The sequence below is a fragment of the Moschus berezovskii genome, chromosome 14 (genome assembly GCF_049115385.1).
Source record: "Moschus berezovskii isolate FMDL1 chromosome 14, NW_MosBer_1.0, whole genome shotgun sequence".
In the NCBI taxonomy this organism is placed as follows: Eukaryota; Metazoa; Chordata; class Mammalia; order Artiodactyla; family Moschidae; genus Moschus; species Moschus berezovskii.
In genome coordinates, this window is record NC_142473.1 from 48,752,782 (window position 1) to 48,823,369 (window position 70,588).

The following is a 70,588-nucleotide window of genomic DNA, read 5'->3' on the forward strand; positions in this document are numbered from 1 at the left end:
TGATAATTTTCTACTTCGGAGAAGGCAATGGCAAACCACTCCAGTACTCTTGCCTAGAAAAATCCCATGGATGGAGGAGCCTGGTAAGCTGCAGTCCGTGGGGTCGCTAAGGGTCTGACACAACTGAGTGACTTCACTTTCACTTTTCACTTTCACACATTGGAGAAGGAAATGGCAACCCACTCCAGTGTTCTTGCCTGGAAAATCCCAGGGACGGTGGAGCCTGGTGGGCTGCCGTCTGTGGGATCACACAGAGTCGGCCACGACTGAAGCGACTTAGCAGCTACTTTGCCTGGAAAACATGTTTCCTCTAGGTTTTCACACTTCATAGGCTTATGCTCGTTATTGTTACAATTCTTTAACCTTTTCTGTACTTGTGATATGCCTCTTATATCTAATATGGTATGTTTTTGCTTTCTTGTTTCTCTTAACTAAGGTTGCCTGGAAAAGTTTATCAATTTTGTTGGTTTTTTTCAAAGAACCAGGGTTGGGTTTTCTTTTAATTATTTTTCTATTATTTATTTTCTGTTGCATTAGTTTCTGAATTTTATAGCTTTGTTAATTTCATTTATTTTCTTTGGGCTTAGTTTGTTCTCTTTCTAATTTCTTAAATAGTTAAAATTATTTTAGTCTGTTTCATTGTTAAAAGCACTTACGATGCAACTATTTTTTTAAAAGTCTATTATATCTATAGTAAATATATTAAAAAAATTATGGCTATATTTTTTCCTCTGAATACAGCTGTGTCTTATAAATTCTGTATGGTATGCTACTCTCTTTTTCATTTCTAGGTGGTTTGTAATTTCAGTTTTGACTTTATTTTTGATCCAGTAGTAATTTAAAAGAGGGTTTCTTAATTGCCAAGCCTTGAAATTAGTCTTACTTATATTAATATTGCTGTTCCTATTCCTTCTCTGATTGCATTTACTTGGTGTATCTTTGCTCATTCCTTTATTTTCAGTCTTCTTTGTCACCTGTTTTGAGAATATTTCTTGTAAACAGCATGTGGCTATATTTTATGCTTTAAATTACTCAATCTGTTTTTTGATAGGGAAATTCAGCGTCTTCACATGTAGTGTAATATACCAATATACTTAGCTTTACTTGTTCCATCTTATTCCATTTACTTGTTTTCCTTCCCCCCTCACACACACACACACACATACACATACCTTTGTTGTTACTTTTGCTTGCTTGGTTGAAATTCTGCTTTACTTCTAGATTTCTGGTATTAAGAATTGAGTGGTTGGTTTCCTGAAACAAGATGAAGAAAGATTTGGGAAGAAAATCATGGGCTCAATTTGGATTTTAAATTTTAAGATACATCCAACTGAAAACATCCAATGGGATGAAACATTCTACGGGAGATGTCAAAGGGTATGTGGGAATACCAGAGCAGAACTCAAAGGGAGAATCCTGAGTAAGGGCTACACACACCAACCCTAGATGGCACCTCAAGGTGGGGATGGTGTTCAGAGATGCCTGGGACCCGGGCCTGAGGGATGCCACAGTTAACAGCTGATGGAAGAAGAAAAGCTGGCGATACATGAAGACTAGAAGGAATGTCCACGGGGTAGAAGGAAAACTCAGAGAATGTGTCTGTCCGAGGAAGAAACATGTTCAAGAGAGAAGGGATTACATGCATTAAATTCTGAGAGGTATGGTGAGGCCGAAACATAGTCTTTCAGTGACAGAAAAGTCATCGGTGACCTTGGCAAGCCTTGCGGAGGCTGAAGCCAGATAGCTGTGGAGGAGGAGCGAGTGGGTGGTGAGGAAGTGTGACAACGAAGGGAATGGATGGCAAGGTCTCAAGGCAGATGTGAGGTCCAAGGAACTCCTTTGTTTACTTGTTTCGGGTGAGACACCAGAGTTCGTCTGCCTGCTGTGGTGAAAGGTCCAGCAGAACCAGGAGGTCAAAGGGAAGGGGAAGAACCAATGGGACCCTTTGACCAGTGGTAGCTGGTGGACCAGAGCACAGGCTGAGAGATAGGGCCCAGGAGGAAGAAGGTCATGTTCTCCAGCAGGGAAGGCACGTGTGACCAAGTGCCTGTTGCAGATGTGGGAAATGAAGGGAGGAGCACAGACCTAGGGCAGGAGGACCTGGGCCTTTCTGTCTGACACGTTTCCTCTCTGAAGCTAGGAAGTGACATCACCTACTGACACTGCAGTGGAGCAGGGGAATGGATCGGCCAGCTGGGGCGACAAGAAGAGAAAGAGAGTGTGGGAGAACACGTGTGGCTTCAGGAGACCTTCCGGGCAGCGAGGGGCAGTGGGAGCAAAGCTTTTGGTTGGCCTGATGTTGATGACATTGATGACGCCCTTTCCGTCTCTGGCTGAGCTCCACTGACCCCCAGGCAAGGCTGGCTGTGGGTGCTATTCTGGCCCATTCTCGCTCCCACAGCCTCTCCCTTCATGCCGGTCACATAGCTAAAATAGGTTGGAACATGGAGGCCATATATATGTCAGGTACCAAATCTCACACATTTATAACAATCAGCTCCAAATTCTGATTCCTCTCTTCTGGGTCCGCCTCTCCAAAAAGGTGTAAGACCTTCTAGGAATGCTTACACATGTAATCCAGGTGCCCTCCGGACACCATCAGATTTTGAGTTCTGGATAAGGTTGGGAGGCAGGGTTGATAGGCTAGGGATCCAGATGCCTCCCATTTAATTAGGGTTGCTCCCTGATACTCTCGCCCTCTTGTCATCCACTGCACGCGCGTGCTTCCACCCACGCCACTGAGCTGCTGATGCAGATATTCTTGTCCCTCTCTGCAGTTGCCCATCATTTCTAGTGGCCAGTTGTTTTAGAGGAGGCTTTGATAGTAGAGCTATAGGGCTCTTAGTGACCTGCTTCCTCATCTGCATCATTGCCCTCTTCTCATTGGAGTGCTGGGCAGAAGTGGGCCAGGCCCAGCTTTGCACCATACCTGGAACTGTTGCCCCTCCAAACTCCAGGCCTTGCTACTCAATCTAGACCCCCATGGGGATCTCCTCTCAGGACCCTCATTGTCTCTCCTCCAGCGTGGTCCCTATCGGGGACCTTGATCCTTATAGTACGTCCATCCATGTCCATCTTAGGGATGGACTAAGTTCAGTGTCCTTCACTAGTGCCTGAGGCCCATATACATTCAGAGATGGATACTGTTTCAGTATCCCTGACCACCCATCATGGTGAAGCTCTAATTTTCTCTTCCACTATGAAAACCACAAGGCTGGGCTTCAAAGAGCTCACACAGGCCCTCAGTGTAAGTGAGGGTGGGGCAGTGAAGCTGGGTGCTCAACCCCTTGGGCTGGACTCAAATGTCAGATCTGGCCAAGCAGATAACCCAATTGTAAGGCCATACTCGTCCATACAGTGCTTTTCTGAAAATTAGCAAAAAGTACTCTCTTTTGGCAGGTGCAGCCTATGTCAGGCACATGGCTTGGAGAGCATAGAGAGGGCAGAATTTCAGCCCCCTCTTGTCCTCTTGGCCAGAAGCCCTAGTGCCAGAAACAGCCAGCACCAGTCTAGAGAGTGACCATGCCTAGCAACACAGAGAACTAAACAGCATGGAGATCAAAATACTGGATTCATAAGAAGCATGCACCTAGGTTCTGGTCCCTTTCCATCTAGGTCCTGGGGGGAACAAAAAGATGGTACCTAAGGTTCTCTCCTTCCGAGCCTCCATTTTTATATCTGAATTCTTCCCCTGCCTCTAAGGCTCCCATTTTCTCCAGTGACCCAGTGTAGACTCTTCATATGGGATCTGTTCTTCTAGTCTAGGGGAGAGCTGAAACTGTGCCCTCAGAGACTGACCTTATTCTCCAGGTTTCACTGGAGTAATGCACTTACCACTCAGAAGTCCAGACTTCACACAGAGACACTCACTTAGAGGAACACAGGGGAGATGTTTCCTTAGAGGATTTTGAGAGGTGGGCAAGGGCTTCCTAAACAGAGGGATGTAATGAGAAGAATCACTAGAGCAAGAACCTACAGGGTGTGTTCAATTACAGCAAAGCAATCCAGAGGGGCAGGAGTGTGAGGCTGTTGTTGGAGGTCAGTAGATAGCAATTAAATTGAAGTGGAAGGGCAGTGGTTGTTACAAAGGTTTCCCCAGATCTGGTGAAGGGCCTAAAATGATCTGATAAGCAGTTAGGGCTTGGTCTTGTGGACAAAGGGGAACCCCCGAAACTTTTTGAGCAGGAGAGTAGTAGGGTTAGGTCTTGGCACCAGGAAGATGACTCTAGCAGCTTGTGTTGGTTGGTGAGGAGGATTTGCCAAACTCGGTCACTGCATGACTATGTCCAGTGCTTGTGGAAGATGAGAGCAGCAGACTTGGGAGGTCATTCTGAAAAGCACCTCTGAACAGTCCCCTTTTCTTCACTGAATTGAGTATAATTAATTCACTCATTTCACAAACTTTGCCCCATATGAACTATGTGGGTCAATGTGCAAGGATGGAGGGGGGCAGGAGGAATCAGGATGAGCCCTCCCTTCCCCTCCCCTAGCCCTCTCTCCACCCCTCAATCAGAATGTGTTTTGATAAGTGGGGGCTTGGGAGACAGCATAAGGGTGACAAACTGTGCCTCCTCCACCAATTAAATTTTTTAAAAAGCTGCTATGGAAGGAGCGAATATTAGTTTCCTGATTTATAAAGCCAAATGGATTAAGCTCATTCATTGCCTGAGGAAACAAAAAGGAAATCTTCAATACCTCTGTGCACATTGAGAACAGGAACAATACTGGTCTTTAGAAAGCAGAAACCTAATTTGGGGGAATCAATTACCCTCTGTGTCCCTGCCTCTGTGGACTCTCTCACTGGCTTTCTCTCAATAGAGATTTCCTGGGAGGTAAAATGTGGAGAAGTTGGTCAACCATAGGCACACCCTCCGTTTAGCCTTACAAACAGGAGGCAAAGAACTAGGGTTTGTGGAGTGGGAGTGGGGGGTGCACCTAGATATCAGACACTTGTGGAAATGGGAGGGAGCAAGCTGCGGCTGGGGAGGGTTTTGGGATAAAACCTGGAGAATGGCGGGGGCGGATATAGGGATGTGCAGTGAGAGGGCAAGAGAAGGGGATGATGGGAACCTGGAGTTTATAACTGTGGGGAAGGGGAGCATCCTCCAGTTCGTGATGGGGTGAGGAAGACACTCTCTCAGCTGGCTCCACAGACCCCAACCGCCTCCTGATTCGTCTCTTCTGTGCTCTGCACTTGCCCTTGTGGGTTTGAGCTTGCAGTGTGCAATGGCCAGAAAATTAGACAAAATGAAAGGGGATGGGGTGCCGGGCACAGTAGCCACGGAGTCACATTCACAGCCACACACAGAAGCACGGTGCACAAGCTCACACATTCCTGTGCTGGGTCTCAGACACTGGCCCACGGTCCCCAGCCTCAGAGCCGCACTCACCCCGATGCGCTCACAGTCACACAAGGGGAGTCCCACACTCACAAGGACGGTGTCACAGACTCAGAACGACACCCCGCATACTCCCACCCGAAAGCGCACACATTCCGCCTCCCCCAAGTCCGAGCTGAAGCTCCCACGGTGTCTCCGCGCCCCTCACAGCCCTCACTCTGGCATGTGGTCTCATACACACACACACACAGAGTCCCTCACACGCACACACTCTGGCTGTGCTTTTGTGTTTTGTCAGAATTAATGAGAAAAGTTCCCGTGCCCTGCGGGTAATTAGTGTCCTTGGAGTTAAATAAGCTAATGGCGGGCACCTCTGGCCCAAGCAATTATGTTTGTGTATTGAATAATTGATTCAAAGGGGGGGAAGGGCCGCTAATCAGATCTGAACATAATGAATTGATTTAATTAACAGGGGAATCTGAGGGGCCCTGGGAAACGCAGGCTTCTTCACTCGGCTGAGCGAGCGCGGCCCGCGCAGAGAGAAGAGCGCGCGGCGGCTCCGGCCAGGCCGGGGAAGCGGCTGCCGGCTCGGCTCGGCCCCGCCATCGAGGCCGGGTGGACTCGCCCCAGCCCCGGCCCCGCCCCAGCCCCGCCCCGTCCCGCCCCGCCCCTGGGTCTGGCCGGCCCGCCCGCTCGCCGGAGCTCCTCGCCGGTGGGGCTCGGCTCCCGGCGCCGGTCGATCCGCCCCAGTCCGCGGCCGCGCTCCCCGGGCGCGGAGCCCGCGCGGGGCCGGCGGGAGCAACGCAGACGGGCGAAGGCGGAGTCCGAGCCGCTCGCCCCTCCGCGTCCTCGGCCCGGGCCGGGCTGGAGCCGCCGGGGACCATGGTGTTGGACCAAGAGGACGGTAGGTGCCCGGGGACCCGCGGGGCGCAGGGCGAGGGCGGCGGCAGCGTCCCCCGCGCCCGGCCCCGGCCGCCTTTGGCCCGCTCCCCGGAAGCCCGGCGGTGGAGGTGCGCGCGGGTGCGTGTCGGAGTGCCGAGCTCAGCCCGAGGCTCCTCAGCCGGATTAGGAAGTCACACGGGCCAGCCAAGCCCGGCAGCCCTGCACGCTCGGGCAGGGAACTTTCTCACTGGCTCTTGCCGCCTCGCCGGCAGAGGAGCGCCTCTCCGATCCGCGCCGTGGGCTTCCCCGCAGTGCCCATTGACCCATCTCTCTGCCCCCCACTGGGTATCTTCATGTTCCCGCGTCTGCACCGCTGCGGAAAGGCTCCCCCAGGAGGATGCCCAGAGAACCCCGGGGTGAGGGTGCCGTCCAACCAGCACCGTCCTGGGGTCCCTCAGGTCTGGATCTTCATAGCTACGGGATGGGTGACATGGCTTCACACCAGGCCGGGCTGGGGAGGACTCTCGCCGATCAGTTCCCCCAGCCCAGAGAGTTGGGAGGTGCTCTGCTGGTTACGGCATGTGGATGGGCTGTATATCCAAGATAGCAGAGGCGGATTCACCTTGAAGGAATGAGTTTTTAAGCTTCAGAGCCCTTCCGCTGTAATTTTGTTTGGTAAATCTCCTATTCTTTTTCTTAAAGACCCTTTACCTACCCACCCCAACCCTAGTTGCATAAGGAAGCTTGACTCTCAGAAACTCTAACCACCCCTGGGTCCAGCTCACACCCTTCCCATTGTAACTGCCAGTCTCTCAGGAGAACTCACAGCTCTGCTGGTCCATGGAGCATCCCCAGTTGCTAGGGCTGTTCTCTGGTGCCTGGGAGATGAAGCCCTGAGGCAGGAGGCTGGGAAATTGGGGGTTGGGAGGCAGCTGTTGGTCTGTAGGGAGGGGTCTGGGTGCCTGGCCTTTCTCTCTGGCCCCGCTAGTCTCTTGTCCCACCCTGCCACCTCCCAATAGGGTGATTAACTGTCCTGGTTTGCCCAGAACCATCCCTGTTTTATCACTGACAGTCCCAGGTCCTGGAAGACCCTCAGTCCAGAGAACTGGGGCAAACTAGGACATCTGGTCAACAGCCTATATCCACAACCTTCTCTGGGCTGTTGGGCAGGGGTGGGATGGCCTTCATTGAAGGGGCGGGGAGACTTTTCTGGGGTGCAGATACTGCATGCTGCTGCTGCTGCTAAGTCGCTTCAGTCGTGTCTGACTCTGTGCGACCCCATAGACCAGGCAGCCGACCAGACTCTGCCGTCCCTAGGATTCTCCAGGCAAGAACACTGGAGTGGGTTGCCATTTCCTTCTCCAATGTGTGAAAGTGAAAAGTGAAAGTGAAGTCGCTTAGTCGTGTCCGACTAGTAGCGACCCTATGGACTGCAGCTCACCAGGCTCCTCTGTCCATGCGATTTTCTAGGCAAGAGTACTGGAGTGGCTTGCCATTGCCTTCTCCACAGATACTTCATAGGCCCTCACAAAACCTAACAAGTTATAACAGCAGCTACCTAGAAGGCCTGTCCTGGGCTTCCAGAAACTGAAAGAGGAAAAGTTTGCCAACTGTGTACTTTGCCACTCTAGTTGGTTGCAAATCCCTATGCATGGGCTGCTTTGTGGGAGTAGGGGGCTGGGCAGGGCGGGGCACCTGAACTTGGCCAGCAGGCATGCAGATGGTACTCAAAGTCTGTAGATTCACTCTGTCCCCTCAACTGTGGCGGCCACCGGGAACGGGCCTTTTTCACTCCAGATACCCCATTTGAGTGTCACCTGTGAGGCCAGCTTGTAACTCCATCTTGGAGCTGGAAGCAGCCCCTCAGGCCAAGGCACATGTGACAAGCCCCACTGAGGAGTTCTGGAATATCTGGTCTGCTGGGCCCCCGGGGCATCAAGTCTTCAGCCCCCGCCCCCACAATCCCAGTGCAGGAATCCTTCATTGGGACTTTACTGCCAGATGCAATGACAAACTGCTAGGACCTGCCCAAAACTTTGTAAAGCAGCCAGGCTCACCCCCTTTCTGCTCACCATAACCTAGGGGGGTGAGCAACTGGTCTCCTTCTGCTGTCCCCAGAGGCATTTCAAGGGCATTTTGGAGCACTCTTGGCAGTATCACAGTGAGAGTACATGCTCATCACCTGTGGAATGTGTCAGGTGCAGACACCCCACCCCACCCCCAGCCCCAGGGGATATGAGAATTCCACCTCGGTGTTGAGGGCGTGCCCCTGGACCTGAAGGCACCTTGGGTGGGAGTGCACGGGCACAGGAGTTTCCTCCCTGCCCCACAATTACCCATAAGCTGAGAGGGAGGCTGCTGGAGGAGCCAGGCTCCTGCCTGGATTTGTCAGCCCAGCAGGCCCCTTCCTGGGTGGGAGCTCAAGTCACCCAAAGCATCCAGAGGTTGCTGGGTAGCTCTGTACACCAGAAGGCCTCTGTGGAGGCCCTTCTCCAGATGAGTGTGGCAGCTCAGTGCTCATCACTGGGGCTGCAGAGGGAGTTGCCTGTGGGCAAAGGCAGCTAGCCCTTCACACACAGCACCAACTCCCTGCTCACACCCCAGCCTCTTCTACAGTCCATTGTTCTGTAACCCAGGCCTGCTGCAGTCCCTGGGTTGGGCTGAAAGGCCCCTGACTCCCGAAAGAGATGCTGCTGACTGTGTGGCTGCTAATTGGGCACCTTGGGAGCTGGGGAGAGCTGCTGTTGGGACAGAGTCCCAAGCACAACACCTGAGAGTGGGAAAGTGGCCCCAGCTAATCAAGTTTGGGTTTGTGGGTCAGGGCCAGACCCTGAGAGTGAGGATAAGCAGTCCCAGAGGCCAGGGGTAAGGCCACAGCCCTTGTAGAGTGAACACCTCCAGGTAGCAAAGAGGTGTCTACAGAAAGAAGCTCCCCTTTGCCAGCCTGCCGGGTCCAGTGCTTGCTGCGCTGTCAGGCCCCCAGCTCAGGCTGGGGTGAGGGGCTGGCACTAAATGTGCCAGCGGCAGCAGTGCCAAAGCCTCCCTCAGACCCTCAGGGTACAGTTGAGCTGCAGTGGCAAGGGAGAGATCAAGCTCGCAGTCCTGAGGGATGGTGAGTCTGAGCAAAATGATATATTTAACATCAAATATACTCAAGGACTATTAGGATTAAGTATTCAAGATGAAGGGGAAAGCGAAACTCTCTGAGCTGCGGATGAAGCATCTCATTAGAAGCAGCCTCTCTTCTGTTTTCTCAAAGCTTGACTTTCCTGCCTAGGGTAGAGGAGGTTGGGCTGCAGCACCATCCCCTCTCCCCTTCTCCCTCCCATCAAGCACCCCACATTGGGGCCCCCTAGGGCTTAAGGGGCATGACCTGGCCTTCAAATCTCCTTTGTACCCACTGCCTCCCCCCCACCTTGTCCGGGATGCCACAGTTTACAAAGCACATTCATATGCATTGTCTCATCTGATCCCCACAGCAAATTTGGAGATAGCAGAGCCATCTTCCGCTTCACAGACAGGGAAACTGAGGCCCCGGGGAGAGAAAATGACTTGCAAAAGTCCCCTATTGGTAAGAGGCAGAGACGAGATGAAGTCGTGGTGGCCCTTTGCCCCTCCAAGGACTCCAGCTTCCTTCTCCTTGCCTGAATCTAATCCTTGGAAGTGACTACAGGGCATGAACCTCTGGCACATGTGTCTGGAGAAGAGCTGTTAAGATTTCCATCCCATCCTGGAACTCTGTACTGTCAAGAGGGAAAAAAAAAGCCCTTGATTTTGAAGAGCGGCCTTCCTGGAGAAGGCAGCCTGGGCACCAGCCCCAGGGTGCTCAGAGAGAAGCAGGGTTCGGAAGGAGAGGAGATGAGCACTGTATCCCTTCCTGCCTCCTGCGTTACTAAGCACGAATCATCAACTCTGTAATAGTAGGAATCTGTTTTCACTGCTGTATCCCCAATGCCTTAGAATAGAGCTTGGTGCATAATATGTGCTCAATAAATAGTTGTGGAATGAAAATAATAATCTTCAAGGCCATGCTGTGCTTGCTAAGATAGAAGCTGAGACAGGATCTCATTCTCTGTGAAATCAAGATGCTCTTCCCAGGGGCTGCTGGGGTAAGGGTGGTGATAGAAGACTCAACAGTGCGAAAATCTGTGCCCTGCAGAGGGTTAACTTTGCCAAACAATCCAGGAAGCAACCAGGAACCCCGAAGAGAGGAGGTAGGAAGGGAGGGTACGTGGTCAGAGAAAGAATGCCCCGTGGGAGGGGGCCAAAATCAAGGCTGAGGGGACTGACAGACAGGAGTGGTCTACCAGACAGTGATTGGGAATGAAGACCCTGGGTCCTGAGCAGAGCCACGCGCCGAGTTGAGGCCTAGAGGCCTCCAGGTGGCGCTGCGGAGCCGGGCAGCAGCGCGTCTCCACTCCCCATTAACTCGGGAGGGAGGGGGGCCTCGGGAAATGTGTGCATTTATTCAGTAGCAGGAGTGCAAACCTCATACATTGAGGGAGAAAGGCAGCGGGAGACGGCCGCCGAGATTCCCCCATCTCTTTGAATATAATTTTAGATTGAGATTCAGATTAAATCCGAGGGGAAAACACTTTATGAGGCTGAAAGCTGTGTCGTTGCCAGAGCCAGGGTTATGAGCTATCAAATGCAATTACATTAAGACAGATTATACTGGGCAAATTGAGCCATTTAGAAGGTGAGAATCAAAGAAACGGCTCTGATCCTCTCTTCCCCCTTCTCTCTCCCTCTCCCTCTCCAAATTGCAGTTCGTAGTTCCTTGCAATTCTGAGGCACAAAAGTAGGTGAGACTGCTTTTGTATCTGCGAAGTGCTTCACTCCTGAATGTAATTCTAGCTGAGTGCAATCTAGGTTAAGAGCCGGACAAGCGGGTAATTAGAGTCCGCTCGCTGCCCGAGGACCGGCCGCCCCGCCGAAGCGCGCCCGGAATCGGCGCCCTTCTCCCGGCCGAGTCGAGCTGCGGCTGGACACGGAGCGCCCGAGATGATGGTGCTGGACAAGGAGGACGGTAGGTGGCGGGCGGGGGTCCCAGCGCCCCGCGCCCCCGCCGCGGCGCGCGGGAACACACACGCCGGGACACGGGCGCGCACACGCCGGGCTGTGCTGGGCTGGCGGCCCCCAGGGGACCTGGGACTGGGGTGGGGAGGCAAGGGAGCTCTGGGCTGCGCACCCCCCGGGGCCGGGCCGGGCCAGGCCGGACCGGACCGCGGGCGGGCGAGCTGTGCTCCCGGCGTGTGATGCTCTGCGGGGCCGCGTGGAGGCTCCGGCTGCCCTCGGATCTCGGCGGGGCGGCGGTTCGCGTAGAGCGTTTCGTCTTTGCGGCTGCTCCTCTCACCGCAGCCATCACCCGCGCGCCGCACGCGTAACCCGAGAGGCGCTGAGCGCCGAGCAAATCAGTGGCTTTGGGAAATCGGACTCCAGAGCTTGCGGCCGGCTGGCGCGCAGAAAGAAGGTGGCCACCGGGGTGCCCGGCAGGCCAGGGGGAAAGCCGGGGACACGGCTGCCCGAAAGCTCGGTGAGATAAAGGGACGCATCCTGTGCTGCCTACTGTCTCCCTGCGGGCTCTTGAGCGCCGAGGCAGGAGTTTGGCCCAGAGAAAGAAAGTGTCCCGCTCCTGGCCAGTAGCACGCGTGCCGGAGCCACCAGGACCTACCCTGATCAAGAGCTTCACTGCGCCTGAGAGGTCAGAACAGCGGGGCCCGTGGTGGCTGGAAGCCACTAGCAGGTGCCTCACACACCCAAAGCCTTCCTGACTGCGACTGTCCCGCAGTAATTGTCCTGGTATGTGCAGGAGAGGTCGGAGAACCCAGCCCCCTTGAGGGTAAAAGCAGTGGGTGTCCTGTGACCCAGGGGCAGCCCTCGGGGTCGGGAGAGTGCCCTTCCCTGGCCCTGGCCCTGGCCCTCCTGCCCTGGAGGTGAGGGTTGCATGGTCGGTTAGTGTTGTTAGGAGACATGAATGTAATCGTTAGCACCCAGGCCCCACCTGCGTTGTACTGCTGGTGAGGACCTGTGAAGAGGGGTTTTCTGTGAGTCAGCGGGAGTCCTCATAGAGTGACATCAGCTGACCTCTCCCAGTGAGTGTGGAGGTCTGTGCCCTCTGCCCTGCAGGTCGGTGGTGTTCCTGACATGGTCGTTTGGTGGAAATCTGAAGTTAAATGACTTAAGGATGTTCGCTTTGCTGCCACTGTGTGCCAATGCCCCTAGCCTCCCTTCCCACCCACTGAGACCTCAGGCAGGAAGGGCCATTTGAAATATCTGGCCCAGGAGTGGCACGTGGGGGAGCTCTGTGGCCGGTCAGCCAATTTCTGGGCATGTGTGTAGAAAGAGATGGAGGAGGACTAAATGCTCTGGCCAAAAGAATCCGTTTGCCAGGGTTTGGCTAGGGTGAGACACCCACTTCCCGTGTGCTGTTCCTTCTTTATGGGCCCCTCCCCTGGAGCCCCACGTAGGCCATTAGAGGGCTGGGCTGGTGCAGGTGTGTGCAGATTGGAAAGGAGAAGAGGTCTGCGGTGAGGCCAGACAAGTAGGCAGGAGTCCTTGCTTTAGCTCCTTTCTCATCGACTCCCCATGTTATCTCGGACCAGTCATGCCCATCTTGAGTCCTGACTTTTCCTCTTGATAAAATGGGGAGCCAGTGCAGCCAGGTCCTTCCTTGATGTTTGGAGGTGCTCCCACCATGGGGAGCATGTGGAAATTGGGGTATGTCTTCAGCCCAGATATTTTGGCAATGACTCCCTAGGCCCAAGCCAGAAATCCAGAAGACCCCTGTACACAGGTGGCCTCAGGCAGGAAGACTGGCCTCCAGCTGACAAGATAGCACCGCCGCCAGCACCTCGGGTCTTGTACTCTGTGCAAGCACCCCAGAATGCCTCAGTTCTGTGTACTAAAGGTTTCTAGATGAGCCATAAATGGAAATGGTTCTCTGGAGGTCATTTCAGCCAGTCTCCTGCCTCCCCAAGAGCTGACTCTGCCCTAAGGTCCCCCAGCCTGTCCAGTCTTAACGATGTGGTGCCCAGTGGTGCTGAGATCACTGAGCTCTGGGACCCCTTACAGCACAAGGAAGAAGACTGGCTTAAGTCCTGAGGAGTCATTTGATTTGTGTCCTGCTCAGCCTGGATCTGTCTTTCAAAAGCAGCCTTTTTGCTCATAAATCCACCCTCCATTCCCTGTTGGAGTCTAGCATCTCCTGGTTCCAGGAAACTTTGAAGGTGGTACCTTCAGCTAGGTGGAGGGAGAAAGGCTCTAGACCCATTCACATCCTCACCCCTCCCCAAACCTGCTGCCTAATTCCTTCCTCACACTTAATGCTCTCCCGGCAGGTGGCCGTCTGGGCTGGGTGGCAGCACTGGTCCCCAGGGCCCCCGAGGAGTGTGTTCCTCCCAGCTGTGGGCTGCACCCTTTGTCTGGCTGCAGCGGGGAACTCAGGCTCCTATTAACCACCCCCAACGCCTTTTCTCCACCTGACAGCATCTTGTGGGAAGAGGCCCGGGCTCCTCTGGTTGAAGTCAGGTCTGCCAGCTGCCGAGGACCAAAGCTCTTGCTCTGCTGGGCTGCAGGGCTTTCATGTTGCACTTCTGAAAGATAATAAAATATCAATCGCTTTGCCGTAGCAACGGGTTTAAGAGACTTTCTGAAGTATCGAATCGTCAGAAAAAAAAATTTTTTTTTTTTTGCTTTTAAGCACAGTGCATTATTAATAAAGTAATCCATTAGGTCGAGCAGTGAAGGGCCACCACAGAGAGGAAAGATCTGTTTTGCAAACGGTTAAACTTCTGTTTCAAGATTAATTGCTTTCATTTGGATGCTTGCTCTTGGCCTAGCCAGCTCCACTTTACTGGAACTCAGGGTCCTGCCTTTCTACGTGCCGTGGGGCCTGCTTGTCAGCAAAGGGAGCCCAGCTCCAACTTTCCTGGAGAAACCGCCCTTCTCCCCCTGGCACCTGTGCTTGGACTGGCACCAGGCAGTGGGCTTTCCGGGGAGGTTTGTGGTCCAAAGGAGCTATACCCCTGAACCCTGAAGAGTCAGATTAACTCTCAGGCTGTTGGAGAAATGGCCCTAGAGCAGGGGCAGGCAGCAGAGGGTCCAGGCAGCCCCAGAAACAGGGAGTGTCTCAGGTTGTGAAGGGATGGGTAGGAGAGCATGCTGAGGCCACTCCCAAGGGGTGGCCCCACATGTGTGCTGCAGAAGAACAGGTCTGGGTGTAAGCTGCCTCTGCATAGGCCCGGCAGGAGGGCCGGGGAGACTGCAGGAAACAGCAGGCAGGCAGTGGAACTAAACGCCAGACTTAATTCCTAGGGCATTTTTAATAAGTTAAAAACACCTAAGGAGGTTGGAGCTGGGCTGAGGCGGACCAGACAGCGCATCTTCAATTGTTAATGAACTATGAGCACGGCCTCCATAGCGGACTTGGTTGATCCACGGGGGCAGGCTTTCAGCTACACTTGGCTACTGACAGGCAGGACCTCCTAGAATATCCCGTCATGCTCTGGACCACAGAGGGTCCTAGGGGCCTCTCCCAGCAGAGTGTGGCCAGGACCTCCCTGGTCCTGGAGGAAAGGCAGGGAGGGAGTGGGCCCTGATGCTCTTCCATATAGCAGACCCCAACCCATCGGCAGGAGGGTGGAGCCCACTGGACACTGCTCTCTGTTGAGGGCTGGTAAAGGCCTTGTGAGGCTGGCACGGTGGGGACCAGGCCTGGCACCCGCCATGTGCCTGGAAGAGAAGGGTCTCCATCTGCACCCACCAGTCTGGCCTGGGCTGCAGCCATTTCCTCATGCAGGGGAATGAAGCATCACAAAATCTGAACATGTACAGCTATGTCCCCTTCCTGCCCAAACTCAGCGAGGCAGGGAGCCTGTAAGGATGGCTTTCCCCAACCCCCTCTCAGAGCCCAGGGTAAAAAGCAGGTGCTTCTGTCTGTTCCCTGCTCTTCCATTCATCTGCCCATGCGGAGAACTCGGGATGGGGGGGTCGGGTGGGGGGACAGCGAAACAACATAAATTGGTCTGTCGTCCGGAATCCATGTCTCGCTAATGTACCCAGATTAACTCAACTGTAAATTGTCTCCTTGGATGGCAGTGTCTTGCTAAAAGTTTCCCATATGATTCATGATTTGGATTGCTTTTAACGGCTATTGGCTAAGCAAGCCGGTGACTGTACAAGGTGATGCAATTGGCATTAGTGAGGGAGGCACGGGAGCGTGTAATGCAGTCAATACTGCATTAACTACTGATGCCCAATTACAGGGAGTGGGAGAGAGCCTTTCAGGAGCATTAGGACTGGGGGAAGCTGAGATCACTGGCCGACGCTCGCCTAAAAGCTTCACCCTTTGCGTGCCGGGGCTCGGCCCTGGCCTGGCCACTCACTTGGCCTCTGTGGCCGTAAGAACTGCCTCTCTATCTCTATCATGTCCCACAACGATGCTTTTAGCACATGGAAATGTACATTTTCCTAGAGCCGGGGCCTGCTTCTCATCCCTCCTGATAATTGATTTCCCACCCAGCTCCAAGTCCCAGAGTCAGATGGGATGCCTGCCCCACCTGCTTCCATTTAAGGAACCACTCAGAAAGTCCCATCTGAGAGTAGGACCGAGAGGAGGTCTATTTTGGTCTCTCCCCCTTGGAACAGATGGATGACTGCCAGCGAGCATTGGCGGCCGACCCTCTATGATCGGAAGAGACGTGAGGTTTAGCCTCAGCACAGCTGGACTGCTGGCACAGGCAAGGCTGCTGAAGCTGGAGAGTGGTCCTGGCTGGGCCTTCTCTGAACAGAAGACAGAGCTGGTTGGCTGATGAAAGTGACCCAAGCCAGCATGGGGTCCTTAGCCAATGTGGGCCCCCTCCAGAGCTACATCCCACAAAGGGCAGAGCTATCCCCGTGTAGCCAGGAGGCTTAAACTATTGTTCAGGTCCAATTCCAGGGGCCAGAGGACCTCCCAGGAACCCCTGATCAGGCACATTATGAAGTTTGGAAGCAGCTAGGGATGAAGGTAGAAAAAAGGACCTGATACCCCAGTGTGGCAGGTACTATGGGACTGGCTGCCACATCTACTATTGTGCTGAGCTACATAGGTCCAATATGTCCACTGTAGTTCTGTGTTCTGTGCCAACCCAGCGTTGAGGTGGTTTTGCCTCTATACCTTCTCATCTCTATGGTGAGAACAACCACATCTAACTGGCAGGATTGTTATCAGGATTAACTCAGATAACGTCCACATACACATGTAATAAACCAGGAAGCTTCATGCACTGTGAAATAACAGTGCTGTCTGCAAAACCACAGGCTGATCTGAAATAGTCCTGTGCCTAGATCAGTGCTTTGTTTGCTGCCCGGCACTGGGCCCTCATCTTCCCTTTTCTCTAGTTTATCCATCATGGCCATCCCTCACCACTGTCCAGGAGGCAGGGCGGACTCACTATTCACCACTGTTCAGGTCCTTACAGTCAGGTAGCACCATGGGAAGAAGCCTCCAAAATCACTCTTTGTAAATCCTTCCATTTATAGTGGCACAGTTGAGACTCAAAGTTGCCCAGAATTATGTAGGGAGTTAGAGCCCAGAGTTTTAGCATCTTTCTGTGTTCCATCCTGGCTTCCATGCCTCTGCCTGTGCCCAAAGTGTGACAAGGCTGGATGGTAGAAATCTCTGACAAGGAGGAATATGAGCTTAACCAAGACCTTGTGTCTGGGCATCCTACTCACGGCCCCACTGACGGCCCAGGTCATGTGTTCTCAGATGTAGGCAGGTCCTCCTGGTAGGTGCTGCTGGGCTCTAACCTCACCTGGGCCTTCATGGGCTGGAGAAGCCCCAGAGGTACATGTGGCCTGTAGCCCATGCTGCCTGCCTGCCCTGCCTGGAGCTGAAGGACACCGAGGCACACAGGACATCCTTCCAGCCTCAGCTGAACTTTTCGTGGTGCTGCTGGCCTGAGTTTTCCTGGTAGGTCTGTACTCTAATAGAGCTACACCAGTGGAGTCAACTTGTGCTGACTTGCAAAAGCTGATTTTGCACATCCCTTCCCAACTCTGAGTTCAGTGACATCACATTGGTAACTTGATACAAGCCATGGTGGAAATATTAACACCACAGAAATTGGCAAACACCGGAAATCAAGGTGTTTTTTTTTCCTGGAGAATCAGTTGTGAGATATTTATCAGCACACCACTGGATTGCATTCATCTGGGACTCTGGACCTAACTCTTTCATCACCATTCTCCCATCCCATCTTCCACCTTTCTTTTGGTACCAGAGGACCCAGCCTTTGCCACCCTGACATTCTACCAGATACCTGCTGCCACACTAGGCTGGGCAGGACTGATATGTCCACTCTGGTTTTATCTCCCATGCTGACCTGGCATTTCCCTCTGTACCCTTGCTCATGCTGTCCCCCTTGCCTGGTGCATTCTCTCTACCCTTCGGTTGGCCTTGAGGGAGCCTACAGGCAGCCTAGGCTAATTACGGACCATTCCAGGTCCTGTTCAGAGTCACATCCACCCAACTAGCTACAAGCTTATCTCTCATTGGTTGGAGGATGTTTATTTTGTGTTCTGGCTAAGGCGGGAGCCTATAGTGGCTGACATAATGGGGGAGGGGGGAGGGGGGCTGGCCCAGGTGCAGGGACAGATGCCTCAGAGTGCAGGCGTACCAGGTCGGATTGGATCCCCAACTCCACCTCCTACCCCTTCCTAAGTGGACTTTCTTGAGTGGCCTACTGTCTTCAGGTTCAGCCTGCTAGCATAAGTCAGGAGACCCAGCTGACTGCTGTGTGACTTCAGACAACTTCCTGGGCCTCAGTTTTCCCATGTCTACAGTGGGGGCAACACTTAACTGGCACCTAATGTCCACGTACACACTTGATAATCCTGGAAGCCTGGTGTCCACGTGAAGTGAGAGTGCTCGCTACACAGATGCAGGATGATCTCCTTGGCTTTGGCCTCTTGGTCTTTACACAGCAGCTCTTGTTTCACTGAGCCCTTAATTAAAAGGGCATTGTACTGTGCATGTGTGTCAGTTAGTTATTGCTGCATAACCAACCACCCCAAAACTCAGAGGCTCAAAACAACAAGCATCTATTTAGCTTTTGAATCTGTGGGTCAGTGATGAAGGTTGGGCTTGGCTAAGAGGTTTTCTGGGCCTTGGGTAGACTTACTCTTGCCTGGGGGATGGCTGATCAGCTGGATGCTGGGGATAACAAGGCTATGTCCCTCATCATCCAGCAGACTTTCTGGATTGTTCCCAGGCTGGAGGCAGGTCCAGAATGAATGTGCACAAGGCTTCTTGAGGCCTAGGCTTGGCTCTGGGATATTGTCATTTTGTATTTCTGTTGGCCAGAATAAATCACAAGGCCAGCCCCAGTTCAAGAGATGGGGGAACAGTTCTATCCTTGAAGGAAGGAGGTGAAAAGTCACATTGCAAAGGGTGTGAATATGGGGAGGGGTAGAGACTTAGAGCCATGTACAGGTTGCACAACTCACAAGACCAGAGCTGAGCTGTGAACCCAGGCCATCTGCTCTCCTTCCCTGTGCTCTGCCGGCTCCCAGCTCCCCGTTGCAGCTGGCAGACTTGAGGATAGGAGACAAGGACACTTGTGACCCTCAGTAGGATCAGGAATGGTCTGTAATGGGGCTGCCAGGGGAGCTCATGGGAGAGGGGTGGAGCCAGCAAGAGGATGACTTGGGGTTGGGGGTGTGGGAGGCTTCTTGTTGGGGGCCGACATCAGAGCCTGGCCGGTTCCTCCATGGGGAAGCCTGGAGGGGTCTACAGTGAGGTCAGGCCCCACTGTCTTCTCTGGCTTTTCCTCTGTCCTGCAAAGCCACCCATCAGTTGAAAGGGGTGTGAAGTTCTATGGTTCCCAGAGTGGACTGAAACCTGGACATCCATGCAGATGCAGCCAGGCGGGAATCAATTCATTGGTTAGCCCCTCGCCTCAAAACAGGGCAGTAAGTGGGCTGGTGAGAGGCCCGTGTACATTCATAAACCAGCTGATTGAAAAGCAATATTTCAGATAAATACAAGCCAGCGATCTATCAGTGGCTGTAATAAAACCCAGGCTTCAGGCTGTGATTTTATTTTGAAATAATAAGAATTGCTTGATTCTTTTTACTTGAGTTACCATGGTAATTCTAGCGTGGAGCAGTGTTATATTGATTTAGAAAGTGGACAGTAATATTTCTTTTGTGTTATTCTGTTTCTAGGCCTTGATTTCTAATTTCCACTTGGAGATTACTTTTATAAATTTCTTAAGTCCTTCCACTTTTTTTCCTCTCACAGTATAATTTTCCTCTCATACGCCGCTATGTTCTGAGCTTATTGGTTTGCTCTTATTTTAAATTAAACTTGCTGGTTTCAAATATTGAAATGACATCTTTGTCTGTGTCTGTACTTTGGTTTAGCAAAATATTACAGTCTGACGCTTTCTGCTTAATAATTTAAGGGAGGCATTCTGTTGGCCCTCACTGGGTGCTGATAACTTATGACTCAACCAACGCAGACCTTAAACTCCTGACATTTTAATATTGTGTGGCGGGAGCGGCTGTCCCTCTGCTTGGAATCTCAGTGGAGAAAAATCCATGTGGTACCCCAGAAGGGAGTTTTAATAATTCACCTTTGCTGGTTGGCACAATGACTTGATAGAGAAGGGGAGGGAGGCTGGTTCTTCTCGGATAAGTGGGAGCAGTCCTGGTCTGGCCCCAATGGGCACCCACTCCATCCAGACTTTCCTGTCCCCTGAATCTTAAAAACTCCAATTCCTGATCCCTTGGTGATAGACTGTCCAGCCTGGATTGTGGGGGGCTGCCTATGGGGGCTGCCTATGGATTGTGGGGGGCTGTATCAGGAATGCTTGAACTCTCCGTTTCTTAGTTTCCCAAGTGAAACTAGCTTGGGCTAAGTCAGACAGACTGAGTTCAAATCCCACTTTGGTCACTAGGTAATTCTAGATAGTAAACTGAATAGTAATTCTAACTGGTGAGACGGGTATGATCACAACCATCTTCACACAGCTCTTGTTGGTCATAAAAGTGATTGATGTGGTTTCCCTCCCATTCCTAGGGTTTGGGGAGGAGCAGGGGAGATCGGGTGTGCTTTGGAAGGTTTACTCTGCTCCAGATGTGCCTGGGTTCGGAGCTCTGGCAGGAGTGTTCTTTGGGGAGGACTCGGGGCAATGACTCCACAAGGAAGTGGGTCAACCCCACCCACTTTCCTGGTCTGCCCAGCGGAGAGCAGGGAACCTGCTGCAGCAGGCTGGAGGGTGTTCTCTGTCCTCCGACCTCTCCATCCTCCACAGCAAGAATGGGGCTTCAGAAGGAGGCTCACAACAACAGGGGTTGTAGGGCAGAGATCTGTACACAGCCCCCCTCTCTCTGGCCTGAGGAAAGGTCCTTCCTGTCCTGTGTGTATCCACCAGTATGGTGGTGTATTAGTTATCTCTTGCTGTGTAATAAATTATTTCACAATTTAGAAGCTTAAAAAAGCATCTCACAGTGTCTGTAGGTCAGGAGTCCAGGTACTTAGCTAGGTCCTCTGCTCAGGGTCTGTCATAATAATCAAGGCACTGGCTGGGACTATGGTCTCATCTGAAGATTCATCCGGGGGAATGAGCTTTCAAGCTCACTCATGTGGTTGTTGGTGGGATTCAATTCCTTGTGGGCTGCTGGACTGAGGGCTCTGTTCCCCACTGAAGGATGGCCAAAGGCTGCCTTCAGTTCCATGCCTCATAGGTTTCTCTACTAGAGCAGCTTGCTCTCTTGAAGCCACCAAAGGAGAAGTCACAGTCTTTTATAAAATGTGACACATCTAATCACAGATGTGACATTCCATCACTTTTGCTGTATTTTCTTCCTTGGGAGCAAGTCTCTAGGTCCAGCTCATACTCAAGGAAGTGGGTGGGGGGTGGGGTTACACAGGATACAGAGGATCTTTGCGTGCATATGTGCTCAGTTGCTTCAGTCGTGTCCAACTCTTTGTGACCCCCGGGACTGTAGCCCACCAAGCTCCTCTGTCTGTGGGGTTTTCCAGTCAAAAATACTGGAGTGGGTTGCCATCCCCTCCTCCAGGGGATCTTCTTGACCCAGAATCGAACCTGCATCTCCTGAGACTTCTGCACTGGCAGGTGGATTCTTTACCCACTGAGTTACCTGGGAAGCGCGAGGATCACTGGGATAATCTTAAGAAGCTTCCTATTGCTTGTGAGAGGTCAGCCTCTGGAATAGCATCTCAGGCCCCAGGTGAATGACTCACCTATATCCCCAGGAGGCCCAGCGCCTCTGTTCCCTGCATCACCTCACACCAGGGAAGGACACAGATGTCCCAGCACCTTTCATTTCATCTTTACAGCACCTCCAGGAGGCTGGAGCTCAGCATTAGTCCCATTTTGCAGAGGAGAGGGTTATGCCCAGAGAGGGCAGACTTGCAAAGCACTTGTCTGTTACTCCAGGGCCTCTCTTAGAGGAGATGTGGGTCGTTCCTTCCTGTGGCAGCCTCCCCACAGCAGTGGGACTGAGGGCCTCAGCCCCTTGCCCACTTTGCCCAGGCCAGGTGGAGCTGGTGTCTTTGAGGTGGCCTGGGCAGAGGCCACCTCAGCAGTTTCTCACCTGTGAATAGGGCTGAAGGAGACTCTCCTGTGGGCTGGGGCATAGGATGGAGACCAAAACTCATGCCTCCACCTGGCTCTGCCACCAACTCACAGTACGTCCCTGGGCAGGCCTCTTCCCCTCTCTGGGGTTATGTTTTCCCATTTATGTTTGCAGAGTTGCTGGCTGCTTGATGCCCAGCTGTACCATGCATGGAGACGTGGCCACTGGTGGTAAGCAGGTGGGGTGAGGCCAAGACCAGGAGAGGCACCACCGCATTGATGTTGCTGTGTCCTTTCGTCTCCCAGGGTCAGGAGATGTAGAGATCCCAGCTGAAAGCATTTGTGGCCTCCAGCCCTCCACACTTGGTCAGGTGGACAATCCCATCCCTGGCTCTTCCCAGGCAGAGCTCAACTAGGAAACAGAGGGGACCTTTGGAATAGGCCTAAAACGTGGAGGCCAGTGAGCCTGTCACAGCTTCAGACCTGAGAGGACCCTAGTCAGTTATGTCCTTTTATTAGTGGTTGGTGAATGAGGGGATGAATGCACCAAGAAGCATCCATTAATAATTCTTTGCTGACACCAAGATACTCAGCTGATACTTTCTGAGTAGAAAAGTCCGGGGCCCAGGAGAGGCTGCCTGCAACCTGGCATGGGACATCAGGACTGAACCTCATCTCTTTGCCTGTTGACCAGAGGCAATCTCTTGCAGGCAGCTGTTCTCATGCCAGCCAGAGGCTGCACCCCAGCTTCCAGGCATCCTGGCAGGGCTTAGGGCTCCCAAGGAGCAGAGGACAGTGGGCGGGGCTAACTCAGGCACAGGTCCTGATTGGTATTCAGCCCAAGTACAGTACATCATAATGTTTTGACCAGCCTTTTTGCCCTTTAGGATGTTTTCACACTACTCTTTGATCCTCAGAATGCTTTATCAGATCAGTGCTAAAATATGCCTTTTATACAAGAATAACATCTCATTAGTATTGTTGAAAATGTAAAGAAAAAAATAATCCAGGAAAAAACTTAAATTGGTTGAAATAATTAACACAAAGCAAAACTGGCAACAGTTAAGACTGCACCTGGCAAAATATGTTATTAACTAAAAATTGACAGAAGAACCAAATCTTCCTGATAGAATTTAGATCTGCCAAAGTTGTCTCAGGAAATATTTTCTGGTATAAATAATTACTACAAAAAAAAAAATCCTCAGCAACAATGAAAGTTCTAATTTGAAAGATTTGATTCGAGCCCCAAACTGATCATGAGCCACATAGTAACTTATAAATTTAAGAATAATTTATCCTAATGAGAATAATTCTAATATAATAAAATGGAGGAGAAAGAAATGGTTTAACACTAGTGAATAGAAAATTGATCAAGGCATCAAACTGACTTGATGAAGCTCATTAAGAACTACTTTCTTGATGAAATATCATCAAGATATAATGCTTATTAACATATAGCTGTTAGGGGCTAGCCCCTAGTAGTAGATGTTTAGTAAATATTTGTTGCGTGACCTGTGGATGAATGAGTTAACAGGTAAAGGAAGGCAGGAGAGGAGCAGACAGAATGAAAAATTCCTTTATCCCAGAGAGAGGGCAGATTTTCATTTTATTAAGATCATTTGGGCTACTCTGGAATGTTTTCCAAAACCACCAAGCAATTCTCCAATTCTCAGTGGTCACCTACTGGGTGTCCTACAAATTTAACTCAGTTCTGACATCTATCTACCCAGAGCTGGTGTCAGATCCCACAGGTCCAGGGCTCATTCCCACAAGACTGCCTTCACGTCAGAAGCCAATCTCAAGTCCAGATGTCACCTGGACTTCAGACCAACATGCTAATAATCAGGGTTCCCCACACCCCCTCCTCAGTTCAGTTCAGTTCAGTCACTCAGTCGTGTCCGACTCTTTGCGACCCCATGAATCACAGCACGCCAGGCCTCCATGTCCATCACCAAATCCCGGAGTTCACTCAAACTCATGTCCATCAAGTCGGTGATGCCATCCAGCCATCTCATTCTCTGTCGTCCCCTTCTCCTCCTGCCCCCAATCAGGTGAGATAATCTCCTAGAATGGCTCACACAGCTCAGGAAAGCATTACCTTACATTTACCAGTTTGCTCTAAGGATATGATAAAGGATACAGATGAGCAGGTAGATGAAGAAGCACATAGGGTCCAAGCATAGCAGCTTCCATCCTGTGGAGTTGGCAGGCATCACCCTCCTAATATGTGAATATGTTCACCAACTTAGAGCTCATCAGATCTTGTTCCGGACTCTGTATAGAGCTTCATCACTAGCCACCTCCCAGCCTTTCCTGGAGGTCAGTGGGTGAGGCAGAAAGTTCTGACCATCTAATCATAAGGTCTTTCTGGTGACCAGCCCCATCCTGAGGCTATCTAGGGGCCCCACCCTAAGTCACCTCATTAGTATAAACTCAGAGGTACTCAGTAGGGACTCCTTATGAATAACAAAAGATACTCCCATCACTCAGGAAATTCCAAGGTTTATAAGAGTTCAGTGCCAAGAACCTGAGACAAAGACAAAGATATATTACTGTTATATCTACTCGATCCGTTCAGTTCAGTCACTCAGTCATGTCCGACTCTGCGACCCCATGGACTGTAGCACATCAGGCTTCCCTGTCCATCACCAACTCCCAGAGCCTGCTCAAACTCATGTCCATTGAGTTGCTGATGCCATCCAACCATCTCATCCTCTGTTGTCCCCTTCTCTTGCCTTCAATCTTTCCCAGCAACAGGATCTTTTCCAGTAAGTCTGTTCACATCAGGTGGCCCAAAGTATTGGAGCTTCAGCTTCAACATCAGTCCAATGAATATTCAGGACTGATTTCCTTTAGGATTGATTGGTTTCATCTCCTTGCAGGCCAAGGGACTCTCAAGAGTTCTCCAACACCACAGTTCAAAACATCAATTCTTTGGCGTTTAGCCTTTTTTATGTTCCAACTCTCATATCCATACATGACTACTGGAAAAACCATAGCTTCGACTAGATGGAACTTTGTCAGCAAAGTAATGTCTCTGCTTTTTAATATGCTGTGTAGGTTGGTCATAGCTTTTCTTCCAAAGAGCAAATGTCTTTTAATTTCATGGCTGCAGTCACCATCTCCAGTGATTTTTCAGCCCAAGAAGATAAAGTCTGTCACTGTTTCCAGTGTCTTCCCATCTATTTGCCATGAAGTGATGGGACCGAATGCCATGATCTTAATTTTGTTGAATGTTGAGTTTTAAGCCAACCTTTTCACTCTCCTCTTTCACTTTCATCAGGAGGCTCTTTAGTTTCTCTTCACTTTCTGCCATAAAGGTGGTGTCATCTGCATATCTGAGGTTATTGATATTTCTCCTGGCAATCTTGATTCCAGCTTGTGCTTCATCCAGCCTGGCATTTCTCATGATGTACTCTGTATATAAGTTAAATAAGCAGGGTGTCAATATACAGCCTTGACGTACTCATTTCCCAATTTGGAGGATGATTGGAGGGGATAAAACTGCTGCTGCTGCTGCTAAGTCACATCAGTCGTGTCTGACTCTGTGTGACCCCATAGATGGCAGCCCAACAGGCTCCTCTGTCCCTGGGATTCTCCAGGCAAGAACATTGGAGTGGGTTGCCATTTCCTTCTCCAAGGCATGAAAGTGAAAAGTGAAAGTGAAGTCGCTCAGTCGTGTCCGACTCTTAGCGACCCCATGGACTGTAGCCTACCAGGCTCCTCTGTCCATGGGATTCTCCAGGCAAGAGTACTGGGGATAAAACTAGGGGCAGAAAAAAAACAGCCATGAGGGAAGTGTTCTTTTTTTTGAGTTTTATAGGATGACCACTCCCTACCCCCTCCAGCCTCAGACTGCCCTCTGCTCTTTCCTGCAGTTCTCTTCCTTCCAAGAGTCATTCTGGGCCTGTGGGTGGGTGGGATGGAGATGGTCAGACTGGAGGCAGTTGAAGTCCTAGAAAGAAATGGTGGAGGGCGTGGCTAGAACTGTGGCCTTGGGAATGTGAGGGCTCTTCTGAAGTCTCCTGGTGGTCAAGATCTTGCCTAGAGCATTTCTACTACCAGTAGTAAGGCTTGAGTTTCCAGAGTTGAGCCCCAGGGAAGGCAGACAGAGTCCTCAACTGCAAGCCCGTCCTTATCCATTTTTGTCCTGGAGGCTCCTGCTGACCCTGCCCAGCTTTGGCCTGAGGCTCCCTGCACATGTGCTCTCTTGTGTGGCTGCCCCATGATTGGACCAAGCTTCTGGCTTTCCAGGCTTCAAAGGAGTGAGCTTGGCCTGAGGCAGGCAGGAGCACACCAGGGCAGGGGATCAGCAAGTCCAGCCCAACCAGCTACCCACATCCCAGCTCCCAGAACCTCATGTGATTGGTCTGTAAAGTGTTTCATGGCTTTCACAGCTCTGGGCCTGTTTCCTCTCTCAGACTGGCTTCCATGAAAGCTCCTAGACTTCCCTGGTGATTTAGTGCTTAAGAAGTCACCTGCTAATGCAGGGGACACCGGTTCAATCACTGGTTCAGGAAGATCCCACATGCCGTAGGGCAGGCAAGCCCGTGCTTCACAACTACTGATCCTGGGCTCCGTAAAGCCCATGCTCCGCAACGAGAGAAGCCACCGCAGGGAGAAGCCTGTGCATCACAACTACAGCATTGCCCTTCACTTGCCACAACTAGAGAAAACCCAAGTGCAGCAATGCAGTGCAGCCAAAAATAAAATAAAATGTAAAAAAATGCCTGATTCTGGGAAAGAGCCAAGTCTCCCTACCCTTATCCATGTCTAATACAGCCCATCTCCTGATTATATGAGAGTGTGACTGGCCTGAGAAGATCAGAACCTGTGTCTGAGGGCACTTCGTGGTGAGCTGAGTGTAAGACCCTGGCTCTGCAGTGAGCTGTGCCACAGGGCATCTGTGCAGCACCGCTCATGCCTGGCAGCCCAGGGCCTGGGGAGTCACCCAGCCCATTCCACCCTGGCCGCACTCTTCTCCCCATGGCCCGCATTCCATATGCTCTGCCTTCCCTTCCAGGGTAAAGGCTTCAGATTCCTCCCCCAAGAGGAGAGAAACCCCAAGAGCATCTGTCCAGGCCCCAGATTCAGGGGCGGCTGGGTGCACCCTGCCACAGTGGGCCTGGCTCCCTCTGCTGACCACACGCTTCATCTTCTTGAGTCACCTTCTCAGATTAGCCACAAGGGGCGCTGCCCTGGCCTGGGCACTGTACTCTCTCCCTCCAGCAGTTTTCATTTGACCCCAGGGCAGCCTAGTCACCTTACTTCCTGGCCTTTGTGGCCTGGATCGGAGCTTTTACACCCCGCCTAGGGGAGACTCTCAGGCCCTGAGAGCGTAGCGCTCCTTACTGAACTTTGGCTGGGGACCTGGAGGACCTCACTCCAATCCTAGTCATGGTGCCTATGCTATAACTTGTGGTACCCGATATAGGACAAGCTCAGGGTCTGGAAAAGGGACCCCGCTCCCTGAGTATGTTGTCTGCAGGTGGGACGATAGCCTCAGAGGATGGAGAAATTTCAACAGAGAGCTCTAGGGAGACAAAACACAAGTGTAGGAGTGGACACACTCAGGGAGTCAGAGGAGAGTGATACCAGTGAGGTCTGAGCTGCCTAGGGAGCAGGGCTGGAAACAGAGGGCATAATCAGATTTCTGGATGGGAGTACTGAGGAGGGAGCCGGTAGGGGTGGGGAGGGTGATCTGAAGCCCTTCCCTATGGAGTAGCTGTTATGAGACAGGGTGACCACGGCTGATGGCTGGCTGTGAGACCTCCCAGGACCCCTCTCCTGACCCCAGAACTTCCTTTTTGTGAACTGTTTTCTCTTGTTCTCAAAGGAATATTTGTTTTGTTGTTTGTTTTGCTTTCTTTTATAACAGCTTTACTGAGAATAATTTGAATGCCACAAAATTAACCTTTTAAAATGTGCATTTCAGTGTATTTAGAGTGATGCAGCCATCACCATTATCTAATTCAAGAACATTTTCATCACCCGAAAAAGAAACTCCATATCCATTAGCAGTCACTCCCCATTCCCCTCCTCTCTGGCAACCACTGATTTACTTTCTGTCTCTATGGATTTGCGTATTCTGGATATTTCATACAAATGGAATCAGACAAGTTGTGGTCTTTGTGGCTGACTTCTTTCCTATCATAATGTTTCCAGCGTTCATCCATGTTGTAGCATGTCTCAATATTTCATTTCTTTTCGTTGCCAAATAATATTCCATTATCTGTATATATCACATTTTATTTATCCATATATCAATTGATGGGCATTTGAATTGTTTTTACTTTTTAGCTATTGTGAATTATGCTTCCATGAACATTCATATACAAGTTTTTGTGTGGACATATGTTTTTATTTTTCTTGGGTATATATTTAGGAGTAGAATTGCTGAGTCATATGGTAATTCTATGTTTAGGGATATTTGTTTTTGACTTTAAATAAATAGTACAAGAATGTTGAGAAGATAAACCATCCTTGGCTCTCTGAGCTTTGGGAAAGGAGGTTGCCTGCAGCCTGGTCCCATGGGCACCCAAAGTTCAGCAGGACCTTGGGTCAGTCCTTTTCACCCGCTGGCTTCAGTTTTCTGATCAGTGAAGTGGGATTTCTTATGGATCTTTGCTCACTTCAAGAGCTATTGTTAGTAATTACTACTAATTACTGTTAGTAATTACAGTAATTACTACTGTCCAGGATTGCAAAACACTCCTCTTGCTTTAGCTGCTTTGCTCCTTTGGCCCTGCAGTTTGGGTATTATTACTTGAGTTCTGCTGATGGGAATGCTGAAGTTCAGAGAGGCTGAAGGACTTGACTGAGTTTACATTGTGGATTCATGGCAGAACCTGAAATTGAACCCAGACTCATCAGGGTCCAGGTCCCTGGCCTGAACACCCATCTCACCTATCTCTGGGCACTGCAGGGTGTTATGCAAGGGAGATCCCTGTCTGAGCAGCCATCACATTCTCGTCCCCATCCTGCGTGCTGGGAAATCAGGCCCCAGAAGTGGCAAGACATGGGCTCTAAGGCAAAATGCTACTCTAGGGTTTGTCAAGAGTCCACTTTTTAGCTGTGTGACTTTGGATAAATTACTCCACCTCTCTGAGCCTCAATTTCCCCATCCACCAAACTGAAGCAGTGATTACTACTCAGAGCGCTGGAAGGAGAATGTGGTAAGGTGTATAGGAAATGCCAAGATGTGAGGCCGGTGCTGGAACACCTGAGGAGGGCTTGGGGAGGGTACAGAGTGCTGTGGGACCTTTTGAGGAGAAGTGGCTGGATTCTGGGCCGTTCAGAGCTGATGTCGGGGAGGAGACATCTCTTGGACTGGCCAGGAAGCTGAGAGAAGGTGCACTCTGCCAGCGTTCTCCAGCCTGGGGCTGCCAGAAAGCAGGAGGGGTTTCTAGGGGTCTCACCAAAACCTCCCATCTCCAGGAGAGCTCGTAGACAGGCCCTGCTGCACCCTCAGCCCTCGCCCCCAGCCTCGCCCACGATGCCTGAGACGGGGGCTTGCATGACTGCCTTAGTTAGCCCAAATGGTAATAAAACACTTTAAATTTATTGTGACATTTGGATTTAATTAAAAAGTACACACTTAGGGAAGTAGAACATAATGGGGAGAGAGGCAGGGTGGCTTTTCCCCTCCTTTCTTCCCCAAACTAATTAGCGTTGTATTTTAAATTGTTTATGTGCCGCTAATCATTGTAATAAATCATTTATACTGAAAAAGACACAGTCGGCTGTGCCCGCCGCGCGGGTTCCGCTCGCCAGGCTCTATCGCGAACAAATTGATCTGGAAGTGAATTTATTAACCACTGGGGAAGAAATCATTAGTGCTTTCTCTAAACATTCCCCAGGTACGCTTTATTGCCGCAGTTTATGCTGTAACTAAAAGGAGCATTACCCAGGCCCATGTTGTAATTTCCTTGCAGAGCCGGCAGCCCACTCCCAAGACAGGGGGTGGGAGGGGTTGGAGCATTCCTGCCTCCTCGCCTGCGAGCGGCCTGATGACCCCAGCCCTTCTGCAGGGCTGCTCATTGCAGAAGGGGCTGCCCTCCTGGTGCCTCTCGGTGGAGAGTGGTTCACAGCTCGTGTTTGTGTGTCTTTCAGCGTGGCCTCCAGCTGAGGGCTTAGCCTCAGGATTGGAAAACCGAGGGGCAAGGCCGGTGAGTCACTGAGGTCAGACAGGCTTGTCGTGGACCAGCTTCCCCACCTAGAGATGGAAGGCATCAGTGGTGGGCTGATCGTATGCTTGGAGGAACAAATATGCCTGAGCAGGGACCCAGGCAGAGCAGGGGCTGCTAGGAGCCTACTCTGCCTGCAAGCATCCCCAAGGCCCTCCTCCTGCGGGCCCAGGGGCCTCCTCCTAAGTTTGGCTGGAGCAGTCCTTTCTGCTTGGCTTCCAGCTGAGGCCCGCTGCCCTGTGAGTCCCAGCCCCTTCCAGTGCAGGGCCAGGATGGTGCTCAGCATGCCCCACACGGCCTGACGGGTAGCAGGCAGGGTGACTGTCAGCTCCCTGGCTGCAGACCCCATGCCTCAGTGCAGCCTGCGGCCACCCCGGCCTTCCCAGCAGTCCAGCTGCCTAGTGATGCTTTCTCTCCCTTTGCACTGGGAGGCTTCAGACTACTCTCACTTCCCAGGGCCTGCACGCCCAGGCCCTCACAGCAGGCTTCCTCCCATCAGATTTCTGAAAGGGAAATTCACTTCTGAACCAACACTTTCTCCCTGGGAACCCATGGCTGGTCTGAGATACAAATTCCTGCCTGTCTGACTCCACTGCTCGTGTTCTTAGCAGCTTCCTCCACTGGGGCCCCACGAGCCTCCTCAGCCAGTTTAGGGGTTTGTGGGGATCTGGCTCATGTGGGCCTTGCCTTCAGTTCTTTTCACCGAGGTCTGCAAAGGAGGGAGGAGCAGCCCCCCAGGCCTCAAGAGGAGGCCCCAGGATGGCACCTCGGGCAGGCACCCCAGGGGCTGTGCTGGGTCCACTGTCACCTAAGAGACTTCTCCCACTTCTGGGGTCTCCCTCCCAGCCTCCTCACCCTCCCCTCCCTCACCCAGCCCGGGGGCTAGCAGATGGGCCCTGGCTGCTCCAAGAAGCAAGCAGGACCCAGCAGCTGGCTAGGCCAAGCCTGCCTGGAGGGTCCCCTCGTGGCATCTAGAGAACACATTTAAAAGTTTGAATTCAAAATTGATTTTGAAGGGCCCTAATCTCCGATCCCCTGGCGCTCACGGTGTGTCTGCAGCTCCTGCCAGACTCTCGTTTTCTGGTTCAGCGCGTTGGTGCTCACGTCTCTGATGCTGTGAAATTGAGACTCGTCTGAGAGTCCGTGCCCTCCTCCTCCTCTGTGGAGATTGAAGGCCCCTTGGGAGCCCTGTTTCATTAGATGGGTGACGCGGGCTTTGCCGGTGCCCAGGGAGCAGCTGAGTTGCCGTCTGGGGAATTCAGCTTCCAGACGTTTCCCGGCTAGTACCCACAACTACGCAGCTCCAAGCAGCATCCTGCCAAGTGACTGGGGGCTGGCTGCAACAGATCAGGATGGGATGGGGCTTGGGGGAGCTGCGGATAGAGAGAGGCTTGGACCTGGGGGTTTTCTGTAGCAAACTTCAGGGGCTTTTTCCTCCTACTGCCCCCCAGAGGTTCAAACTAGGCAGGGAGGGAGGAGTGGTTATATCTTTAAGCTCAAAGGACCCTCAAGAGGGGAGCTGTGGGAGTCTGTGCCAGAGGAGGGGTGTCCCAGCCGCAAGTGCAAAGGGAAAGACTGAACTGCCAAGATTACACAGATGCCTGAGCTCCAGGCCTCCACCCCAACACGAGAGTTGGGATGGAGTATTTACTCAAGAGGCCTGCAATGCAGGAGACCTGGGTTCAAGCCCTGGGTTGGGGAAGATCCCCTGGAGAAGGGAGTGGCAACCCATTCCAGTATTCTTGCCTGAAGAATTCCATGGACTGAGGAGCCTGGTGAGCTATAGTTCGTGCGGTCACAAAGAGTCAGACCCAACTGAGCTACTAATACTTTCACTTTCAGATGCCCTGAGGAGGGGATGGGGCTTCGTTCCTCATGGGTCTGCAGGGCTGAAGGACAGGATTGCTGCCCCTTTATCTAAAAGGTAGAGGGTTTATATTGGGTTGGCCAAAAAGTTCATTCTATTTTTCCTTAAGATTATATGGAAAAACCCGAAGGAACTTTTTTGGCCAATCCAGTATTTGCACAAGAGCAGTCATTTCTCAGCTGGAGCCCTGGGGTGGGCTATTCAAATTCCAGAGAGTGGCAGGCCAGGCACTGCTGCAGTTGCATCTGGGTTTGTTTCTTTGAGCTACATAGCTCCAGGTGTGTGATTCAGGACAGCACCAAGCCTGATGAAGGCACCCATCTCTGGGGAGCCTGCCTATCTGCATCAGCCCACTTGGCCCAGCAGACTCTGGTCAGTAATATCTGGGTAGATTCTGTTCAGTCTCTTCATTCCTTAACTGAACTGATGGTTAAAAAGTGATCACTGTGGGGTTCAGTGCTGGAGACACAGTGGTGAATAAGACAGAGCCCCCAGAATAGGTCTTCATGGCACTTACATTCTTATGATAAGAGACCAAACATTTTTCTTAGGTAAAATCACAAAAAAGTAAAAACAACTATAAATTGTGGTGAAAACTCAGAAGGAAATGACCAAGGAGTCATTTAAATAAGGAAATCAAGAGATCAAAGCTGGCCTGTCTAAGCAGATAACATTTAAGCTGAAGCCAAAAGATGAGAAGGAGTCAACCAACCTCATGAAGAAACAGGAAGGGTGTTCTGGCAAGGGAGAAACAGCAGGTGCAAAGGCCCTGAGGCAGGAGGGAGAACTGGCCTTTGGCTAAAGCTCATTGGGGGTGGGGGAGCAGAGGCCAGACACACAAGGATATCATGGGTTTGATGAAAAGTGTGGGTGATATTCCCAGCCCCCTGGAAGTTGAGGAAGGGTTTCAAGCTGAGCAGAGACCTGACCTACTTTGTTTTGAAAGATTTCTCCAGCTGCTATTTAAAGTTGGGTTATAGATATGAACAGAAGAAGAAGCTGGTGGGGGGCTTAGCTAGTAGGATGGTGAAAGATAGTGGTGGCTCTGGAAGTGGAACGAAGTAGGTGAGATGGGATACAGACCAAGCAGGGAAGATGAACGAGGATGACGGAAGACCTGAGGATGACTCTGAGTTTCTGCCCCAAGCACCAGGATGGATGATGGTGTTAGGGCTGTGAATGGAAGCCTGGGTAAGGGTACAGGTTTGAGGGGGTAGATCTAGAGCCCTGTTTTGGATCTGTTGCTTCCTAGATGTGTCTGGGGCTTCCCAAAGATGAGAAGAGAAGGCCTCCACCCATGCTGGAGGGGCACGCACTGCAGATAAGTATGCAGTTAACTCAGGCATCATTCCCCATGACAACCTCCAAAGAGAACGTACAGCTTCTGATGTTTCAAAGTGCCCCTAGATTCTGTCTGCAGCTCCTCCCATGTCTCTCAGTGTTCCCCTTCAAGTTCTCTACTGGGTTCCCTAAAGCTGTTGCCTGACAGCAGGTTATGCTGGGTCCGGCTTCCCTCAGCAGCGAGAACCCATGTGGTGTTATCTCCCCCAGCTGGAAGGTCCTCACAGGCTCAGGCTTACCAGACACACCATACCTCAGGAGGTTTGCCTCCACCAGAACCCGCTGCAGAAGTGCCAGCTGCTTTCGGATTCCAGCACAGAAAGTGGCTCCCTTTGGGGACCCTGGGGACCAGGGGCCCATCCTGCCCTGATGCGTCCCTGCAATGGGTGTTTCAAAGTCGCTTTCTTTTGGCCAGGCCCAGATCGGGTCCAAGCAGAAATTCATTTTCCCCGTCGCTTAGGGAAAAAACGATGTGATGCTGCCTCTGGAGAGAGCAGGGAGGTGGGTGGGGCACTTCCTGGCCAGCAGCCTGGGTCCAAAGCCCTGCTCGGCCACTCACAGGTCGCCTTGGGCAGGTTTGTGATTTCCCTGACCTCGGGGTCATGAGGAGGATGAGCGTTAAGGAGTCTAAAGGGTTTGGGTGTTTGGCTGTAGTATGCATTCATTGTGGAGGGTTATCATGAGGTCAAACGCACCCACTGTGGCTGCAGATGTTTGGGACAGGACTGGACAGTGCTTTCCTTCGGCCTCTACTGTGGTGGTCTGTGGAGACCAGGAGGAACTTGGCACTTTAGTGTTGCTGGAGCCCTTTAAATTTCTCTCCTAGGCCCCTCTCCAGGCCCCCCTTCCCCAATCATCTCATTCACATGAAGCTGCTGGCTATTGACCGAGGCTCCCCCACCCTTGTGGCTCTGAGTCCAGAGCCCTCAGCTGTCTGTCCTCTCACAGCTCAGCCCTCCCCAGTGAAGCTTCTTCATCTCTCTTAAGGCCGCAATGCAAACATCTCAGCTCTGCCTTCACACAGCCTTTCTGCTCCCTTCCCAGCCACTGAATCATCTCTGTCCTTAGATTCTAGTCCACATCCCCTTGCTGGCCCGGCCAGAAGCCCTGTCTAGACCTCATAGCAGCCGCAGCTTCTGAAGGACCAGCAGGTGAGAAGCCTGTGATACACCAGAGCCTGGAGACAGTGCCCTGCCCGTCACTCCTCCTGCTCTTACCCCAGACCCTGCTCTAAGCTTGCCCCCTAGACTTCCCCATGTTCAGGCTGCACGGAGAACCCAGAAGCTGCCAGCAAACCTTCTTCACCTGGGCTCTTCAGGGAGACCATGGCATGTGTGCAGGGATGAGAACTTGATCCTGGGAATCTGGCAGGCTGGGGCTCCAATCCTTGCCCTGCCACCTTCCAGCTGTTTGGCCTTGGGTAACAGCCTGAACCTCTCTGGGCCTCTGTTGAGTGAGTTAATCATTTAGTGCCTCAGGGTAAAAATGAGGATTTACTGAGACAACAGATGTAGTGAACGGTGGGTAAATGGTGGGTTTTATGAAAAGACATATAAAGTCCCAACTGAGGGGCCTCCTTAGTGTTTTGTTGTTGCCGAGGTGTAATGTACATGCAGGAAAACGCCCAAGTCTCAACTGTTCAGTGACGTTTTCCATATGTATGCACCCATGCCCACACCACCAGGATCAAAATAAAGGACATTTTCAGGCCTTCAGCAGGCTTCCTCACATCTCCTGGCAGGTGATAATACACGCCATTATTCTGACATTGATCACTATGGATCGGCTTTCTGTTTGGGAAGTACCTACAAATAGAATGATACAGTGTGTGCCTTTCTGTCTTGCTCCTTTGGTGCCGCATTATACTGTCTGATTCATCCATGCTGTTGTGTGTATTGGTGATTCATTCTTTTTCATGGCTGTGTACTATTCCATTGTATAATCACAGCGTAATTTAGTATCCATTTTCCTGTTGATGGACATCTGTGCAGTTTGGAGCTATTGAGAACTGCTGGGAACATCCTTTTGCATCTCTTTTGGTGGACATAAACTCTCACTCTTTGGGTGCATACCTAGGAAGAGAATTGTTGGGTTCTCAGATGTACATAAGTTTTCTTAGCTGACTTTTTAAAGCTATTTAATTTGATACTCTAAATAATCCTTTTAAGTAGGCTGTCCTCATTTAGCAGGTGAATATATTGAGCCTGGGCTGGGGAATGATGGAGTCAGCTGAGTCCATCTCTCTGTGTGGCCCACTGTCAGGGTCTACATGGCCTTTCTCTCCTCCAGAGTCAAAGGGGCCAGTCCCCGCACTGCACTGTCCAGCACCCCAGGAGCCGAGCCCGCACCACGGGGAGTTGGAGGTCACGGGAGCCCCACATCCCTCCCTTGTCGAACCCAGTACGCAGCCGCCTGCCTGCAAAGGGGTGCGCGCACAGAGTGGGTAATGAGCGTGCTTTAGGCGGCTGTGGCCGCGCGCTGCAACAGTTGTTCTCATTGGCTTTTGATTCCAAATGAGTAGGAAATGCTATTAGTTCAGGTCTCGCCTGGCGCATGGCAAGGCCCTGGGATAGGAGTGCAGTGAGACGAGAAATTGTGGAGATAAAACTGGTGTGAAATGGAGGCCTTTGCACAAGGCTGGATGTGTCCGTGCGAAATGAAGTTACTTCTGAGAAAAAGAGATTTAAAGAGATTCTGCAGAATTAGATTACACTTTCAAATTTCCTTATTAAACGGGATTGATGCTGAGGAGGGGCCGCCAGTTGACTGTGTTTGGGATCCTGCGTTGCAGTTCCAGGCCCAGGTGTGGACCCCGCTGGGTACAGACACCTTGCAGGTGGCAGGGACCCAAACCCTGCCCTCCAGCAGCTGACATGGGTATGATGATTGTAGACTGATCACTTCTGGATGATTTCAGCCACTCCATGTGGGTCCATGTGGACAAAATCTCAGGGCTCGTGCTCCTTCATTTCCTGGGGAATGTGGTATTGAGAACAGAGCACCAGGCTTCTCACTTGTGGGTTTTGTTCAAATCAGAGCTTGATTTTGAGCTATGATCCACTTTTTTGGATATGTTGTGGGGTTTTTTTAAAATATAATTTTATTTATTTATGGCTGCGCTAGGTCTTCATTGGTGCACGAGGGATTTCTGTAGTTGTGGAGAGTGGGGGCTACTCTTGCGGGCCCCGGAGCATGCAGATTTTAGGAGTTGCTGCACACGAGCTTAGTTGCTCCACAGCATATAGAATCTTCCTGGTCCAGGGATCGAACCCATGTCCTCTGCTTTGGCAGGTGGATTCTTATCCACTGTGTCACCTGGGAAGTCCTGATATGTTGGTTTTTTAAGACAGTTAATGGTCATATGACCACTCGAGTGTAGGTGTGTATATTTACGTGACACCCGTGCGTGCATATGCTTGGATGCAGGGGTATGTCTTTTCATGTGATTTACCGAGCACCTGCTAGTGCTTGCGCTGTGCCGGAGCCTGGAATAAAGTTGTTCCAGGGAGAATAAGCAGACATGGCCCTACCTCTTATGGACCTAGTTTGCTAGTGGGCGATTCCATGACGTGTGAAAGTATGTGTGCAGCTGTGTATGTTTGTAGGTGTGACGTGCATCTGCGTACCTTCTGTGTCTCCTGGCCTCTGTGATGTCTGCCTCCTGGGTCTGCTAACACCTCTAGATGAACCGTGCCCAGCCCGACATCAGAGCAGATGAATCCTGAAGACAGGCTGCTGGGCTTCAAGTCCCAGCTCTGTATGACCTATGACAAGTCACAACCTTTCCAGTGCCTTGGCTTTCCCGTTGTTAAAATGGAAATAGTTTTCATCTTCAAGGGCATTTGCTAGTTTCTGTGAGGAGAGGTGCATTTAATGCCAGATGTTATCCTACATGTGCCTGAGGACATCCTAGAAGTACATGCTAGAGTCATTCCCACTGTGCAGGTGGGGAGATCAACAGGACTTGAGAGACGCAATGACTTATCCAGGATCAAGACCAGCGCTCTCCACAGGAGACCAGACAGGGGCTGATCCATGGAGCCCCCTGGTCCGTCGGCCTGCTGGAGGAGTGGGTGCCCCACACCACCAACAGAACCTAGGACAAGTTCAGGGGAGGCAAAGGTGTCAATAGTGGACAGGAATGGGGTCTACATGGTGTGTCAAAAAATAATAAAACGAAAATAATCAGGGTACCGTCTCATAAGGCAGTTGGGAGGCGAGCACTGCTAAGTATTTAATCATAGGTATCTCCCTCCAGAATACCCTTAGCCCCCAGGAGAGTCCAGCCCTGGCTCCCTGCCTGCCCCTCGGGTGAGAAAGGGAGGCCTAGTGCTGTGCTGGGCAGCTTTGTTGTGCTGTGTGAATGTGGTTTTGGAACAGCACCAGGCACGTGGGGTGATGACAAGAAATCCTGAGCCCACACCTGCCTGTGTCCCAGGCCTCCCAGGGCACCCAGCGGGACCTGCCCTGAGCTGTCACCCTTTGAGCTGCCACAGCCCCCATCTGCCCTGGACTGGTCCCTGAAGCTGCCTGTCAGATAGATGCGCCTGATCTCCTCCTGCACACGTTTGCAGTGGCCACTAGATGATCCTTTGGGTAAGGCTAGATTCTAGTCAGTGCCTGTATGACTTTAACCATGATGGTACGTTCAAATCAAGTGATTTTCCTCAAAATGTGTCCATCACGGGTTGTAGGGCCCTGAGATGGAGCTGTGACTAATCTACCCCATGTGCTGAGTGGGCTGACACTAATCGGGGCTAACTTTGGACTGCCAGGTTTAGTTAGTCCAGAGCACTTCACATGTATTAGCTCCTGGATTCCTCACCAAAGCTCTAGGAGTGCTATTCTCATATTTGTTTTATAACAAAGAAGCACAGAGCAGTTAAGGTCATATAGTCAAAGGTGTCAGATAAAACCAAACTGAAGGAAACTCCGTAATAACTGGCTGTACTCTTCAAAGATGCTAGTGTCTTGGAACACAAAGAAGGGCTTAGGATTCTTCCAGATTCAAGTAGACTGAACTTGACGACTGAATGAAATGCATGATCCAGACTTTTATTTTGCCATAAAAGATATTATTGGGGCAACTGATGATCTGAATGGATGGGTAATAGTATTAGATCAGTGGTAATTTTCTGGTTTTGATCATTGTACTGGAGTCATGTGAGAGACTGTCCTTTCTATTAGGAAATCACACCAAAGTTTTAAGGGGTGTAGGGGCTTCATTACCGAAACCAACTCTCAACTGAGTCAGGAAAAGAATTATAGGGAGGGAAGGAGGTAGCTGCATAGATAAACAGGGAAGGCTAAAATAAATATGGTTTTAAAAGTTCATATTTAGAGGTTTGGGGTAAAGAATATACAGGAATTCTTTCTGTTCTTGAAAAACCTGGAAGTTTGAAGTGTTGACAAGATAAAAAGTTAAAGAGCAAGAAAACAAGTGTCAGAACAGGGAAGACTTTCCAGGGTGCATGCTAACAGTATACAGGCTCCTATTTGTCAGTCCCAGCAGTGGCCAGACTCTGGGCTGTGGCTTCCTATGCAGAACCTTACTCTGTCATCACCACAAGCTGGTGAAAGGAAACTGGTATGGCCCCATTTCACAGTTGACAGTTGGAAAGGTAAAGGGATTTGCACCAGGCCCTCCAGTGACTTGGGACAGTTCCCAGACTGGAAAGTAGGCTTTCTGAGTTCAGGGTCTAGGCTCTTAGCCTCAGCTCCACTGTTGACTCTGACCTCTGGGAAAGAGTGGGGTGGGCAGGACCAGGCACTTTTCTTCCTGGAGCAATGGTGAATGGAAGGCTCTGGGGCAGAAGCAGATGAGCTCCATTTGCAGGATGGAAAGGGAATATTATTCCTGGATTCTGCAGGGAGTGGAACCAGCAGTACCAGGCAGTGGAGGGGGCCTCAAATACCAGGTGGAGTTCTGGGTGGTGGCCACAGTGACTTCCAGCAGGGTAGCCACAGAGCATAATGTGGAGTGACCTGGGGCTGAATGGGGTTGGCATTCTGGGGAGGAGGACCGTCCCTTGAGATCACTAGGAGCGGAGAGAGTGCTCCACAGATGGGCTTAGCCTGTTCTCCAAACTGGAGGCATGGGTGGGCCTAGGAGCCGGTGGCCTTGGCACTTTGGAAAAGTCTGATCTGAGGGGCAGGCTGGCCGGGGGTAGGTGGCAAGAGTTGCTGAGGACTTGGGTGTGGCCTGGCAGACCACTCTGTGGGGTGTGGGAAGAGCTGAATGACCTCTGGCAGTCCCTCCTGGTCACCCGGACTGTCTGGCTTTTCCCCAGATTAAAGAGCTGAGGGTTAGTGTCTGGCAGTCAGATGAGTCAGACTGGGAGCCTGCCTTCTTCCTGCATCAGTCCGCCCAGGGATTCAGTCTGACCAGGGTAGGGATAGGTAAAGGGTTGGGCTTATCTCCCCTCAAATATCCCCCTGCACACCCCAAGATTTGGGGGAACACTCGAGCTAAGTGAATTAGTTTATTTTGCTGGGTCCCGTGTGTATGTGTGTGTGTGTGTGTGTGTCTGAGCGTAAGCCTGCACGCGCATGCAGGGGCAAACACCATCCATTGTAAAATATCAGTGTTTTCATGGGTGAGTAGTAATTACTGGGTAATGCTTTAAAACCTTTCCTGAAGGAGCGCAAAGCTGTTTTTTTCTAAAGTCAGGAGTACATTAAAAGGATTACCATGTAGATTTGATTTTTAGATAACACTAAAATGGATCCCAAATGGACTTCAGCAAAAGGATGCTATCTCCTTAATGGAAAGTGCATGGCCCGAGGCTCAGCTCCCAGAGCTGGGCAGGGGAGGGAGGGAGGGAAGAGGTGTCTGCAGGGCCGACTGGCAGGCTGGATGGGGGCTGGGGTGGCAGGACAGGGAAGAAGAGCCCAGACCCTCTGGGGAGCATCTTGCTCCATCTGGGGAAAAAGGGACCATAGAAGTCCTCCTTAAAGCCCTTTCACCTTGCCAGGGGTGTTTGTGAGTCTCCTGGACCCGTCCAGGGAGAGCAAATAGCGTGAGTGTTCCCTGAAGGAGGGAGGGGTGAGTCAGACTTCTCCCAGGACCTCAGACTTTCTAGGCAGAGAAAGCACAAGGTCCCCGGATGCTCTGGGACCTCCTTGGCCAGGCTGACCCTAGTGTTCCGGGTCTCAGTGGACATCAGACATGAACAGGAGCCACATGGCTTCATAAGAGTTCTCCAGGGCCCAGAAAGCAGAGTGTCCAGATAAGCACTCTGCCTGGGCCGGGGTGTTCAGGCCTTACAGAGCCCCCACCTTATGCCAGGTTGGGGACCTGGGGCAGCATGTGGGTTCATTCCCCATAACCTCCCTGGGTCCTCTAGGTGCCCGTTCCAGCGGCGATAGAATTACCAGCTACCATGTGGTCTGTTAGCCTCTCCAGGAGTCAAGCCAAATGGAATATGGGGCAGGACAGACACTCCTAGTGCTGGGATCCCCCTTCATTTGAGGGTATAACTCAGTGGGCCAGATACATCTCCTGAGTAAGGAAGTTCCAGCCCCCCCCCAAACCCCCCAGCAGTGAAAGCACAAGTGTAGAGCCCCGGGAGGGCCCAGCATGTCTGGGAAGGGAGCCAGGCCTGCTGCCAGCCGAGGGGAACAAGGGGAAAATCAGCCTTAGGGAGTCTGGATAGAGGCTCCGCCTGGGGTTTTCCAAGCTGGAATTTATATGCATAGCTATGCTGGCTGGCTATCCCTCCACAGGCCCCAGGGGCAGTTTTGCCCCCAGGAGCCCAGAGACCTTCCCACACCCAGCTCTTTGAATCCCTCTTGCATTTGCTCCCTGTAGTCCAGGCCTTGGAAGGGCCCCCTGGGCCCCCCTTAGCTTGCGGGCATGTCTGCTCCCCAGCCAGCCTCTCTGGGCTTAGAGCTCTGTGACCGGGCTGGCCCCTGTCAGTGGAGACACAGGCAGGCCTGAGGACATGGCCAACCTGAGCCCCATCACTCTCTCAGACCAATTAACCTTTAGAGCTGCATTAAGGAAATTAGGCAGCGGACTTCCCAGCTAACAGATGGGCCCTGCGGGGACTGGAGAAGGGAGGAAGCAAGCCCAGCACAGGAAGCCTGGTCTGCCTCCACACTGCCCTCACCTGTCTTGCTGATCCTGGGTTCTCCAGGGCCGCCCCCTCTCCCAGAGGAGGCAGCGAGGCTGAGAAGAGCACAGGATGGAGGCAGGATCCCAGCGGCCAAGTTGATGCAGGGCTTACAAGAGCTGTTTGGCCTGTCTGGGTCTGTTTCCCCACCTGTGGAATGAGAGAATTTGCCTGTAAGAACTGCAGGGGCCCCTCTGACCAGACATCTGTGAACTCTGAGACTGAGGTCGTTTGGAAGCTACTTCTCTCCTGAAGCCTGAGGAAGGGTCACCCTTGGAGGAAGGAAGGGAATGGTTGGGGGGAGGGGAGGGCTGAGAGGAGGGGTGCCCTGGAACTGGAACTGAACCCAGAGCCTGGAGAGTACGCAGGTCCTTTGAAGGAGATGGGCCCAGGAAGAGCGAGTCTTCAGGGGCTTATTGGAAAACCGAGGGGGCAGGAAGAAGTGGGCTCTTCCCTCCAGAGGCGACCCCTCAGCAGTGCCCTGGTCAGGGAAGGAACACCACCCTACCCCCACCACCCCTGTGAGGGGCTCTTAGACACGTGTCACAGGCAACCCCTCTGTCCAGTCTGTCTCTGAGACTCCCCGCACTTCCATCCAAGCCTGGAATTCACCACACCCGAGCCTCATGGCTCCGCTTGGGTGTCCAGGTCCCCTGGGGACATCTGCCCCCACCTCCTTCTCAACCTCCCCTCCCTGTGGCCTCAGGGCTGGGGCCCTAGGAGCTGTGCCTCCATGCACATACAAGCCCATGCCTGCATGTGGTACCAGCGCACACGGGTTGCGTGTGAATGCACTTGTTTGCTGCTGGGTGGTCTGCCCCTCCCTCCAGGCAAGGCCTTGCTGAGATTCCTGTCCTCTGTATTCAACATTTTCTTGTATGCTGGGAAGCTCATATGGACCCTGGGAGCCAGCCAGAGTCTCCAAGATTCTTACTTTGGTAGGACAAGCAAGAATGCAGAGGCACTGAAACTCCCCTTCCTCAGGCTAGGGCAGATAGGAAGTTTGAATACAGCTAGAAACATTCCTGGGGGCTTCCCAGGTGGCCCAGCAGGAATCAGCCTGCCAATTCAGGAGATGTAAGAGACACAGGTTTGATCCCTGGGTCGGGAAGTTTCACTGGAACAGAAAATGGCAACCCACTCCAGTATTCTTGCCTGGAGAATCCCATGGACAGAGGAGCCTGGAGGGCTACAGTTCACAGGGTCACAGAGTTGGACATGACTTAGCAACTGAGCTAGGCACACATGCAGAAACATTCCTAGGGAGGCCACCAACGAGGCCAGCGCCTGCTGTCTCCCCAGCACCAGCCAAGAGCTCCAGAGCTCCTGTGCCCCCGGGAGTATCACGAGGCTTTAGCCTGATGTTCCGGTTAAAATAAAAAGCACACTGCAGTGTGAGGACGTCCTGAGGTGGCAAACAGATCTAGGAGTCCTAGTGGAGCCCAAGCCCATGACAAGCTTCTCAGGGCTGCTGAAAGAGCTGATGAGATGGGGGCTGCCTGAGGAGGCCTCAGGTGTTCACTGGGTCACACAGCACAGGGGACAGTGGCTGGATGGAGAGGGGTGACTCAGGGGGGCTGGGCCCTGGGGCTGGTTGTGTGCCTGCAGCCGAGCAGACTTGGGGCTCCTGCAGCTTCTGGAGGGACCTTCATGGGCCAGGGGAGGAGGCTGTGCCTTGCAGCCCCACAGCGTGGGACCCAAGGCCAGGAGAGGTGGTTGCCAAGGAGACGGGGAGGGGGCAGCAGAAAGAAGCAGAGGGACATGTCCTGAGCCACAGCGCCCACCATGTCCGTCTGTCTGTCCGTCCACAGGTGTGCCGATGCTCTCCGTCCAGCCCAAAGGGAAGCAGAAGGGCTGCGCGGGCTGCAACCGCAAGATCAAGGACCGCTACCTGCTGAAGGCGCTGGACCAGTACTGGCACGAGGACTGCCTCAAGTGCGCCTGCTGTGACTGCCGCCTGGGCGAGGTGGGCTCCACACTCTACACCAAGGCCAACCTCATCCTGTGCCGGCGCGACTACCTGAGGTGGGCAGCCTCCCCCAACCCCCACCCGCACCCTGGCCCTGCCACCCTGAGAGAGCCCCCTTCTCCATGGCTGGCACTGCTCTGCCCTGCTTCAGCGCACACCTGGTCTACGCACATTACTGCCCCTGCCCCACCCCTGGGACTCAGTGCCCAGCACTTGTCCAGGGCGGGCATGTCTCTAACCATCGGGCATCCAAGAGGAGCCTCCCAAGGGCACCAATATGGTTCTGCCTCTCCCTTTGCCAGGCGCTTCTGACCCACCCTGTCCTGGAACTGAGGAAGGGATGTGGTGAAGGAGCTTCCAGGAGCAAGTAGAGGGGTTCCAACTTCCCTGGGCTCCCCTGGCCTGCTGGTTTCCTCCTCAATCTCCCCAGGGCCCAGCTCCCCATCCTCCAGGTGGGCCCTGGGATTAGACACCCCCATGCCTGCAGAGTCTGATAGGTAGCCAGACCCTGGAAGAGCCACTGATGTTGGAGCTTAACGACCTGTGTTTAAACTAGGTCTGAGCCTCTTTCCCCACCTCAGTTTACTCCTCTGTAGATAGTGAAAATACCAAAACTTCCCCACCTTGCATTCCTCAGAGTTCCAACCCACCCCTCCCCTACAACCTGGATCCTATTCCCCAGGGCTACCTCCCCCAGTTAACCCTCCCTTAGGCCATCTATGATATCAGCAAGGCTGGAAGGAGGCCACCAAGCAGGGGCCTTGGCTTAGACCCAGCATCTGCATTTGGCTCCCATGCAGGCTGCTGGGTGGTGGCCGGGCCTTGTGGGGAAGGAAGGCCCATCGCATTAATTAGTAGGTCGTGGCCAGGGTTTCTTGGGGCTCCCTCTGCTCAGGACTGGGCTTGTTGTGGGGGAGGGTGCGATTATCAGCAGAGGTTCCCCTACTTACCAAAAAAACCTGAGATTTACCTGCCTACATCTTCTGCCTTTGCAGGAGGTTTTGTTTTGTTTTTGTTTTTAAGTGGTGCTGTAAACCAAGATGTGTGACTCAGACTGGGGCTGGAGGAGAGATGCTGAGGCCAAGAGGAGGGTTTAGGCATTGAGGACTCGCCCCACGGCAACCTGGAAGCGGCCTCCAAGTCTGGAGGTTTAGGACATCACCTGGGGGCTAACCCAACCAGGCTGAGGGGAGATGGCAGACCAGCTGACCTGGCCAGGGGTGGCCACAGTGCAGGAGGGGCTCATCTATAAGGTCAATGCATCCACAAGCACCCTGGGCCCCATCAACTATTGGAGCCTGAAGATATTTTCCTGGGCTCTGGAAGAGGCCCAGGAATGACTCTGAGGCCACCTGGGACAGGAGGCCAGGGGGCCTATGGGACTTCCTTGAGTTGCTCAGTCCCGGAGAATGGCTGTCCAGAACCTGCCTGCCCCTCTGCAGTGACTTCTCATTGGACTGGTAGCCAGAAAGGCCTCTCTTGGCTGGCAGATGTTGTGGCCCAGCCTTTATCTGCCTTAATCTGAGCCACCAGGCAGCTCAGGCTGATGAATAATGGAGCTGCGCTCATCTGCAGGCGCCTGAGCTTGAGCTGGACAAATCAGGGATTAGAGGGCCTCCCGCCTGCCTCTCGGTCCCTTGCCTCACTTGGGGCTCGCTCTGCCATTGTGCAGAAGGGAAGAGAGGAGGAGCCTGGCTGGCACATACCCCTGGAATGTGCAGTCAAGGGCAGGCCTGCATGGGGAGGGAGTGAGTTCCCTGTCCTTAGAGCTTTGCAATCAGCAGCCAAGAGGAGGGGTGCCTGCCCCAAAGAGGCGTTGTGCCAGATGTCCTTGAAACTTCCTTTTGGCATCAGTCCTGTTTTAGAAACATCTATAAACCAGATCATCTAGTCCAGCATCCCCATTTTAAAGAAGGATAAACTGAGGCTCGAGGGAGTTAGGCAAGTCACACCATGAGTCAGTAGCAGAAAAAGACCACCCCATAGTGTTGTTGTCAGGATTTAATGACTTGGTCTTTGAAGAGCCCCTAGAATAGCACCTGGCATATAGCAAATGCTATGTAGGCAGTCAGTAAAGGAGCTGTGGCTAAGAGGTTACAGTTTTCACAAAAAGCCTGTGAAGGCTATATTTCAGTCCCCATTTTACAGTTGAAATAAATCAGGCTCAGAGAAACTCAATGACTTGCTTAAGGACACACAGCCCGTGACTGGCAGACTGTGTCTAAGTTCAAGCTTGTGTCAGCCAGAAATCCTTGCTCAGGGCCCAGCCTACTGTTCTGGTAGCCCCCGGTGCTTGAGGGACCCCAGTGGGAGCCCTCATTCTCAGCGAAGCCAGGGGACAGGCAGTATCAACCAACTCCCAAGTCCCCACAGGCTCCTTCCTGAGTGACTGGGTCAATTTCTCTGAAGCCTGCTCTCTTAGCAGAAGTTAGACACTGTCATCTGTGCCTTTTCCCTCTGGCCTGGGCCCACCTGCTGAACTACAGGGGTAGCGGGCAGGTGGGCCCCCAAGCCGAGGCAACTCCCCTACCCCCCACAGCCCCCGAAGGCCCCTGAGCCCTCTGCACCCTTCCCTCTGCAGGCTCTTTGGCACCACAGGAAACTGTGCCGCCTGCAGCAAGCTGATTCCAGCCTTTGAGATGGTGATGCGGGCCCGGGACAATGTATATCACCTCGACTGCTTCGCCTGCCAGCTCTGCAACCAGAGGTGAGTGCTGGTCTGTACCAGACCCAACACACTCAGCAGCCCCTAGCTGACACCTGCTGCCACAGACCAGGAGTGCCATAGAGGCGTGCATGCAAACGCGGGTTCTGTGTGCATGTTGTTGTGAGTGTGTACTGCGTGTGTGTGTTTTGTGTGTGCCTGAGCCCTCTAGCCAAATGCATGCACTCTAGCACCGTGTGTACTCATTTGTGGAGCTCATCTCTGTGCAAACGCAGTGGACAGGGCCATGCGTGAGCTGTGTGTACATTGTGTGCTGTGTCCATGACTGTATTTTTAAATGTCCGTGTACAGGCAGGTCTGTGTGTGTGATGGGTGAGTATGCCCGTGCATGTGTGTTTTAAGTGTATGTGCACGAGAGCCCTGTGTGTATGTCCTGTGCCCTGCGTGCTACATGCAGATACACGCATGGACGTTCTAGTGAGGGGTTCCCAGACCTGACCAGTCAAATGCTCCTGGGGAACTGTCACTCATTCCTGTGATTCCGGTTCCAGCCCAGCCTTCTTTCTGGTCTTTTGGCCCCTACTCTGTGTCCCACCCCTGCCCTGTGGGAGACCCTGGGGACCTAAGGAACCAGAGCCCTTCAGCCCCGACTAGGGGCCAACCCCCAGAAGGCCCTTTGCTCAGGAGCCCCAAAGTTAGGAAAGAGCTCATACAAATGCTCCCAGAGATTGAGGTCCAGGGGGATCTGCAGGGAACACTGGTTTGTCTGGGGCTGTGCCCAGACCCACTGCCGGGAGGGCTCAGTGAAGTTGCAGCGCCACCTGGTGGTTGAAGCGGGATTGGCTGGGACTGGGCCTGTGACCCTGGGGTCCCACTCAAGGCATGCGACCCCCAGGGACATCTTTGGGGAAGGGCTGAATCCTCCAGTGCTTGAGGAGGGCTGGGAGGGGCAGGGCCTTCTTTAGGTTAGAGGGAAGATGGTGGGACAGGGTCACCTCTTCCCGGAAACCCACAGATTCTGTTTAGAAGAAGAGTGCCCTTCACTGAGCCATTTCCTTAAGGTCGGGTGGGGAACAGAGGGTTGGAAAAGTCAGCCATTTTATCCCTTCTTCTTTCTCCATCTCTGCCTCTCTCTTTCCCTCTCCTCTCTTGGTCTTTTCCTATCTCTTTGTCCATCTCTCTTTCTCCCTCTCTTGGGCATCATTTCTACACCTTCCCACCAACCCCACCACTTCTGCCCCCACCCCATGAGAGACCTGGCAGTGGAAGCCTGTGGCCTGAGCTGTGGGACTGGCCAAGGGCTGGGCTGACCCAGGACGACTGGTTGGGTTTGCCTGGGACTTTCTGGGATCCTCTCTGGAAAGCTCAAGGCACAGACTCCCTAGGACCTCATTGCCCATATGTCCTCCTCCTGGGCCGGGTGGGGTCCTGTCTGGAGCTCCTACCATCCACTGGGACCCCACCATGGCCTCTCTCTCCTGCTTGGATTTTCCAGATTTTGTGTGGGAGACAAATTCTTCCTGAAGAACAACATGATCTTGTGTCAGATGGACTATGAGGAGGGGCAGCTTAATGGCACCTTTGACTCACACGTTCAGTAACGCCCGGCACCTGGCCTCCAGGCCCATCTGTCTGTCCATCCACCCGCCTGCCCACCCGCCTGGCCGGCCAGCCGCTCTCCTGCCGATCAGAACTCCTCCGTCCTCGATGGGAGGGATGGCCCTCCCTCCGCCGCTGCCCGTCTGTGTGTGACCCCTCCTGGGGCCAGGCTGGGCCTGTACAGTCTGTCTTCTGTATATAAATGGGAACATTTATTTTATGAGAAATGTAATGCGATTTTATTACTGGCGTGGATTAAACTTATGAATGTTTCCGGGGAGGTTACTCTGCATTGATCACATGACTGACACAGACCTGGGGGACCCTCCCCTTGGCTTGGGAGTTAAACAAGGCCCTCCCTCAGTTTTTGGCGGGGAGGAGGACCCTAGAGCAGGACGTGGGGCTCTAGCATGTGCTGTTGTTGGGCAAGGGAGTTCCAGGTGGGCTTTACAGAGAAAAGCTGGAGGAGAAGGGACAACCCCCAATACCCCCCAACCAGAAGTGGGAGCTAGACTGTCCACCCCCCATCCTCTGGCAACCATATACCCTGGCCCCCAAATGAAAACTTCCCTTCCCTGGGATCCTGTGTTACATCCTCCCAAGACTGCTCAGTCAGAGACCCAGCTCTGATCTATCTCCATGGTAAGACCCCAAATCCCAAGCTCCCTGCTGTGGGAGCACAATCCTGAAACCTCTCTTCACCTTCAGGGGGACGAGCAGCATTGCTCTCTCTTCCTTACAGCCTGGGTCTTGGCATTCTGCTCCTCTGGATGAGAGAGAAAAATCCTGTTTCTCTGTAACTCAACCCACGCAGGCTGGAGGTTTTCATTCATTCAGTCGGCAAACCTTAATCCTGTCTCAGCCCTGTGCAGCAAGTACCAGACACAAGGATGAATCATGGATCGGACACAGTCCGTGCCCTTGAAAACGAGGGGGAAGCCAAGAAAACAAACAGATCACATCAAGGTGAGGACGAACGCCACGGGGAGACCCGAGACAGGCCCATTTCCTCCAGCAGACACAGGACTGTTTGCGATGACTCCAGAGAGTCAGACAGACAAGTCAACACCACGCAGACAGATACATGTGCTGACAAGAAGAGATGGACACACACATAGGTGGGTGTGTCGGCAGAGATGGGTAGGGACAGCCAGGAAGCTGGCAGGTATTCAGACCGGAAGTTGACAGCCAGACAACCAGTGACCAAGTGAGGCCATGGCTGTAGCCACAGTGCCAGGCACACGGCCTGGAACTGAAAAGGTATCTCTGAGAAGTATTAACAAGAGAGACTCCTTGGATCCAAAACCGAAACAGAGAAGGCTGAATGGACAGGCTCCTCCAACCATCAGGCCACTCACTCCCCCTTCCCCAGGGACTGTTTTTATCCTGGCCACAGACCAGAGCCCAGATGAAGTCAGCCCACAGCTTCAAGCTCTGCCTACTCCTGGACAAGGGACTTCTTGCCTGGATGGAGTGGGGGTTGCACTGTGACCTCACGTCACCTGTTCCAAGGCCTGCTTCTCCCCTGGAGTGACGTGGGAGGACACCTGGGCTCTTGGGGCACTTGGAGGAGGTTGTGTCTCTAAGATACGATTTTGTGGCCAGTGACCCAGTCCACAGGAAGGGATCGCTACGGCCAAGGATCTTGGGGTAAGAGTTCTCCTCTTTGGGTCTCCAACCTTCTGTGAAGGAGCTGCATCCATGTATATGAGAGAGAAGAGAGGCTTCAGGGGGTATTTTTGAGTGAGTCTGGGTGAGACCAGGAGCTGTCGTCTATATGTGACCATGTGAGACTGTGAATGGATCTGAGCGCATGAACTGGAGGCTGAAGTCCTCTGTGAGGGATTTTTCTTGCTCAACATGAACAAGTAAATTATTTCTCTGGACTGTAGCAGAGTCCCCAATGCCAGACCCTCCCTGGGCCCTGAGGTCTAGGATGGCTGTGCCCACCCCCAAGAACCCAACTCCTAACTTTGGAGTTTGCCACAGATAAAGTTGTAATGCAAGTTAATTGCATGGTTATCGAGAGATAACGGACCCACTCGAATGCAGTTTCTGGGCAATTACAGTTGTTTCCAACAGAGTTACCATATTGCAGCCATGAAATAACATGTCATTTTGCAGTAATTATGTAATTAACTTGTCTCACACTCTAGGTTGCACAACAATTAATTCATTCACAAAGAGATTGACTCAAAAGTCAGGCAGCTAGGCTTTGAAAGCCCCCAAGAGCAGAGCCAGCCTTCTAAGATGACCCCAGCCCCACTCTGCCTGACGCAGACCTTGCCAGGGTGCTTCCTCAGCCTAACATGGTGTGGAAAGTTCCAAGTCCAACATCATGACTCCACTTACTTCTGTCTCACTGTCCTCCTCCAGGAAATGGGGATGACCTGTTTCCTGGGACAGCCACAAGGCTGAGACCTACACTGTGAAGTGCTGTGCTTGCATGAGCTGGGTTCACCATCCTGGACATCATGAAGTCCAGAGTAGGAGACCCTTAGCCCAGGAAGACCCATAGCAGTTCACAGCTGCCCCCACAAAGAGGCCACACAAGGCCTTGCCTCCGCAGGTGTTGAACCAATAGTTGGGGAGGGAAGCGAGTCAGAGAGGAGTCCAATCTCTCTGTGGCAGGGCAACCAAGCTAGGGCTGGAATGGCTACTGGGAGACAGGGATTATGTGCCTGGAGAGGATTTGCAAGCCACCAGGGGAGCTGCAGGAAGACCTTGATTTTCTCCACCTCCCTGGTCACTGTGTAGGAGAAAGTTGGTTAAATAGAGCACATGAATGGTCCTGACCTGGTTCTCCTTGAGGCTGCCTCCCACCACCACAGGGGAATGGATTAGAGAAGCCAGGTTGCACTGAACATGAACCAATAGAGGCTATAGTAACTCAAGCCTCAGCCTGGAGCTTGTGGGTGGTGGGAATATGGAAGGCCTTGCACTGTAGCGATGCTTAAATCCCCTCTATCCCCTACCAGCCCATGGGACCCCATCTCCCCTCCTGCTTTCCTTAGGGCTTGGCATCAAAAATACTCTTAACAAGAGGCCTGGGGCCCATGGAACATGGCACATGCGTATACCCCTACTGCTTGGTCTGAAGCTGGACCAGAGTCTGTGTTTGGAAAGAAGTTTGATTCCAGCCTTGAGATTACTACAAGGCCCATCCTAAAATCTCACATGGCCCAGAAACCCACACGTGCCCCACACCATGAGACACATAGGAGCCACGGGTGAAATCCACATGAAATCTCCACCTGGGAAATCTCATCTCTACATGGAGACAGCTGCTCTTTCCCTTAAAGCTGTCAGAGATAGTGAAGGGCAGGCTAACCCTGGCACTGAGTGATCCCCAGCATCACCCACCTGGGGATGCTGCCACCAGGTGAGGGTAGGTTCCGGAAAGATGCTTTGTAGCTGAGATTGTGTATCACTCTTGGTGAAAATTCCAGTGAGAAAATTCTGTCAGTCTGCAAATCATTATTTCGCTATATGTTGGTGGTTGTTTAGTCAGTCGTGTCCGACTATTTGCGACCCCATGGACTGCAGCACGCCAGTCTTCCCTGTCCTTCACTATCTCCCAGAATTTGCTCAAACTCAAGTCATTTCATCCTTTGTCGCCCCCTTCTTCTCCTGCCCTCAGTCTTTCCCAGCATCACGATCTTTTCCAGTGAGTTGGCTCTTCACATCAGGTGGCCGAGTTTCGCTATATATTTCCTCCCATACTATAATTGCCTAATAATGAATAGAGAATAGCTGACATGAAGGTGAGTTGGTGCAGAAAAACACTTGATCCAGACTGGTTTATCATGAGAAAATGATCCAATGTACCAAACACACACCCACACACAGAACTAAAATCCAGCGAAAAGTGCTGGTTAATCAGTACCTACTGAGCAAACCTCATCTCTGCTCCTGGCCCCTGGGGCAGACTCTCAGGCTACTTTATCCCAGCAAGAGTGGGAACCTCCTGCTCCCAGATGCAAGGTTTGAGGGGTGTCCAGATTTCTTCAGACTCTTGGTACCTCCAGAATAGATTGTTCTTGAGCTCCCTCCTGTTGGGGCCATTTTTTTGTCCCCCACCAGCAGCCCCTCCAGCTAGTTGGTCTGCCCCCAATCTACCAACACTTCTCTGTTCCTGCTACCACGTTGAGCCCCCGAGGCCCCAGTGGCCTCCAGCACTCACCAACTCTCCCCTTGGGACTGGATCCAACACTCACATAGCAAGTTTCACAGCAAACTTCTTTCCACCTGTGCTTTCTCCCTTTCACTGCCTATACCCATCTAGTTGGATCAGGGGGCCTCCCGTGGTGTGGCTCCTTCTACCTGCGTTAGACCCTCACGACCCTCTCTAGGGTCTTAGGGCTGCACCTAAGGAAAGGGAGTGCCATTGCTGCTCCGGCATCCATCCGGGGTGCGGGGCAGAGCTGAGAGGTGCTTTACTCTGAAACTGCTGTAGCAGGAAGAAGGAGAGGCTGGACCAGGCCTCAGGTAGGAGGGAACCCTGTAGCTCAGAGAGAGAAGTTAGCTTTAAGAACCTATTTTCAGTGTTGGGGGTGGGGGGAACTTAGATGCAAATATTTTGGACTCTACAAAATGTTTTTTATTCTGGGGCCACATCCTTCTCCTTTCTGAGGACTGAAGCCCTCTGTGCTGCTGGGTACTCCAAATCACCAGTCGCTCCTGCTCTCCAGACGTCCAGGCTGCACAGCTACCCGAGGCTTCCAGTGGGTGCTGCTCAGGCCCCAATTCTCTGGACTCACATACTCAGAGCCCAAGACAAGCAGCCCAGTCCCAAGTCCATCCCACCGGATGGACTTTACAGAGACTATGACTTTGACAGAGAGAGGCTGAGTCTCTCGGGCTGCTTGAAGCACCCAGTTTGGGGGTCTGCATACCCACATTCCCCTGCCTTCTCTGCAGGCACAACCAGATCCCAGAGAGAAGCTAAGGCGGGGGCTCCTCCCTCTGCTTGGCTTGGAGACTCATACCTCCTGGGTCTGCTTTGTGAGTGGGGTGGAGTTTCTTATAGTTCTGGCAAGTCCATAGTTGTCTCCCAGAGTCTGAGATGCTAAGGGACTGAGGCAGTTCCCAGGCCACACCTCTTGTTCCACCTGGTCTCCCGCTGCACCTGGGGACATGGGGGCTCGCCCCATAGAGGGGCCAAAGGCTTCCCCAGAGGACCCAGGCTCCCCTTCTTCCTCCTCCCTCCCCATCTGCCAACACAGATCAGGGATCATGTCCCAGAGAATGAGAGAGGGAGCAGGAAGGGAGGAAAGGAGCGAATGAGGAAAGGGAGGGGGCAGGGGATGTGGGGGAAAGAAACAGATGAAAAGAGATGAGACAGAGCGGGAGAGAGAATGGGCAGGAGTCTGGGAAGACTCTGCTAACTGCAGGGAAGACTTGGGGTAGGGCCGCCGTGGTGGCAGAGGGCAGTGTGGCATGGTGGTGGCACGTGACCCGGGAGCCAGCTGTGTGGGTTCAGATGCTCCTCTTCTTGGCAGCTTTCCGCCTTGGGCAACTTACTTAGCTTACAGATGAGGCATTCCTCATCTTTATAAGGGGCGTGTCGATGGTACCTACTTCTCAGAGCTGCCTTGAGCATTAGCTGAGTCATCACATGGACAACACTTACAACTGCAGCAGGCTCATGGTGAATACCAGAGCATGCAGTTCCACCACTGGAACGTCCACTGCATTCAGCCGTGTCTAGGTCTGGTTCTGAGGCTTGGCGCCCTCCCAAAGGAGGCTTGGGCTCCCCATGGCAGCCTCTAGCCACACCCCACTGGTTGCTCCTGGGCATCGGTGTGTGCTCCCTGGAAAGGGCACTGCGCTCTGAGACTCAGTGGGCTTTCAAAAGCAAAAACATGCCAAACCCAGCTGAGCCGTTCCAGAGCTCTGTTGTTGTTTGTTGTTGTTTAGTTGTGTCCAACTCTTCGGGGACCCCATGGACTGTAGCCCGCCAGGCTCCTCTGTCCATGGGATTTCTCAGATAAGAATACTAGAGTGGGTTGCTATTTCTTTCTCCAAGGGATCTTCCTGACTCAGATCGAACCCACATTTCCTGCTTTTCAGATGGATTCTTTACCACGGAGCCACCAGGGAAGCTGTCACTCTATTAGGGAGGTGCTATTCTTGTTACCCCCATTGCTATGGGTGCCACGATTATCATCATCCCCATTTTACAGCTGAAGAAACAGGCTCAGAGAGCTGTTCCTAATGAGCAATAGAACCTAGATCTGAATTCAGACCTGGTCTAACCAGATTCCATGCAGGTAATTTCCATATGAGATGAATAGCTAGAGGCAGCCCCATGCAGTGAAAGGATCTGAGAGTACACAGTAGGTTTACCTATGACAGAGCCCCTGGACTCCCACCTCCCCAGACTACCCCGTGTCTCACAACCCATCCTCCAAATGAGAAGTTATTTCCTGGGTAAGGATGGCCTTTCTGTCCCTTACTGCACATCCTAACTGAGCCTGTCACTGGGCCTGGCCTGTGCTGGGTGCTGGGTTGGAATGGAGCAATTCCAGGTGATGGAGTTAGAGGCAGTGTCAGGAGGAGCAATGGTGAGACTCCAGCAACTCATCCACTCCTGGGGCTGGAGCTTTCTCAGTCACCAATCCCAAGGCTGGAGGTTTCTCGGTGAGACAATCCTCAATGCATCATCATTCAGTCAGTCAGGGAGCCAGCCCATCAGTCAGTCAACAGTCATGAATCAAGTGTCTGCCACATGCCAGGCATGGTTCTGGGTGCAAAGGAATGGAAATGCCAATGGAGAAGGCAGATAGGGTCCTTCTCTGTGTGTCATTTACACCCTTGTGGGGGAGACAAATGATAAACGGATCAATAACAAGCTAAATATAGTGTCACGTGGCTTGAGGGAGGCTTACTTCAGACAGAGTGGGAAGGAATAGGCTCTTCTTGCCCACTCTTATAGACTCTCTTAATCAAAGAGCTCATTTTGGGGAAATTGAGGCCCAGAGAGAAAGCAATGTCTGTAGACACACTGTAGCCAGACTGGTTTGGAAGCCTGACCTTCTGGGCCTCAGCCTGACCCAGGGCTCTGTCTCCTGCATCCTGAGACCTGTATTCCAGCCAAGGATCTTCCTTGGAACACAATGCATGGAGGAGAGAGAGCATCTCTCGGCTATGACGCCTGCTCACTGCTTCTCTCCTTTTGTTTTCTAGGTTAATAAGAAATAGTATTCCTTATAATACCAAGACACTGGGCTTGGGTTCTTGGCTGCCATCACCAGTCTCCCTGCACTGTAATACCACTAACTTGGGACACACTGGCTGGATCCATGGCTTCTGGGGATTCTAGTCTGATTGTTTTAAACACTTGGAATTACTGTCCTCCACAGAGGATGTGCCAAGAAATTAGGTTTCTCTGCAGACTCTGTGTGACCAGTTTTCCAGAGAAGAAGAGGTGCTTTAAAAGCAGAAATTGGTGGGGCCCAGAGGGCCATGGGACAATGGGGCAGCATAACCAGTCCTCCTTTACCTCTTCTCCAGATCTGTACTGCTCTCAGCTCTGCTGGACTGTCCTGAGGGTGGAGGTGATCCAGCTTGAGGCTCAGTCTTAGGGCTCCTGCTGGACTGACCTAGCCCGGAGAGGGGACAATGGAGGTTTCTCTTGACTGTGTGTCACAGAGCTGAGGTTGGGGGCTCCTGCTGCTGCCAACAGTGCACCCCATCAGGCACCCCCTGGAGGAAGGTTTTGTCTGACCCCTGAGATGCCCTCCCTGCTTCATCCTGGCCTTTCATTCAGGGCTATAGATTTCCAGAATCCCCCTGACAGTAGAGCCCCTTGCTTCTAGATGAGGGACACCAGGCCCCCACCCAGCCCTATCGGCTCACAGTGAAGAAGTGAGGGGAACTTTCACAAAGTAGGGTCGGTGTAGGCACTGGTTCTGTGGGGCTCAGGAAACCCTGGACCCCCTTCTCCAAGTCTGCACAGGCTGGATGCCCCTCATTCTCAGATCCACCTGGCTTGGCCTGTCCTTCACCCCCTTTCCTGCACCTGTCATCTTACTCAGGGCCTATTTGGAAGCTAATCCCTGTGTTCATTAAGTGACCCCTCCTCCTGCCCCTCTGCTTTCATTAGAAACAAGAGAGCTAATTACCAACTGCTCTGAGGCCCCACCACAGGCCATTTTAGAGCTAATGCAGCCCTTAATATGTGATTTAAAAATCTCATTTCCCTGTAATGAAATGGGCTACCCTTCCCTCCCTGGTAAGGCTAATCACTACCGCTTCCCATCTGAAGAGGGACCTTGCTCTTGTCCTCCCACCTAGCCTCAGGCTGTGGTTTTTTACAGACGCCTTTCCAGGCTCCGAAGCAGGGAGGCAGTGGGAGCATCATGAGAGGATCCTCTCCCTCCAGGATAATGTCCAAGTGAGTTCAGGAAAGCTGAGCTTGGAGGAGACTGCGCAGGATAGGTCCAAACTGGTAGGGTTGGATGGAGAGAAGGTATTAAGGAGGAGGGATAAAGGGAAAAGCAGGGCTGAATGGTGGCGATCATCCCCTCTGGAGCTTCAGAATTTTCCTGCTCAAACCCAAGGCTTGACCATGCCCTGTAGAAGGAAGAATGGGGTTAGGGCTACAGCGGTCCCTGGAGCTCTCCATGGTTCTGAACTTTTTGAGCCTGAACTCTCTGGTTCTGTCAGCTACCCAGAGTGGAAAGGATGGTGGAAAGCACCTCCAAGTACCAAGATGTAGCCTTTATCTGGAAGACAGGTGCTCACTGTCTCCAGAAGCAGCTGGAGTCTAAGAAGGGAGACCCCTGTTCAGGCCCCTCTAACTCTGGGAGATGATTGCCAACACTGCCCTTCATAGTGACCCATCTTCTTCTCTGCCTCCTGCCTGGAACCTGCAGGTGGAAAAACCAAACTAAAAAGGGGCAATCTTCTCTTTTTGGGGGGGGCCACAGCTTGTGGGATTAGTTCTCCAACCAGGGACCTTACCTGCCCCCTCCCCCGAAGCACAGAGTCCACCAGGAAATTCCCAAAGGAAAATCTTAATTTTGTCATATATGTAAGTCTGTTTTATCTCAAAATGCATTTTTCTTTTGCACTTTAGATATTATATTTATTTTAAATAACATAAGGAGATGCCCTAACATTTTTTCCTTAATTTAGGGCCTCTAAGTTGGGCTCCCAACTCCATCTGTCTCTGCTTTCCTGAGTTCACTGGGGGATTTGCTACATAATCCTAGAGATCCCTCCCCTCCCACATTCTGGGAGCCCTTGATTCCCCTCTCAAAGGACATGTGGTGATACTGAATGCTCTCTTCCCAGCCCCAGCAGCAATAGATGTCCACCAATGTTCAGTCCATAATCTGTTACAGCGGGAATATAAGAGGGGAAGTAGCATGTTCTGTCCTGTTGGGGGCCTCCAGGCCTCTACAGTGCAAGCCCTGGGCCCTCTGTTGATTAAGGTCAGGGGGTGCCTTTATTGGGGAGGACTTTGAAGTCTGAGAGACCAGAGGGTTCAACAAGTGGCAGAGTTCAGCACCATGGGGTGATATTTTTTAAATGCTGCCTCTCCCAAGAGATAATAATACAAGCAGAGAGGATCACTCTCTTGGCTAAAAATTGGGCATGACATGGCCTAGGACAGAGTTCTGTATCTGATCACTAGGCACCTCTTATCAAGCTACTACATTTGGTGCTTTCGTGGGGCAAGTCTTCAAATACCTAAGTGTGTGTGATGGAGGCAGAAAAAAATGAGGTTGTTTTAAATTCTCCATCCATCCCTCCCCACTTCCATTCCCCCTTCCATCCACTTCTCTATCTAGCCAATGTATGTTGAGCATCTAATATAGAATATGACAAGGGAGATACAAAAGAAATGAAGCAAAGTAACTGCCTTCAAAAACTCTTGCAGAAAGGAGGGGAGACAGGAGCCAGCCAGTGAAAAAGTCATAACTCAGAATGTCAGTGTCATGATAGGGTTCCAGAAAGAAGAAGGAGAAGGGTGACTAACTGAGCCTGGGAGACAAGAGAATTCCTGAGGAAACGACGCTTCAACCATCAAACAAGGGAAGATGATCATGGCAGGCAGTGGGTAAAGGCCCAGAAGTAGAAGAGAATGAGCTTGGGTGGAGGGTGGCCCATACTGTGTTCGGTATGCCTGCCACACAGAACACAGAGGCCCGAGAGAGAGAAGCCAGGCTACTGGCAGGAGCCCTCACACCAGGCTGGGGAGATGCACCTTTATCCTTGAGGGGACAGGGAAATGTCAGGCCTTTGTAAATGGAATAAGGACATGATTGGATCTGCACTCTTTGAAAGATCATTCTGGAGTGACATAAAGGGTGAATCAGAAGGAGCAGACCCCAGGGGTGGGAACACCTGTGGTTTAAATTGCCCAGGTGAGAAATGAGTTTTGCATGACTTGCTCCTCATGGGCCCCTGCTGGGATTTTTTATATTTATACCCATTCAAAAAACATATTTTCAAACTCCCCTGGGGATGCAGAGGTGAGATGCTCTACCTGCCCTACCTTCCAAGGTTTGCCTTTTCAGAAAACCTTTTCAGAAAACCCAGCCTCTCAGATCTCCTCTCAAGGACTTTTACCCATGTTCTGCTCCCAGGGCATCTGCAAGCACAGAGAATAAAATGGCCAAAGGAACAGTGTTCACATTGCGTAAACAATTTTTTGTGAGTTGAGATGGACTGTGGCCAGCTCCTCAACATCACCCTCTCCATTACCAGAGAAGACACTTGGGGCTCATAGAGAAAGGAATTGAGAATGGTGCCAATATCCCAAATGACTCAAGTGGGAGCATTTTCTGTGAATGGAGGAGCCTGGGAAAGCAGGATCAGAAATGAGTCAAACACTTCCTTAGCACAATAATTCCAGGTCATAATTATTGGAGAGAAATAAAAATGAGGTTATTAGGAGGGACACGCATTCCTCTGGTGAGAATCAGCTATGTTGCAGTGGCAAATTTCTCTTAGGTAAATCCAGGGAGAAGCCATATATGTCTGGTTGAGATACTGAAGCAGAACCAGAGCAGCAACATCCTTTTCTCTCTCACAGGAACCAGGGAGCATCTCCTTAAGACACCCTCTCTGGTGGACATTTGGTTCAACCTCCATCCCACAGATGATCAGTCTAAATCAAAAGAGTCCACCTGACAGCAGTTATTGGTCCACTGTGAGTAGGTATCCAAGTTGTCCCAAGGAAGCTCTGTTTGCCACTGGAAGCATCTTACGACTACAAAGGAAACCAGCCTTAGAATGAAGTTGACACCCAAGAAGGCAGAATGAAGGAATGGAAACACCTATGTTCTCGATGACTTCATTAAGTCTACTGGGAGTACATAGTGGCTTGGCCAAAAAGTTCATTCAGGTTTTTCCGAACACTGGTATGGCAAACTCAAACGAACTTTTTGACCAACCCGATACCTGGGGTCCCACCCTACTCTCGGTGTCTTTATTCTTTTTGGTTCCTTTTCAGAACAATGAATCTGAACCTTGAAGGACAGGTGGTATTGGGGAGGAGAGGGGCCCTTGCTAAGAACCTCATTGCCAGAGAGGCTGCATTAACACAGTATAGTGTCTACAATGTGCAAGGTGATGGCTCACTCTTCTCTATCCTGGCCAGACCACCTCTGGGATTTGGACAGCAGGAAGGAGGTCCAGGATGGCAGGAAGAAGGGACACCTTGCTAGAGAAGGAACATCTGTGACATTAACTGCTGAAGACCTGCCTCGGGGCCACGGTGTTCCTGTCTGGGGAGTAGAGTGGTCAAAAGTAGGGTCTGGCAAAGTGGGGTTTGGTGTCTGATGCTGTTACTTTCATGAGTGACCTTGCCTAGGTAGTATCATATGTCTGTGCCTCAGAATCCCACTTCCCTCCCACTTACTTAGGAAGACTAAATAAGGTGGTGCATAATAGGTGCCTAGTACTATGTGAGGCGGGGCTTCCCAGGGGGCACAGTGGTATAGAATTGGCCTGCCAATGCAGGAGACACAAGAGACATAGGTTCAATCCCTGGAGAAGGAAAGGGCAACCCACTCCAGTATTCTTGCCTGGGAAATCCCATAGGCAGAGGATCCTGGTGTGTTACAATCCATGGGGTCACAAAGGGTTGGACATGACTGAATGACGAGCACACACACGCACGTGCGCACGCACACACACACACACACACACGTGTGACACATAGTAGTTCCTCAATTAACATTAGATACTATCATGATTATTGTTATTAGCTAAATTGTTCTCAAAGGAAGGGGAGACTCTGGGTGGGGGAGGTGTTGCAGGGAGGAGCATGCAGACTTCATATAAGAGGACCCTTATTATTAAAGTTTCCCTCCCCTGAAGGTCTTCAAACAGAAACTGAACGACTCCCCCTCCTCAACTCTAAGGGCCACCTCCAGTTCTTAGCCAGACTTCTGGGTCCCTTCTACAACTTGTGCACCTGGTAGGGATGCCCATGACATCTGTCAGGCTGTCCACTGGGACTCCATTCCAGCCCAGAGGAAGGGAAATGGGCAAATGGCATGATCCCAGCCAGTGTCTGCAGAGGGGGATGCAAGTCCGTCTTCCTGACTCATCGCTTTGCTCAGAAAGCCCTCAGAATTCCTCTCTCTGACCAGAAGCAGCAGGATAGGGACAGGAACAAGGGCAGGAAGAGGTGGCTTAATAAAAAATCCCAATAAAATTCTGCAGCCCCTGGTGGCCAGGGCCAGGTCCTGGGCACAAGCCTTCCTTAGACCCACCCACTGGGGGCCCCTGACTAATATTCCTGGAGCCCCTGTCTGCCCCCAGCTTCATTAATGATGCTGAAGGGGGCTGGGGGGTTCAACAGGCTCCCCAGTGCTGCCTGAAAATATTGCTGAGCCTTCCACGTGAGCCCCACCCCAGTGCACATACCCCTCGCAGTTCCAGGCCCTCTGCTGAGGAATGGGTTTGATTCAATCAGCCATTTGCCTGTGGGACCTCCCAGGTCAACTTATTATGGGCAGGTGTCAGCTCCAGGGAGTCAGACAGCCCTTGCGTGGAATTCAGAGCAGACTTATTGAAGAACAGCAGAGAGATGCTGGGATGGGGTTCTGTCCCCCCCAGAGCAACCAGACCCAGGTAGGCTCGGGTGAGGGAAGGGTGGGCTATGGCAGGTGAGGGCGGGAAACCAGGTAGAGCCCACAAGTGGTGCTGCTCTGCTGGTTAGAGCTGGCCTCCCTCCACTGGGAGTTCTGGGCGGGACAGGCTTGGACCTTGTTCCCTCTCCCTACCCACTAATAGAAAGCACGATGCTTTAAGGAGTTTGGGCTGCAAAAGCGAAGTCTGGCTGGTTTGAAGACAGCCAGACAAAGGCCTGGTGCGGGACCGCCCGGAGTGCCTCGGCCCTCAGCTGCCTACAAAAGGGAGGAGAGGAGTGCGGACGCTGCAGTTCAGCTTAAAAAACAAACCTGTGAAACAGAACCCTCTCCCCCCACTTCCCCCTCGCTCCAGCATTAGCAGGAGGGGCTGAAAACATTTGTTCAGAGAGAGGGGCGGGGGGGAGAAAACCCTAAGTGCTTCTGCTTCCTTTTTTTTGCCAAATCATGCAGAAGATGCTGGCAGCTGCAAAGATTCAATTATGCACAATGCGAAAAATCATTTACAAAAATAATGGCACTCGAAAAAAATGGCCTCTCCAGAAATGGCGTGGAACAATAAATCCGTTAATTAGCTAATTAATATTCAATTGGGGTCAGTGGGCTTAATAGAACCTTTCTTGGAGACCCAAGAAATTCTAAACTGCCGCGAGGCGCCTGCCCACTGCCATTATCTCGGACGAGCAGGCCCTTATCGGGCTGCCAGCTGTCCCCGAACAATGCAGGCCCTTATCAGCTGGGGCAGCAGCCCTGGCCGCTCACTCCAGCTCCCTCCGCCCAGAGGAGCACGCAGCCTCTTGGTAATTGATATATGGTGCAGCTTTGTCTGAAACTGTTTGCTCTGCTGGTATTTAAGGCAGCGCGGGCCCCCTGATTGATTGCCATTGGCCAAGTTTCTGCCGTCGATGACAACTCGTCAATGAGGGACCAGCCAATGACAGTGGCTGACATTCTTGATGGCCCGGCCATCTGGGCCAGGCCAGTGGCTTGACACGTGGCAACATGGCCTGCTTGGGTCTGGCTTGAGTTTCCTCAAATGGGAGCCTGAGCTCGTTGACAGGTATTTGCATAGCTGGCCAGCGTCCCCCGCCCTGTTTTGCTGGGAGGTTGAATCAGGTCTTTGTAACTGTAAGCGTGGTCCCTGGACCTGCAGCATCCATCACCCCAGAGCTTGTTAGAAATACAAATTCCTGCTGCCACCTCAGGTCTTGAATCTGAATATCAGAAGAGAAGGCTTGGGAATCTAGGCTTTAATCAAGTTCTCTAGATGTCTCTGATGCTTGTTAAAGTTTGAGAAGCAGTTGACAAGACCAGAGTTCCCACTCCTAGCTGTCTTAGAATTACCTGAGGTGGGAGATAGTTAAATATACAGATTCCCACTGAAGCATGTGTCCTGAGCACTAAGGTACTCTGGGAACACAAGGACTAGCCAGCAAAAAGGCACAGAAACAGGCTACCATGGTCAATGCCCTCCAGGGGTAGAGGTGCTGGGTGGGGAGGACTTGTCCAGCATGGAACAAGGTTGCAACAGTGTAGACAAACTCTGGCTACACAGGGTTTGGGCTCCAGGAACCCACTTGGGAGCCATTAGATATTCAGAATGCATTCTCTATAGAAATGATGTTCCTCATGGGAGAATGTGTCCCTAGACACTTTGAGACCCATAGTGAGGTTATCTCAGCACATCTCCTTAGCAGAAGGGGCCATGAGATGGGATAAAGAAGAGAAGGAAGGAAGTAGAGCTAGAGAATAAAGGATGTAAAAGAAAGTTGTCAGTTCTCTTCTCTGGGCTCACAAAATAGAGTCGTGTTTAGCTGCTCTCCGAGTGGGCAGGTTCCTCCATGTGCCATCCTGCCCCATCTTCTCTCTTCACCCTGTGGGGCCATTCTCTATCATCGTACCCTCTCCAGTCTGCCTTCATATGCAGGGATCAGAGTCCCAGCCTTCTGAGGGCTACCCTCTTCCCAGCCCAGACACACATGTCCAGAGTCCCAAGTACTCAGGTAGCAACATGGTCACTTTTCTACATATGAAAAAGTCTGAGTCATGAGGATAGAAGGGCTTTGGGGGACCTGGACTTGGAGCCCTCCTAGGATGAGGAGGTTGGGAAAGTCCCTTGCCCTTATCACACCCTACCTTCTCTCCAGGGCTGAGTGAGAATTAGCCATTAATTAGCAATAGGAACCAGGAGGCCACAGGGAGAGCCAATCACCAGGCATAAGCCAGCTCTGGTTCAATGCCCTGATCCCATGCAGTGCAGAAGGGATCTGCAGGTCACGGAGCTTGGTGGTAGGAATTCACAGCCAGGGCCAGGTGCAAGGAGGACTGAGCATCAGCAGGCAACAGGGCCCCAGCCATAGGGGCTGTGGGCAGGGCTGGTGGGGCAAAGCTGCTCTAAGCAATGAGCAGGGGACCTGGTGGAGCCTCAAGCCTCATAACGCGTGAGGCTAAACGGCTCAGCCCAGGGCTGGAGGCTGAGGCCCAGTGAGACCAGAGGGATGCCCCCTGGGCCCCACTGAGGCCACAGGTGCAGTCAAGTGGCTGATGAAAGGAAGGGAAGCATCGAGCAGCCAATCCGAGCAGCGCCTTCGTCTTTAATGCGGCTCAGCAGCAAGGGCTCAACATGCTGTTCCTCCCTGGTCATTTCCAGGGGCCTTTCGACCCCAGGGCCTTCTGGGCCTTGACCTCTGTGTGAGAGGACTAACAGGCATTTCTAGAGCTGCCCCAGGCCTTGGGGGAGGCTCAGACATGTGCTCCATCTGTGTGGAGGTTACTGGCATGCCCCACTGGAAGGAGCACAGCTGAGATTTGGGTTCCTGACTAAACGCGCCTCATCAGTGCCTTCTCTGGGGCTCCTGGTGCATTGAAAGGCTGTCGAAGAATAGCAAAGGTAAATGCCCATCACCTGTCACTCTGCTAGGTTAAATGACTGCCATTTTGATGTTTGTACAAACCCTAATAAGGAAAATAACTTTCTGTTAAGTAAGCAAACCACTGACTTGAGAACCCATGGATTAACCCAGGCCCTAACCTACTAAGTGAATAGTTCATTTCTAAAACCGCCCAGTACAACAAAAACAGTGCCTTCCTTCTCCTACACATGTGCACACACATGACTTTCGCCTTCGCGGTGACCCTTAATCCCTCACTGAGCAAGTCTGCTCCTCTGGGCAGCTTAGCTTTGGCCCATCTCATCAGATCTTGGGACTGGAGGCCAAAGGTGGGCTGGGCTGTACACTCCCTTTGAGGAGTGAACACGTGATTCAGGTCAGGGGTGCTGCCTTGCATGAGCTGGTGCAAGAGCAAGACACCTCAATATTTCTTTCCCAGATCAAATCTGCTCTGGTTTCAAGAGGGCACTGAATGCTGGCCCCCTTTGGAGAAGCCGCCATAGCCAGCTATTGGTGGAAAGAATGAGAGACAGTGAGAGACTCAGAGACAGAGGAGAGGGGCAGAGGGAGCTGGTTGGTTTGTGTGAGAGTTGGGGTAGCACTCATCATTGGTTAAATTATCTGGACTCTCCTTTGGCTGCCCCAGAGACTTGCTGTGTCTATGATGACAGTTGCCAAGGTACAGGTCATAGTAGGCTGGGACCTTGCAGGCTTTCCAAATCTCTGTTCTGATCTTGAGTCACTGTCTTCCTTCAAGCCCAAAGTGAGTTCTTTCTTGAGCAGGTGAAGGGCTGAAAAGTGAAAGTGAAAGTCGCTCAGTCATGTCCAACTATTTGCCACCCCATGGACTATACAATCCATGGAATTCTCCAGGCCAGAATACTGGAGTGGGCAGCCTTTCTCTTCTGCAGGGAATATCCCCAACCCAAGGATCGAACCCAGGTCTCCCACATGCAGGCATATTCTTTACCAGCTGAGCCACCAGGGAAGCCCAAGAATACTGGAGTGGGTAGCCTACCATTTCTCCAGCAGATCTTCCCAACCCAGGAATCAAACCAGGGTCTCCTACATTGCAGGTGGATTCTTTACCAGTTGGGCTACCAGGGAAGCCCAGGAAAAAAGGGCTGAACTTACTCCCAATCCCCTTCGCCACTTGTCCTTCAAACACTAGACTATTGGGAACCTCAGACCAGTGTTGACCCCAATTTACAGATGAGGAAACTGAGGCTGCCCAAGTACACACTACACACATGGGGTCAGGGCTGGGCTGGGCTGGCACTCTAGGAACTCTCTCACCTTTATCCATCTACCTACTGCCGACCTTCTCACATCCCTCATGGGTCTCCATGGCAGGGGAGTCCAGGCCCCCCCATCAGCAGCTGAAAGGAAGTCCCACTCCCCTGAAAATCAGCCAGGGGAACAGGAGCTCTGAGTGCCCCTGCAGAGTTTGGAGCTCCCTCAACTTCACGACTAATTGCAGAGAGGCGGTGGGCGGGCTCTTGGCAAGCGATTAGCTGTCCCACTGCATGAATAATTTGCATAGAAAATGCTTTATTTTGGCAATCTATTAAAGGGCCCACAGTGCTGTGGCTTATCTCCGTCTCACAGCAAGGAGAAGGCTTGGCTATCTCGTTAAGTTCTGTTGATGCATAACAATTTGAAATGGGCACAAGCTAGTATGACATTTAAAGATGCCTTCACTTAATTATATTACACAAACATGGGGTTGTTTATCCTTGGGAATAAAGTCTTTTTGAAGTAGAAGTTGGCATGTGCATAAAGGAAGGCATTTTAACTGATTTTTTCAAGAGGGGGGCCTCCTCACTTCAAACTTGGGGGGTTGCATGTCCCTAGGGCCTCGTAACACAGAGGGCTCTGTGGCTGAGATGCAGGCTTTGAGATTGGTTCTCTCATTCTTCTTCTTCTCTGGGGGTGGCCTACAGTTTGGCACTTAATACAGAATTGTGGAAAGAAAAGCTTATTAGAGCAAGGAAAAGGGATGTCCTGTGTGACCTTGGGCGAGCCCCTCCCCGTCTCCGAGCCTCCAGTGTCTCAAGGGCAACATGTTGGGGTGGGACTTTCCAGCCCCAGGCAGTGACTGGCAAACCACATTGCATTTTTGCTTCCTCTCTGTCACTGCTTGTTGACTCTGTAAATAAAAATACAGCCTCTTTGGTAAAAGTCAAATGAGATTCAGGGTCCACGTCATACTTTAAGGACTAGAAACATGCTGGAGGAGGGAGATGAGGAAAAGAGGAAGGGGCTTGCTGCTGCAGCAGGTATTGGTATGACTTTGCTCTGCCAAGCCCGAAAGCCCCAGGAGACTCCAGAGCTAACAGCCTTGCCTCACTTCCCTGACAACTAGGAATTGGGCCCTGGCTGGAGGAAATGCAGGGAGAGGCCTAGGACATTGAGCAAATCCCTGAAGTCCTGAGAAGCCTACCTTGCAGACCTGGGGCTCTGCATCAGAGCAGAGATGTGGGAGGAGCCCTGGACATGAGGTTAGGCGGGCTGGTTTCTGGCACAGTAGGGTCTTTGATGTTTCCAGTGACTGTGCTGCTGGAGTAGGTCACTCAAGAGAAAAAGATGCAGAGAAAGGAGGCCTTTGTCCATGGCCCTGGCTTTCAGGCTCTGTGTTCCTCCTAGATTCAAGCTTTCTGGAAAGCAGACTCTCATCCCACTGTCCACCCGCTTTCTTGCCCCTCCAGGACTGAGGACTGCATTCTTCTTCGCTCACAATGAACTTGCTCCTGCTTCTGCCTCTTCCTGGCTTGAAAAAAATACATACTTGTGATTAATGGACGTGTTATCTGTGATTAAGTGTAGAGACAATTCCCATCCCATTATGATTTTCTGGAAATACAACTCTTAAAATAATTGAGGATATTAATTAGCATTAGTAGTTAACTTTATATTTAACCGTGCACCGCTTTGAAGAAGACCTAAAGGAATGTCAACTCTGAGGCACAATTGGGCAGCTCCCTGGCTAGTCTTTAGCTGCGGCGGTCACCGCCTGCTCTGAGGTGATCGTCCCCAGTCTTGCGTAAAACAAATCCACTGAGTGTGTAAACCTTGAGTCAAAACCTTCCTGGTGGTGCTAGCAAGAGCCTCCTCTCCGAGTATCAGCATAGACAAACAGCTGAGGTAAAGGAACTCACTGTTACGCTTGGACCTTCTGGAAAATAAGAAGCAAAGGTACTACTACGAGCAGTTGTTCTGTACCAAGTCCTGTGCTAAGTGTTTTGTTAAGTTAAAACTGTATGACATTAGTGTTTTTGTGGTTCAAAAGAGCCAGCTGGTGGCAATTTCATATCGTTCAACCTCAGATCTTATTGGAGAAGGCAATGTCACTCCACTCCAGTGCTCTTGCCTGGAAAATCCCATGGTCAGAGGAGCCTGGTGGGCTGCAGTCCACGGGGTCGCTAAGAGTTGGACACGACTGAGCGACTTTACTTTCACTTTTCACTTTCATGCATTGGAGAAGGAAATGGCAACCCACTCCAGTGTTCTTGCCTGGAGAATCCCAGGGACGGGGGAGCCTGGTGGGCTGCCGTCCATGGGGTCACACAGAGTCGGACACGACTGAAGTGACTTAGCAGCAGCAGCAGCAGATCTCATTTGATCCTTACTGTGGTTATTACTCTTTACATATTACACATTGGGAAAACGAGGCACAGAGAAATGAAATAATTTACCCAGATTACGGAGCAAGTCAGTGGGGCCAGGTGCCATCTTCGGAAGACCAAGAGCTCTGATTCTATAGGCATCCAACTCTGATACTTCACCTTTTACCAAAATGTTCCCACAAATAGTTCACATTTCAGTCAACAAAAGTGGTCAGAATGAACCTGGTGCATATTGTGTGCCCAATAATGCTTATTAAATAAATGGATGAATAAATCCAGGCCTGACTGCAGGGGTGCCTGAGGCTCCAGAATCAGGATGGTGTGCAGGAAAGGGGCTGCTTGGGTCCTGCCGAGCCATTGGGTGCTAGACTGTGATTCCTCACGCTCTCTTCTCCCAGTCTGACCCCCCACATGAGGTTCACTCCGGGAGTTAAATACAGATCAGACATGGCTGGAGGGGTGGAGTAGAGAGCAGACAAACACAGAAGCTTCCTATCAGGGCAGAGCACTAGAACTTAGGTCTTTTTGGAGGAGAGAGTGAGAAGAATCATCATTCCAGAAGATGTGTGCTTCAGCTGGGATAGGTACTACCTCCCTGGATCTAGAATCACCCTCCAGATCACCTGCAAAAGGCTGTGAAGTGTCCATGAAGACCTAATTATATGCAACTGAATGGCTTCAAATAATAAGAAATAGATGTACATAGCATACTATAGCTTCTGTTTCCGTGTTAAGTAGTGTTTCAAAAGGGAGTGATTGATTAGCAGATACTGGTGGGGTGCATTGCCCTCCCTTTGGGTCAGAAACATTGTACACAGTGATGATAACAGCAGTCCATGATGACAGCAGTCCAGAGGAGGCAGCTGGTGAAGAGGGAGGCTTCAGATTCCAGGCTGTTTGCTTGAGACCCAGATAGATGGCTGCATGGGTGCCTAAGCAGGAACAGCTAATCCCCGGGGGACAGCAGGATGCACAGCCTTGCCTTCTTTGGGCCCCAAACCTCCAGATCTAGGTCACTGTGCATGCGTATGTGCTAAGTCTCTTCAGTCATGTCCGATTCTTTGCAACACTATGGACTGTAGCCTGCCAGGATCCCTGGGATTTCCCAGGCAAGAATACGGGAGTGGGTTGCCATGCCCTCCTCCAGGGGAACCTTTCTGACCCAGGAATCGAACCCATGTCTCTTATGTCTCCTGCATTGGAAGGCGGGTTCTTTATCACTGAGCCAGCCACCAGGGAAGCCCCCTAGGTCACTACTAAGGGTCTTTTGAAGAAAGAAATTTAGTCCTACTCAATAACTTACTCAGCATCCATGAACTGCAACAAGGGCAGTGGGAAAGCAGAGGTCAGTGGGGTTACGGGTGTTGACAAGACAGTGGTAAAAGTGCTGGATCACTGGAAAGATCAAGAGGTAATAAAACCAGGAGATGACTGAAAGGCTTCTAGGAGAAGGACTTGAAGAGCTTCCAGGCACAATAAGGACCAAAGCAGTAGAAGCAGGGGCAAGGACATGTGAATACCCCAAAACATGAGGTTGTAGTCAGAGAGGAATACTAGAGAACAAGGCTTCAATAAGTAAAGCAGTTGGGGTAAGAGCAAGGTTAAGAGTGTGCCTATAGAGAAGGAGTGTGTAAGTAAGGGATGGCATGATGTGCAGATGAAGGAGGAGGCCAGGGTATTGAGTGGGTCCCCATAGATATTAGAGTTTCTCACCTGATCCCCGTGATGGCTAAGCCTGTGTTCTCAGGGGCATCAGTTTCAGGGAGCCGTTGACAACTATGAGAATTTCATGTATATGAATTGTGAGAGCAAAGTTGAAGCACTTAGTGAAAAAAAAACCTCCTTGGTTTCCTTTCCCACCATTGACACCCAGTTAAGCCTACATCTAAAAACACTGGATCTGAATACAAGGTTTAGAAGCAGTTGCATGTGTTTCTGAGCATAAGAGCTCCCTTGGGATATGCTTAGGTCCCCTTTGGTCACCATTTCTCTGCCTGCAGTGGAACCTCATGGTCAGAGTTGGGATGTGTGGCAGGTTGTAAACATGGCTGCACATTCTTCCTCTATTTGCCCTTTTGAAATGTGATTTACAGCACCTCCCACCAAGAGTCTTTTTCCCTAACCCTTGAATCTGGGGTGCTTTTGTGACTCGTTGGCCAAAAGAATATGGCAAAAGAGATGTTGTGTGAATTCTGAGCCTAGACCAAACCTTGCAAGCTTCCACTTGGTTTCTTTGAAACTTGAGCAACCATATGGACAAGTACCTTACTAGCTGATGACAGACATGTAGCCCAGTTGCCACTGTTCCCTCAAATGACAGCCTTCCAATGTCCAGAAGTAGAACTATCAACCATGCGAGTGACGCCATCCTGTGTTATCCAGCCCATGGCTAAGCCTCTAGCTGAGGGCAGACACATGAAGAAGCTTAGCCTAGATCAATGAAACAAGGTGCAAATCATCACAAACACCCAGCCAACCCAGGAACTCACAAGCAATGATAAGTGGCTGCCATTTTAAATCACTAATTTGGAGGAGTTTCTGAGTCAATTTGAGCTGCTATAACAAAAGACCAGAGAATGGATGGCTCAAACTGCAAGTTGATATTTATCACAGTGCTGGAAGCTGAGGTGTCCAAGATCAAAGTGCTGGCTGACTTGGTTCCTGATGAGATTCTCTTTCTTGTTTGTAGGTGGGTGCCTTTTGGTTGTAACCCACACACGGGAGGGGGATCGTCTCTTTGTGACTTATTATTATGGCACCAATCTCATAATGAGGGCTCCACTCTTATGATCTAATTATCTCTCAAAGGTCTCACCTCCAAATGCTATTTACACTGGGCACATTGGGCTTCAACATGTGAATTTGGAAGAGAAACCATAGCATGAAGAGTTGGTTTGTTATGCAGCAAAAGCTAGCTGATACAGGGTGGTATGAAGAATAGATAAGAGATCCATTGTCCTAAGTGATAAAAAGTTTATGTGCTAATCACAGTATCTGATGGAGCCACTTTTCTTCAGCTGGAGGCTTCCTTCCTCTGGGCTGGTGTAAAGCCCCATACAAAGCTGTATGGTTTTCTCAAGAGTGCGGATGGAATGTCAGCCCCCTTCTGCCCCTTCAGCCAGGCACTCTTGGGCAGGGCCCCCCTCACCCAACCGTAAGTAGCCCCTTTGCATGCCACCCCAGTGTCTGATATCACCCCCTCCAGGCAGCAAGTGTTGTGCTGGGTAATCTCCTGACACAGCCAACTGGAAGACTGGTATTTGACCAGGAGATCCTTTTGGCAACCTGGATTATAAAATATGGAGAAAATTTCTTTGTAGCAAGAGTAAGAAGGTAAGAAGATATATCCAGAAAGGCCTTGCAGTAGAGTGTGGGGTCAGGAGTCCTGAAGGGCCATTGAGGGTTAA

At 51.7% G+C, this 70,588-nt stretch overlaps 1 protein-coding gene across 1 annotated transcript; it reads left to right on the top strand.

Annotated features, from left to right (window-relative positions):
• Nucleotides 1-6,044: 6,044 nt before the first annotated feature.
• Nucleotides 6,045-47,848, top strand: LMO1 (LIM domain only 1). Its single transcript, XM_055423429.2, has 4 exons — nucleotides 6,045-6,243; nucleotides 43,131-43,344; nucleotides 45,870-45,995; nucleotides 47,449-47,848. The coding sequence occupies exons 1-4, from the start codon at nucleotides 6,222-6,224 to the stop codon at nucleotides 47,552-47,554; spliced, it is 468 nt and encodes a 155-aa protein (XP_055279404.1). The 5' UTR covers nucleotides 6,045-6,221; the 3' UTR covers nucleotides 47,555-47,848.
• Nucleotides 47,849-70,588: the final 22,740 nt, after the last annotated feature.

What these genes read in the sequence shown, in the direction of transcription:
- LMO1 (XM_055423429.2), top strand. Translation starts at nt 6,222, where the DNA reads ATGGTGTTGGACCAAGAGGACG. An exon ending in GGTGTTGGACCAAGAGGACG is followed by an intron (nt 6,244 to 43,130) that starts GTAGGTGCCCGG and finishes GTCCGTCCACAG; the next exon opens with GTGTGCCGATGCTCTCCGTC. An exon ending in TGCCAGCTCTGCAACCAGAG is followed by an intron (nt 45,996 to 47,448) that starts GTGAGTGCTGGT and finishes TGGATTTTCCAG; the next exon opens with ATTTTGTGTGGGAGACAAAT.